This window comes from Hemitrygon akajei, unplaced genomic scaffold (genome assembly GCF_048418815.1).
Source record: "Hemitrygon akajei unplaced genomic scaffold, sHemAka1.3 Scf000083, whole genome shotgun sequence".
Classification (NCBI taxonomy): domain Eukaryota; kingdom Metazoa; phylum Chordata; class Chondrichthyes; order Myliobatiformes; family Dasyatidae; genus Hemitrygon; species Hemitrygon akajei.
Window position 1 is genome coordinate 2,631,593 of NW_027331969.1, and position 72,089 is coordinate 2,703,681.

Here is a 72,089-nt window from a genome sequence, read left to right on the forward strand (position 1 = left end):
ACACCCCGCCCCCCGGTACTTCTACCTGCACTCGATCTTTGCATCTCCAACTATCGCCGAGACATCAACCGTCTCAAAATCACCACTCCTCTCTCCTGTTCCAGCCTCACTCCCTCTAAACGCATTGCCCTCCACTCTCTCTGCACTAATCCTAATCCTAACCCGCAGACAAAGGTGGTGCCGTAGTAATCTGGTGGTCAGACCACTACCTCACGGAGGCCAAACAGCAGCTCTCTGACACCTCCTCTTACTTACCCCTGGAACAGGTCCCTACCAAAAGACATCAAAACATTGTCTCCCATACCATCCATCACAGCCCTTATCAACTCCGGAGACCTTCCATTCTCACCCAAATGACTCACACCCCACACTGCTCGGTTTTACCTTCTCCTCAAGATCCACATGACTGACAGTCCCGTTAGACCCATGGTTTCTGCCTGCTCCTGCCCCACCGGAGTTGTATCTGCCTACCTGGACTCTATTTTGTTACCCATAGTTCAGTCCCTCCTCACCTACATCCGGGAAACATCCCCTGCCCTTCATTTCTTCAATATCTTCCAGTTCCCCGGCCCAGACCACTTCATTTTCACTGTGGCTGTCCAATCCTTATACACCTCCACTCCCCATCAAGAATGCCTCAAAGCCCTCCGCTGCTTTCTTGACAATACACCTCACAAGTTCCCCATTACCACCAAACTCCACCGGTTGGTGGAACTGGAACTCACACTTAATAACTTCTCTTTTGATTCTTCCCACTTTCTTCAGAAGAACAGTGTAGCTATGGGCACTCGCATGGGCCCCAGCTATGCCTGCCTTTTCGTTGGTTATGTGGAGCAGTGTAAGCTCCAAATCTATCCTGGTAATGCTCTCCAACTTTTCCTTCGCTACATTGACGACTACATTGTGCTGCTTCCTGCACCCATGCTGAGATCGTCAATTCCATCGACTTTGCCTCTAACTTTCAGCCAGCCCTGAAATTCACTTGGTCCATCTCGGACACTTCTCTCCCCTCCTCGATCTCTCGGTCTCCATCTCTGGAGACAGACTGCCCACTGACATCTTCCATAGCCCACTGATTCTCATAACTACCTCGACTTCCCACTACCTCTTCCCACGCTGCCAAATGCAAAAATGCTATTCCCTATTCCCAGTTCCTCCCTCCCCGCCGCATCTGCTCCCAGGATGAGGCTTTCCGTTCCAAGACAAATGTCCTCTGTATTTAAGGATCGTGGTTTCCCAACTGCTGTCATCAATGATGCCCTCACCCGCATCTCCTCCATTTTCCGTACTTCGGCCCTCACCCCATCCTCCGGTAACCACAACAGGGACGGAGTTACCCTTGTCCTGACGTACCACCCCGCCAGCCTCCGGATCCAGCACATTATCCGCCGGAACTCTCGCCACCACTAAGCACATCTGTCCCTCTCTACACTTCGCCGCTTTCCGCAGGGATCGTTCCCTCCTGGTCCACACGTCCCTCCCCACAGATCTCCCACCTGGCACTCATCCCTACAGGCTTTCTTCTTCGCTCCCTCCCACCACCTTCTTTATGGGGCCCCTGCCCCTTCCCTCTTCAGTGCTGACGAAGAGTCTCGGCCCGCAACGTTGACTGCTCGTTTCCACGGATGCTGCCCGACCCGCTGAGTTTATCCAGCGTGTTGTTCGTGTGCATTTGCCTTCCTCACAGACGACGCAACCTGCAAGTTAACCTTCAGGATGTTTTGCACAAGGACCTTCAAGACCCATAGCATCTCAGATTTCTGTATTTTCCTTCCATGTCGAAAACTGTCTGCTCATTTATTTGTTCCACCAGAGCTCATAACCATGTATTTACCAGCGTTATATTTCATTAACCACTTACCTGCCAAGTACACCATTACATTCTCTTAACAATGGACTCAGACATCTCCCCAACCATTGAGTTCAGGCTGACCGGCCTATAATTTTCTTTCTGCTGCCCCTGTCCTTTCCTAAAGAGTGGAAAGGCATTTGCAATTTTACAGTCCACCGGAAACACGCTGGACCCCAATGTTTCCTGAATGACCTATACTAATGGCTCCACAATCTCCAGAGTGCGGATCATCTGATCCGGGTGACAAATGAACTTCTAGGTCTTTCAGCGTTTTGAGCACCTTCTCCTTTGTAATAGTAACTGCGCTCACTTCTATTACCTAACCCCCTTCAACCTGTCTTCCGCAGTGAGGACTGATGTAAAATACTCATTTAGTTCATCTACCATCTCGTTGTTCCACTTTATTCTGTCTCAGACCTCATTATCTGGCAGTCTTATATCCATTCTTATCTCTCTTTTATTTTTCAATGTGTAGTTTTCTAACCAAGTTGATAGTGTTTGCCAACTTGCTTTTGACAAATTTTGCCATTTGGTTATTTATTATCTTTTTCGAATTCAGCTGTCTTGCATCTTCCTCGTTTTTCCCGGAAACCCCTGCAATTTCAGCTCTACTATCAGCCCTGCCTGTTCCGCCCGCCTTCCAATTTACTTTTGACACCTCATCTCTCATAGGACTGTAATTTCCTTTACACCACTGAAGTACTGTGACGTCAGACTTGTGCGATCACCTTCTATTCAGAAGTCAGCCCGAGTCCACAGCACTTCAGTGAACTTTTGAAAGTACCTGATTCTGCGAAGTTCTTTATTTCAAAATGAGGCGGAGAAACCCTCGTGGTTCCCCCTGTAGCAGGGAAGGGTATATTTAGGCAGTGCATTAGTGATAAGGGACTTGATAGTTAGCGGTACAAACAGGACATACTGTGGCCACAAAAGAGACGGAGGATGCTGCCTTGCCTCCCAGGTGCAAGGGTCCAGATGTAATCGAGCGGCTGCAAGATGTTCCGAAGGGGAAGAGTGAACAGCCAGAGGTCGTGGTGCATATTGGCACCAATGTCGTCGTAATAAATGGGGAAGAGGTTCTACAGACTGAGCATATAGAGTTTGGAAACAGGGTGAAGAGAAGGACATACAAGTTCATAATTTCTGGATTACTCCCAGTGCCATGGGCTAGTGTAGTTAGAAATGGGATGACAGTACAACTGAATAAGAAATTAGGAGATTGTAAAGGGGGCAGTGTTTTAATCTTCGATCAATGGAACATATTTCTGGGCAAGTGTGACCTGTAGAAGAGGGTCGGTTTGCAGCTGATCTGGAGGTGGACTAACATGCTGGACGGGACGTTGGCTAATGCTACTGAGAAGGTATAAACTGGTATTGCAGGGGGCTGGGAATCGGAACACCAGGTCACGTAGTGAAGGACTGGACACAAAGGTAGTTATCGGTGAAAGTACGGACAGGCAAAATCAAATAAACAGGTATGATGAGATATATAGTTTGTGTAATACACTCCTGGGCAAGGTGTGTATTTCAATGCAGGGAATATTATGGGTAAAGGTGACGAACACAGAACATGGATCAGTGCATGGAGCTACAATGCTGTGGCCATTACAGAGACTTGGTTGATAGATGGGCAGGGATGCGTGATTAATCAACCAGGCCTTTGAAGTCTTTCAAAAGCTGGAGAAGGAAGTTAAAGAGGTGTGAGTTGCACTACGAATCAGGGAGATTATCACAGCCGCACTCAGGGGAGACATAGTGGGGGGTTCAGACACTGAGTCCATTAGAGTAGAACTCAGGAACGGAAAGGATGCAATCAAGCTAATGGGATTGTACTACTACCTGCTGTTGGATAATGAATCTATTCAGATGTCCTCTCAGTAGGTGAGCAGTAAGGTGACAGAAACCACAACTCCCTCACTTCCAAGATAGCTAGAGATAAGGATGGCATATTTGTAAACTGAAAAACGGCAAATTACGGGGGTATTACGCAGAAACTAAGAACAGTTAATTGGAAATAAGTTCTCTTCTGGCAAATCCACATCGGACATGTTTATTTTCAATATAATTCTAGAGAAGGATAAGTCTGGACCCAGGGTTGAGATTTTTGATTGAAGAAAAGCTAACTTTGAGGAGATGCGAAAGGATTTAGAAGGAGTGGATTGGGACAATTTGTTTTATGGAAAGGATGTAATAGGGAAATGGAGGTCATTTAAAGTGAAAATTTGAGGGTACAATCTTTATGTTTCTGTCAGTTTGAGAGAGCCGTGGATTTCAAGGGATATTGGAAAATTGGTTCGGAAAAAGGAAGAGATCTACAATAAATACAGGCAGCATGGAGTAAATGAGGTGTTCAAGGAATATAAAGAATGTAAAAAAGAATCTTAAAAAATGAAATTAGAAAAGCTAAAAGAAAATATGAGGTTGCCTTGACAAGTAAATTGAAAATAAATCCAAAGGGTTTCTACAGTTATATAAATAGCAAAACGATAGTGGGGGATAAAATTGGTCCCTTAGAGAATCAGAGTGGACAGCTATGTGTGGAGCCAAAAGAGATGGGGGAAATTTTGAACGGGAGAAGGATATTGAATTGTGTAAGGTAAGGGAAACAAGTAGGGTAGTTATGGAAAATATGGTGATTATAGAAGAGGAAGTACTGGCGCTTTTATAGAATATAAAAGTGGATAAGTCTCCGGATCCTGACAGGATCTTGAGAGAAGTTAGTGTGGAAATAGCAGGGGCTCTGACTGAAATATTTCAAATGTCATTAGAAACGGGAATGTAGCAGTTGCGCTGAATTCAAACGGTGTGTTGGAAAGATATTATAAGTAGGAGAGAAACTATTGACTCCACGGAAGGTTGCTATTTCGGTATTTCATCGGTTCAGTTACCAGGGCCCCCATAAACCCTCGAGGCTCCCCTTCTCAACAGTTTTCAGTCGGTGACCCCCTTCAAATGTGCCAGGGCCCCCAAGGGAGCCATATTTGGGGGCCATATGGACCCCGTTGAGAATCGCTGATGTACACCATTTATAGGTGCCTTTGAGCTAGATAATCGCGATCAGCTGACTGCAGGGAACTCTCATTGGATAATTCTCACATTGAATTCTACGCAGAGGGGCGGAATTTCAAATATGGGTGCCATGGGAATGAACAGGACACGCTGTAACGTTACCACTATGGTCAGTGTGAAGGCTCCAGAGGCAATATTATCATCATGGTCAACGGTGCGCGTGGAATAGTAATGACTTCGGCAGCTTGGCCTGCAGTGATATCATCATCTCAGTTCAGTGAGCTGAGATCCAGAGAAGCAATGACGACATCAGAGTGGTCAGTCACGTGCTTTGAAAGTACAGACCATTTTGCATATTGAATACAAGAGCCCATAACCGTTCTGCCATTCCCGCTTCACACTCAATGTGTCTGTTCGCGTCCGCTGTCTTACAGTTCCAATCCAGGAAGTGGTTCTCCAGGAGGTCAGAGAGAAGAGTCTGAATGTGACTAGTGGAGAATTTGGGCAGATTCATCAAGTCTGTGTTTCACATCCTTCCCCTTCTGCAGAGAAATCTTCGTTGGAATGTTTACTCCTATCAGAGCAACAAGTAAAATTATTACAAAACCTTTAATAATAATGTGTCCTATTTTCATTTTATACCAACATGTGGTGTATCCCATACTTCTGCATGTGCTGAACTACAACGGGTTAATAACATCTATTTCTGATTGTAATTAATCTGATTTGTGATGCGCAATAATTCTCTTTGTTGTGCACAGCCTGCTCGGAACAACATCAACCTGAACGTTTATTTGCAGCACTATTCACAATATTTTTGAGTGTTTAACTACGTTATACGTATGTTTACCTCCATGCTGGATATTTTAACAATTATATTTATTTATTTTGTTCTTGTCGGTATGCGAGATCAGAAAAAAGAAGCAGCTGTGTAAAGCTGTAAGTGATGGAGACTCGATATTTTTATGTTCCCCAGTGTGTTTCATTATCTGCATCATTGAACACAAGCTGCACCTCTTTTCATATTGTAGGTTCTTTTTCCACTACTCCACGAACAATGTCCGGAATTATTTCTGTGTAGGTAGACCTAATAGAATAGACGTAAGGCGTTCCCTCCCACCACTAGCCTGCAGGTTACACCTGAGCATGCTGTCGCCCCTGCTTACTGATGTACACTGGATATGGTGGAAGACCTTGTAGCAGAGTCATAGACTGACTGTGTTGCCTGCCTCTGCCCGGGTTCGGGACGCCTTATCTGCCCTGTAGAGGAACTTGCAGTGGGAGGTGCATGTGGGCACCGACAACATAGGGAGAACGAGGAAAGAGGATGTTTGCATTACCACCTGAGCGACATGCAAATTGGCATAGAGAGTTACACCAGTTCATGAAGGCTATTATAGATTACAGGGAGACCCTGACCATTTGGGGAAGAGGGCCACAGAGTGACAAATGGATTACAATATAGATATGCACTTTCTGATGAGGCTGATGAGAGCTGGACTGTGCACATCTCTACTCACATCATTCTACAGGGACACAGTCGGGTACACCAAGCCTCAGTGTGTCCCTCAGCATGTACTGCTGCAGCCTGAAATGTGGTGGTAGGAGACAGGGGGAAAAGGGCTAGTTTGATGTTTCGCGGGATATTAACACAGTGCACTTTAACGGCGGTATGCAGAAAGATAGCAGAAAGTGCTTAAACAGGTGATTAGAAAAGCCAAAACGGGACATAAACTGTCCTTGGTGAGCAGAATCAAGAAAAATCTCAAGGCATTTTAACCTTATTCCTTGGAGCGTATGAGAATGAGGGGAGATTAAGCAGTGGTATACAAAATTATGAAGGGTATAGATAGGGAGAATGAAGAAACGTGTTGGATCTTACAGCTATTTAGGGAGATGGTTGCAGGCTGACCGGGAGAGGGACCTCAGTGTTCGAACATATTCAGTGTACCAGCACTGTCCAAAGCCCGGATGCAAATGGAGTAGAGTTAAACATCCTAACTCCAGCAAACCAATCCCACAAAAACCCGGAGCCACAGAAGCTCCAAAGTCTTCATCTCTGAGAAAGGATGTATCCACCACGAAGACTGGCTGCACCTGGGGACAGCTTGAACGACTGGCACAGCACTGAGAACTCGGGGCAGTGGTCTGTGCCCCAGTGGGCATGATGTGCGAAACTGACCACCGTCTGACTGAGAGATATAGAGCAACAGATTCCTGTTTAATCTCTGCCCTCTCGCAATCTGGTGCCCTGTAGTTGCGGATTCCACATCCCTGTTTTTCTATGTGGTGTTTCTATGCATCCACACTATCTGCGAACTTCCTTGATTCATACACCTCTATAATATTGCCCCTCGTTCTCCCACATTCCAAGAAACACAATCCTAAACTGCTCATAACTCAGTCATTTGTGACCCAACAATGACCTTGTAAACTTCCCCTTCCTTATTTCCAGCTTAATGACATCTTTCCTGTGACAGTGTGACCAAAACTAAACACGATATTTCAATGGAAACTCACATCTTATACAACTACAACATAACACCCCGACAACTATCCTCGGTGCATTGACTGATGAAGGCCAGTGTCCAAATGTTTCATCATCAACTTCCCAGACTTTCACCCAATTTGAGACCCTGTCACCTCAGTGAGTGAAAGGCAACTCATGTTTGATCAACATGAAAAAAGTTTGTCTAGCTGCTAGAAAGGATCCTATAGACGTGGTTGGGTTTTCAGAATGCATCTAACAAGGTGCCACATGAAAGGCTGGTGCACAACACCAGATATCACAAGACGAGTTCACAAGAATAGAAGACTGGTTTTTACATAGAAGACAGAAACTCAGTTAACAGGTTTGTTTCAGGATTGGAGGATGTAACCACTGGAATATCCTCGGATCAAATCCACCCTCAGTTACATACTATCAATATTAAAATTTTGGTGCAGTGGGCGGAGGCTGGGTTGGTATTGGATTTTCTAAGGGAGCAGGGGTAAGTTGAGGGCCGTCAATTACACACAATCGATATACATTACCCGGACGAGGGGACAAAGTGTGAGGTGTCCAAGGGTGTCTGTCAATGACATAGGATGTGGTGGGGGTAATGTTGTGATGGGACATTTGGTCTCTGCCACAGGATATAGAGACGCTGGGTAAAAGAGAAAATACTTGGAAAATGGTGTTTAATGTGGTAAACAGCGATGGAGTGTTCAGTGATGGAAAGAATCAAAACGCGGACTATTATTTATATGGAGAGAAACAGCACATGATTCAAGTACAGAGGGGTCCAGGTGTTCTCTTGTACAAGTTACACACAAACAGCAGACAGGTGCATAGAACGGTTGATGGACATTTATCTCTGTGTGATCTGTGCAGAGAGACGGAGAAGTGTTGTTACAGTGTCAGACAAGTACACAGCGATGGAGTTTGGGAAGGTAAAGCAGGCCAGGACATACACAATGTCCTGTGAAGTGTTAGTGAACAGAGAGATCTTGGGATACAGGTACATAGTTCCCGAAAGGTCATAGCACAGATTGTCATGGTTATGAAGTAGGTGGACAGCATGCCTCCCTTTGGCAGCAGAGCAGTTGCATTACAGTTGCACAAAATATTAATTGCATCACAGCTGCAGTAACCTGTGCAATTCTGGTCAGCAAAATAAGGAAGAAGTGATTAAGCTGGAAAGGTGAAGAAAAGATTCACAGAAATGTTACCTGGACTGGGGTCTTGTGTTACAGGTAAAGATCAGACACTCTGGGGCTGCTTTTGCTAGAGTGAAGGAGGCTGAGGGGGGACCTGACCGAAGTTTATAAAACTATGCAGTTGTAGATAAGGGAAACAGTCAGAGTCATTTTCCCAGAGTGGAAATGTCAAATTCAAGAAGGCTACCTTTACTGTGACAGAGTGATCATTTAAAGATGGTGAACAGGGCAAGAGATAGATCAGTTTTATTTACAGAGTGGTGGGGCCCGGTATGGGCTGCCATGGGGAGTGATGGAAGCAGATATGATAGTGACATTGAAGGGAGAGAAGAGATTCCGTTTAATGTGGCATTGTGTTCAGCACAGACATGGTGGGAAGAAGGATCTGTTCCTATACCGCACTGTTCAGTGTTCTGACTGAGCCCCAGTGACAGAAAAATATTTAACAGGGGGCACCGACAGGGGTAACTGTGGCAGCTAGTCAGATCTTCAAGAGTGTTGGAGAGCAGACAGAACAAGGATTACAAGCACATAGTGCTCTGGAAGCGTAGGTAAGGTGGTGAAGAAGGCATTCATCAGTTAGAGTTTGGGGTACAGGAGATGGGACTTCATGTTGTGACAGTACAGGTCATTGGCGAGACCACAATGTATTGTGGGCAGTTCTGGTGTCTCATTTATAGGATAAAAATCACTGAGCTGGGAAAGGGCAGAATGTTTTGAAAGGGGAAAGATCAAAAGGGACACTCGGCAACTTCTTCCACACAGTGAGTGGTGGGTGTATGATACGAGCTGCCAGTAGAAGCTGCAGAGGAGACACAATCACAATGTTTAGCAGACATTCGGACAGGTGAATGGATCGGAGAGGTTGAGAGGGATATGGGCCAAACACAGGTTAAATGGAACACTAGGATACACACCTTGTTTAAGTTTTAGATGTTGTGAAAGAGACTGTAGCCATTCACTTTATCAGCCATGTCCCTCAGAGTTTATACACTTCTATACGCTCCACACTCAGCTTTCTACATTCCGGGAACAAAGACCGAGGCTTTCCAGTCTCTCCTTGTAACTCAGTCCCAGTCGCTCCTTGTGAATCTTTACTGCACCCTCTCCAGCTGAATCGCATCCTTTCTGTTGCTGAGCAACAATCCAACTACAGTCTCAACGAAATACTGTATAGTTGTGAGGATACATCCTAACTCTTGTATTCAGTGCCCTGACTGATGAAGGATTAATGTCAGAGGATTTCCTCACCACCCTGTGTACACTGCCACCACTTTCAAAGACCCACAGACTCTGAAAAAATAAATTAAGAAGTATAATCCTTTGCTGTTATTAATTTAATTGTATACTCTTATCTAGATTTAGGATATTGGTGATATGATCACATTTAGATCATATTTATGCAGAAATAGAGAAAATCCTACAGGATTCACAAATTTCTCTCTCATCTCCATCTCTGTTGTGAGCCATTTGTCACTCTGGCCCTTTCCCCTAACTGATCAGGATCTCCCTGTAATCTATGCGAACATTCCTCACTGTAACCAACATGTCCGGACTTACTGATGAAGTCTTCTACATTTGTATGCAAATACATACTTAAAATAATGAACGACAAGACTCTCAGCTCTGCCCGCTGGAGCACATCACTATTCCCCAGTCTGCTTTCTGAGAAACTGTTTTATTTATCTCTTCAAAAACCTCTGTAGATCCATCAACCACAACTTCCCGCAAACAAAGCCACGCTGACTCCTGCTAATCAGACACTGTCCATCCAGATACAGGTGATTCCTGTTCCCCAGAATCCCCTCCAGTAGCGTCCGAACTACTGAAGTCAGGCTAACTGACCTGCAGTTCCCAGGCTTGTCCTTGACAGCTCTTTAAACAGTAAAACAACATTAGCCACTCTTCAGTCATTGAGGCAACCTTCAGTGGACCTCAACAATTTTCTCTCTCCGTCCACAAAGCAGTGGGTCAGGCCCTGATGATTCCCTCACCTTAATGCAGTGTAGGCTGCTCATAACTGCTCACTGGTAATATGAATGCCCTCCAAATCAACTCCACGAGTTTGCATTATCCATTGAGCAACCATGATATTGTACTCAGTAAACACAAATTAGAAATCATGGATCGATTCATGATCCCACCCATTCCCTGTGGCTCAAGACATGGAGACCCTGCTGTTCTCCATGGGGCCTCTCTCTCCCAATCCACACTGTTACTCCTAACAGAGCTACAGAACCTCTTGGTATTTTCCTGAATACCTGATCAATCACATAACATTGGCCTGTCCTCCTGGTTTCCCTCTTAAGAGTATTCTTAATCAATTTTATTTTTATCAGGTAATTTGCCCGAATCTGACCTGCTACACCCAGTGTATGCTTCCTTTATTTCTAAACCCGACCTTTATACCTCTCATTGGCCAAGGTTCCCTCAACTTGCCAGGTTATCCTTCACTCTAAAAGGAACATGCTTCTTCTGGACAGCTGCAATCACACTCATATAAAAAAAAACTCCCACTTGCCATCTGTTCATTTTCTGTCATACAGATTCTCTCACTCCACCTCTGCTAGATCCAGCCAAATCCACTAAAATTCACCTTTTCTCCAGAATAGATCCCTAAACTGTGAACTTGACCATGCATTCCCATCACTATCTTCAAACCAATAGAAAGAATGAAGGTATTAACTAATACAAGGGTAAGACGTGGGAACACGAAACAATCCTCATAGAGGAATCAGAATAGGAGAGAGTGAGCAGTTTCAAGTTCCTGGGAGTTAGGATCTCTGAGAATCTACCCTTGTCCCAAAATAACAATGTAACTGTAAAGAAGACAAGACAGCAGCTATATTCCATTAGAGTTTGAAAGGATGTAATTTCTCAATGTGCTGTACAAAATGCTCACCAGCCGCAGCCCTGAAGACCTTCGCGCCATGCTGCTTTCATCTTATGAGAGACGGCGCACCACACGATCAAATTTATCTGTGCCTGATCATGCCTTTTCTGTGCCCAATGCGAGAATCTGCACACTGGATAGAAACTTCCTTCACTGTGCTATCAGAATTGGGATCAGCCTTCCAGATGCTGTGATTGGAAACATCTCCGACGATGGGGTCCAAGCCTTCAAGAGTTGAGCGCACAAACACCTATCATCTCTGGGAGGGAAGTCACATGCTTCTTCATAAGCTATCATGAAGGGGACCAGGATGGCAATGCTTGGTTGTTGGTAGGTAGGGGTTAATACTTGACTTTCAAGAATACTTGTGAGTTATGTTCCGACTGGACTCAGTCCTTAAACTGCTGGAGAACAGTGCTGAAAGAACGGGTGCTGTTTTCTCCCGGTCGGGATTTGTTTTTCTTTCCAAGTGCTCCTGCCACGTTTTGTCACCCTGCAACCTTATCCTTCAATCTCTTTGAATTATTGAGGACAGAATGTGTATAAACGTCTCTATCCAGCAGACATCATCATGATCATCATGACTCCAGTATTTCTACTATTCGTTTATGTTTCTTAATCGTGCACATGATTTTTTTGTATTTTATCACTGAGCAGCAGTGAACCATCTGATTGGCCTATCAGAGTTCTCTTTGAGAACTAGTAATGGAAGTCGCTCAAAAACCTCTCTGAATGTACAGTGAAGGCTATTCTAACAGGCTGATTCACCCTTTGGTGGGGATGGGGGCAGTTACTGCGTAGGACCAAAAGAGGCTTCCAGAATTAGTCAAATTAGTCAGCTCCATCTTAGGTCCGAGCCTCCGTAGTATCCAAGACATCGTCAGGTAGTGATGCATCAGAAAATCGACGTCAACAATGAAGGACTTCCATCACCCAGGACATGCCCTCTTCTCATTGTTAAAGGCAAGAATGAAATACAGAAGCCTGAAGGCGCACACTCAGTGATTCAGGAACAGCTTCTTCCCCTCTGCCATCCGATTCCTAAATGGACATTGTATCCATGAAGACCACCTCAATTTTATAATATATATTATTTTTGTATTTGCAGCATATTTCATCATTTAAATATGCATATATACTTACTGTTATTGTTTTACTTGTTTTGTTTTTTCCCTTTCTATGTTTTCATGTATTGGATGAAACTGCTGCTGGTAAGTTAACAAATCAGAATCAGGTTTATTACCGCTGGCATGTGTCGTGGAATTTGTTAGCTTAGCAGCAGCAGTTCACTGCGATACATTGTATGGAAGGAGAAAACAAAATAAAATAATAATAACAATTATAGTGTCCAAGGTTTCAATGCCCATTCAGGAATCGGATTGCAGAGGGTAAGTGCCCGTTCCTGAATCGCTGAGTGTTTGCCTTCAGGCTTCTGTACCTCTTACCTGATGGTAACAGTTTCCAAATTTCACAACACATACAGGTGATAAAAAAAACCCGGTTCTGATTCTGATACAAGTGATTCTTGATCAGCTTGTTGAGTAGGCTGAGGAATGGCAAATGGTGTTCAGTCCAGATGAGTGAGGTGCGGCAATTTGTGAAGTCATGTCAGAGAAGGACTTTGTGATCTCAGCACTGTCTGTCACAGAAACATTACTCCCCTCCATTGACTCCAGCTGCATTTCTAGCTGCCCCTGGAAAGCAGTTAACACAAACAAAGACCCTTTCCACCCCGTCATTCTGTCTTCTCACACGTTCCATTGGGCAGCAGACATAAAGGAGTGAGAACACACAGCACCAGGATCAAGGACAACATCGGTCCTAATGTTCCTTAATTGTACGCAGGATTTTTTGTATTTTACAACACTTCAAAAGTATTCATACCCACTTTCTAAGTTTTCATGTTTTATCGTTTTACAACATTCATCCACAGTGGTTTAATTTGGCCTTTTGACACTGAATAACAGAAAGACAATTTCGTGTCAAAATGAAAGTGATGTTTAAAAAGTGATATTCACCACTTTAATATGACAAACCAAATAGTCACAGGTGCAGTCAATTTGTTTTAGAATTCATATAATTATTTAAATGGAAATCACGGTGTGCAGTCTGGATGCTTCAATTAACTGTCGTAAAAATGCCAATTGCTGTTGCGTCAGTGTCTTATGTTCTCTTCCATTTTTATACTCCATGAGCACCTCATTTGTTCCGGCCTGCTTATACCTGCAGTGAACCTCCTTTTATATCTTCACCAGGGCCTCAACATCTAAAAGGACCTAAGATGCCTACATCTTTCAACTTCACCTTTTATTCAGTCAGACATATATAAGGATTTTACTCCCACAGTTACACTTTTTGAAGCTTCCCACTTCCCAAGTTCACATTTGCCAGAAAACAGCCTGTCCTAATCCACACTTGACCGATTACTTCTGATTCCATTAAAATTGACCTTTCTCCAAGTTAGAATCTCACCCCGCACACCAGACCTAACTTGATGCGTATTTACCGTGAAACAAATGACCTTGTGGTTACTAGTTGCAAAGTGTTCTCGACACAAACTTTTGCCACTGCCCTCTCTCATTCTCTAATCGCAGATCAAGTATCGCACTCTCTCCAGTTGCAGTTATTTCCATTTTAATAACAAAATTGAATCTAACTCAGTTCCTCAATGGCCTGCCAAATGTCAATCAAAGAACTATTTCGGAATGCCACCGAATAATTGGTCTCTGGATATGTCCATCTATTCCCATTCACGCACAGTGACCTCACAGTCTGACGATTCTGGCCACAAACCCATCAAATGCGTCATCCAAGTCACTGAGAGAGAGGTTAAAAAGAAATGGTCCCATCACAGTCACTTCTGGAAAACCACGAGTTACTGGAAGTCAACCAGAAAGGTTTTACTTTGTTCCCAGTCTCTGTGATAGATAGCAGCTGACAGATGTGTGTAAGGGAACATTTTGGGACCTGCACAGAAGGGACGATTTGCACCTGAACTGCAAGGGAACTAATATCCCACTATAACACCAACCTTATGTTTCTTGAGATCTACAATCTCTCTGCAAATTTGTTCCTCTAAATCCGTCGGGTTGTTGAGTTTTCTGTAATGCAGCCCCATGAAAGCGTTCATAGCGTTTTTTTTTATTCATCAGTTCCACGCAAAACGCATCATGGGACGATGTTTCCAGTCTGGCCTGACTGGGCACAGCTGTAATATTTTTCCCTGAATAGCAGAACCACCCCTCTTGCTTTAATCCCCCGCGATCTGTCGCGTCTAAAGCAATGGAAACTCGAAATATGGAGCGGCAGTACTGCCCCTCTGCACCCAAGTTTCTCTAATGGCTACAATATCATACTTCCTGGAGTTCATATACAGTATAGTATATCGCAAAATGCAACAATACCAAAAGCGACACCTGTGAATTTCCACTGACAGCCAGATAGAATGGGATCCCATATTTCCACTCTCTGTTTTCTGTCGATCAGCCAGTGTTCCACCTGCGCTATTGACTTCCCTGCATTTCCATGGACTCCTATCTTGCTAGGAATTTCCAAATACACAATTTCTACTTCATCTCTTTTGTCTATGAGCTTGTAATTACCTCAAAAATTGCAGTAGGTCTTTATCAGGCTGGATTTTCCTTTCAGGAACCCATGCTACCTTTGGCCTATCTCGTCATGTGCCTCCAGGTACTCCATGATCTTATCCCTAACAATCGTTCCCAACAAGTTTCTAAACACTGATGTCAGGCTAACGGGTCTATAGTTTCATTCATGCCGCCTTCCACCCTTCTTAAATAGCAGAGTTGCATTTGCAATTTTCCAGTCATCTGGTACTTCGCCAGAACCTACCGATTCTGGAAATATAATTATTAACGCCTCCGCAATCTCTCAGCTACTTGGTTCAGATCCCGAGGGTGACAAGTTGCCGGACATGAGGCTGCTTAACAAACAGGGAAGATTCCAGCATTGTCTGACTAGCAGAATGCAAAGTGTTTGAAGTAAGGGAGCCTTTTCTCGTTTGACTGCCGTGACTGGTGTTGTTCCACAGACGTCTGTGTTGAGACCGATCACTGTTACATTCTATGTCAGTGAATTGGATGATGTGATGATGGCTTTATCGCAGGGTTTGCGAACGATATGAAGGTCGGTGAAGGGGCAGGTAGCTTTGCCGCAGGGTTTGCGGACGATATGAAAGTCGGTGAAGGGGCAGGTAGCTGTGTCGCAGGGTTTGCGGACGATATGAAGGTCGGTGAAGGGGCAGGTAGCATTGAGGAAGCAGAGAGGCTGCAAAAGGATTCAGCCACCTGAGGCAAAAGAGGAAAGAACAGGCAGATGGAATACAGTGCCAGGACGTGTATGGAGATGCACTTTAAAAGGCAGCCCAATGATCCAAAAATCTGAAGCTCTCCCGCCTGCACCAGCTCCATCGTCACACGTTAAACTGTATAATCTTCATACTTCTGATTTCACTGGTACTGTGGCATGGGTAGCAATCCTAAGGACAAAGCCCTGTAAATCCCGCCATTTAACTTTGCACACATCTCCCTGAACTCACTTTAAAGAATATGGACCCTCTTCCTACCCATGGCATTGGTACCTATATGGACCACATCTAGCTGTTCAGCGTTCACAAGACCATAAGATTCTGGAGCAGAATCGGGAAATCTGACCCAGGAAATCCGCGTTTTCATCCTGGCTGTTCCATTTTCCCTTACAGCCCCCATCTCCTGCCCTCTCACCGTCGCCCTTCCTGCCCTGTCTGAACAAGAATTTATCAGCCTCTGCCTTAAATATACCGGATGACGTCTCTTGCAAAGAATAGCACAGATTGACAACCGTGACTGACAAGAGAAGTCGAAGCCAGCATCAGAGAGGGAATAAAATACAACAGAAATAATTCCAGCAGTAGCTGACTAGCAGGCGACGAAGGATGGGAAGAGAGGGGCCTTTTCCGGCTGGCTGCCAGTGAGAAGTGTTGTTCGACAGACGACTGTGTTGTGATAATTCTTTTACGTTATATGTCAATGATTTGGATGATCTAATTGATGGCGTTCTTGCAACGTTTGCAGACAAGACGGAGATGGGTGGAGCGACAGATAGTTTAAAGAACGGAGCGAGGCTGCAGAAAGACTGACAGATGAGGAAAATGGACAAAGAAGTGGCAGATGGAACGCAGTGCCAGGAAGTGTATGGTCATTCACACTTGTAGAAGAAATGAAAGGGTTGAGTACTTTCTAAGTGGAGAGAAAATGCAAAACACGGACAAGCACAGAGAACTGGGACTCGTTGTGTAGGATTCCCTCAAGGTTATTTCAGAGTTCGAGTGTGTGATGATGAACGAAAAGGCGATATTAGCAGTTATTTGAAGGTAGCTACAATGCAAGTGCAAGGATGTACTGTAGCGGCTTTATAAAGTGCTGGTGTGGCCTCAAACGGAGTATTGTGAACAAGTTTACACCGCTTATCTTCCGAGGAATGTGCTGAAACTGGAGAGGGTTCAACGAGGTTCACGAACATGATTCCAGGTTCGATGGCTTTCGTTCTGCATTCACTGGGATTCAGAAGAATGAGGGTTGACCCGATTGAAACCTATCGAATGGTGAAAGCCTCTGTCAGAGTTCTTGTGGAGAGGATCATACCTCTGATGGGAGAGTGTAAGACTAGAGGACACAGTCTCGGAATGGAGGGGCATTCATTTAGAAACAGAGCAAGAGGAATGTCTTTAGCTAGAGAATGGCGAATCTGTGGAATTCGTTGTCACAGGCAGCAGTGGGTGAAGTCCTTACGTATATTTAAGGGAGGGGTTGACAGATTCTCGACTCTTCATGGCATGAACGGATATGGAGAGAAGGATGGAGATGGGGGCCAATGGCGAACAGTAAATTGATCAGCCATGATGAAATGGCGGAGCAGACGCGATGGGACAAATGGCCTAATTGTGCTTCTGTATCTTATAGTTTAATTGGCTAAATGAGGGCAGTTCAATTTTCAATTAGTGACAAAGCATCGCATCGACCCTTGTGGATGTCGAGTACGGAAACTGCAGGGGCCTTAGCCTGTCTCCAGGAGTATTTAAAATGTCTTTAGACACCTGTGAGGTGCTGTAGATTAGCTTCCATTGTTCAAGAAAGGCTCTGACGATGAGCCGGGAAAGTAGAGGCGGATGAGCCTGACACCAGCGGTTAACTTATTGTCAGACTTTCTAAGGGATAGGATATAGAAGTGTTTCAAAGGTATCAAATGTTTCAAATGTGCAGTTAATGTAAGAGAAATGTATACAATATACAGCCTGAAATTCTTCTCTTCGCAACCATCCACGAAAACAGAGGAGTGTCCCAAAGAATGAATGACAGTTAAATGCTAGCACCCCAAATTCCCCTCAGCTCACCGCACCCACGCATAAACAGTAGTAAAGCAACCATCACCGCCACCACCCCCCCCCCCCCCACCCACCAGTTGTAGAAAGCATCGGCGCCCTCCACCGAGCACAGAAACGTGCAGCAAAGCGTCAATAGGGACACAGACTTGCAGAACCCCAAAGACTACACGTTCACCCGGTAATTCAATATACCACAGTCTCTCCTCTCTCTCTCTCCTCTCTCTCTCTCTCTCTCTCTCTCTCTCTCTCCCCTCTCTCTCTCTCTCTCTCTCTCTCTCTCTCTCTCTCTCTCCTCTCTCTCTCTCTCTCTCTCTCTCTCTCCTCTCTCTCTCTCTCTCTCTCTCTCTCTCTCTCTCTCTCTCTCTCTAATAAGGGAAAAATGGGTGTCCCCGTTTCACAGCGACAGGGGGGACATAACAAACAGCTCGCTGATTTAAGATGTTAAATGTCTGTTGTGTTGCTTGTTCCGAGCTCTGTGCCCGAGGAACTCGGGTCTCCGGGCACACGGCCAGCAGCCAGCTCGCTGCTTTCGATCTTCCGTCTCCCACGACGCACCAATTTCCTGCAACGGCACCGACCTCGACTCCACTCGCCTCCAGAGCCACGAAATCCCGGGATACTGAAGGCGCGCTGGTGTTTTAGCCCTCGTCCTTTGTATATCGAATAACGGCCAGTCCTCAGACTCCGAGAATGCGTCCCATTCCCGCAAAGAACCAAAGTCAGTTTGTAATTTGGAGAGTTGATGTGAATATGAGGAGAATAAGATGAAGGCATTGAGAATAACATCAGCAAGTTTGCTGATGATACGAAGCTGGGTGGCAGTGTGAAATGTGATGAGGATGTTAGGAGAATTCAGGGTGACTTGGATAGGCTGAGTGAGTGGGCAGATACTTGGCAGATGACGTTTAATGTGAATAAATGTGAGGTTATCCACTTTGGGAGTAAGAACAGGAAGGCAGATTATTATCTGAATGGTGTAGAGTTGGGTAAGGGAGAAATACAAAGAGATCTAGGAGTACTTGTTTATCAGTCACTGAATGAGCAAGTGCAGCAGGCAGTGAAGAAGGCTAATGGAATGGTGGCCTTTATTACAAAGGGAATTGAGTACAAGAGCAAGGATATTCTTTTGCATTTGTACAGGGCCCTGGTGAGACCACACCTGGAGTATTGCGTACAGTTTTGTTCTCCAGGGTTAAGGAAGGACATCCTGGCTATAGAAGTCATCCTCTCCACATCCACTCTATCAGGCATTTTAACAATTGGTATGTTTCAATGAGATCTCCACTCATTCTCCTAATTTACAGGAGTACAGGCCTAGAGCCATCAGACGCCTATCATATGACAGGCATTTCACTTGAGGAATCATTTTTGTGAACCTTCTTAAAGCCCTCTCCGATGCTAACACATCCTTTCTGAGATAAAGGGCCCAAAACCCTGTGAGGCTTTACCAATGCCCTATAAAGCCTCAGCATTACATCCTTGCTTTTATACTCCAGTTCTCGTGAAATGAATGCTAGCTTTGCATTTGCCTTTCCCACTGCAGACTCAACCTTCAATCTAACCTAAAAGGAAGCCTGCACGAGGAATTCCAAGTCCCTTTGCACCTCAATTTTTTAATTTTTCTGCACGTTTAGAAAATATGCTACTCTTTTATTTCTTCAACCAAAGTGCACAACCATACACTTCCCGACACTGTAATGCACCTGCTGCTATTTTGCCCATTCTCCCAATCTGTCCGTCCATCTGCAGCCTCCCTGCTTCCTCAACATGACCTGCCCCTCCACCCATCTCCTTATCGTCTGCAAAGCTTGACCACAAAGCCATCAATTCCATCATCCAAAGCACTGATATACAACACCGAACCCTGCAGAACACAACTAATCACAGGCAGCCAATCAGAAAAGGCCTTACGAGCCCGATTGAACTTCTTGAGGATGTGACTAAACAGATTGATGAAGGTAAAGCTGTAGATGCAGTGTATATGGATCTCAGCAAGGCATTTGATAAGGTTCCCCGTGCAAGGCTAATTGAGAAAGTAAGGAGGCATGGGATTGAAGGGGACAGTGCTCTGTGGATCCAGAATTGGCTTGCCCACAGAAGGCAAAGAGTGGTTGTAGACAGGTCATATTCTGCATGGAGGTCGGTGACCAGAGGTGTGCCTTAGAGATTTGTTCAGGAACTTCTTCTCTTCCTGATGTTTATAAATGACTTCCATGCGGAAGTGGAGAGATGGAATTGTAAATTGGCTGATGACACAATGTTTGGGGTGTTGTGGATAGTGTGGAGGGCTGTCAGAGTTTACAGCGGAACATCAATAGGATGCAAAACTGGTCTGAGAAGCAGCAGATGGAGTTCAACCCAGTTAAGTGTGAGGTGGTTCATTTTCGGAGGTTAAATATGATGGAAGAATGTAGTATTAATGCTAAGACTTTTGGCAGTGTGGAGGATCAGAGGGTTATTGGGGTCTGAGTCCATAGGACACTGAAAGCTGCTGTGCAGGTTGACTGTGTGGTTAAGAAGGCATACGGTGTATTGACCTTCATCAACCATGGGATTGAGATTAAGAGCCGAGAGGTAATGTTACAGCTATATATGACCCTGGTCAGACCCCACTTGGGAGTACTGTGCTCAGTTCTGCTCACTTCGCTATAGGAAGGACGTAAAAACTATATAAAGGGTGCAGAGGTGATTTACAAGGATGTTGCCTGGATTGCGGAGCAGGCCTAATGAGAATAGGTTGCGTGAACTCGGCCTTTTGTTCCTGGAACAACAGAGGATGAGAGGTGAACTGATAGAGGTGTGGAAGATGATGCGAAGCATTGATCGTGTAGTCAGAGGCTTTTTCCCAGAGCTGAAATGGCTAACACGAGAGGGCAGAGTTTTAAGGTGCTTGGAAATAGGTACAGAGGAGATGTCAGGGGTAAGCTTTTTTATGTAGAGAGTGGTGAGTGCATTGAATGGGCTGCCAGTGACAGTGGTGGAGGAGAATATGGTCTTTTAAGAGACTCTTGGATAAATACATGGAGCTTAAGAAAACAGTGGGCTATGGGTAACCCTAGTTAATTTCTTAAGTAAGTACATGTTCGGCACAGCATTGTGGGCTGAAGGGTCTGTATTGTGCTGTAGGTTTTCTATGTTTCAACCTATTTCAGAACCCTCAAGTGTAGTCCAGCTGGTCCAAGGGACTGATCTATCTTCAGACCTTTCATGTTCCCGATGCACCTTCTCCCTCATAATGACAACTTCACTCACTTCTGTCCCCAACAGTCTCAAGGGTCTGCCACAGTGAAGACTGATGCAAAATCCTTGTTCAGTTCATCTATAATTTCCCTTTCCCTCAATAGTCCCTCTCCAGAGTAATTTTCAATATCTACTCTCACCTCTTTTTTACTCTTTATATATCTGAAGCAACTTTTGGTATCCTCTGATATGATTGCCTCACTTACCATCATATTTCATCTTTTTGTTCCTTGTGTCTTCTTTAGTTGCCTTCTGTTCATTTTTTGAAGCTTTCTAATCCTCTAAATTCCCAATAATTTTTGTTCTGTCATATGCCCTCTCTTTAGTTTTTTTTGTGCCATGGTTGTGTCATCCTGTCTTTACAATACTTCTTTGGGATGTACTGTACCAATCCTGTGCCTTCTGATTTGCTCCCAGAAACTCCAGTCATTGCTGCTTTGCCATCATCTCTGCCAGTGTCCCATTCCAATCAACTCTGACCAACTCCTCTGTTATGCCTCTGTAATACTCTTTACTCCACTGTAGCTCATATCCTGGCTACTGGACAGAGGCCTGTATATAACTCCCAACATAGTCTTTTTACCCTTGCAGTTCCTTAACTCTACTGATGTTCCTTAACATCATCAATGCACTTGCTAATGTAGCTGGTCACTGATGCTGAGTACTCCTCTAAGTTGGTAGAGTCACCATCGGTTGCAGCCTCCCTGAACATGTGCCAGTCAGAGATGGCTCCTGCTGGCCAGGTTTTCACCTGCTTCTGAACTGGTCTGGAGTGCCTGATGAACGGTCTGTGTGCTGGGATAAGCATAACAGAGATGTGGTCTGAGTATCCAAGGTTTGGGCGGGGCTCTGCCCAGTACGCGTCAGGGATGTTTGTGTAAACTAGGTCCAACACATTCTCCCCCCTCGTTGCAAAGTCCACATACTGATGGAATTTGGGGAGCACTGACTTAAGGTTCGCGTGGTTAAAATCTCTGATTACAACAAACAGACCATCAGGATGTACGTTCTGCAGTTCGCTAATAGCCCCGTACAGTTCACAGAGCGCCTCCTTAGCATTAGCGCTGGGGGGAATGTAAACACCAAATATAAGAACAGAGGTGAATTCCCATGGCAAATAAAATGGTCTGCATCTAACAGCCACAAACTCCACTAGCGACGTGCAATATCTGGAGACCAGCACAGAGTTTTTGCACCATTCCGTACTGATGTAAACACACAAGCCACCACCGCGAGTCTTACCGGAGAGAGCTGCATCCCTGTCCGCTCGAAACAAGGCGAGCAAGACAAACCAGACGCTTCCACTGATTTTCTCTACACTTCCCACTGAGTTGGGAAAGCAGCCGATATAATCACAGACCCCACCCACCCTTGCCATTACCCTCTGCCATTGAGTAGAAGATACAAAGCCCCAAGTGCACCAACCACCAGTCTCGAGAACAGTTTCTATGCCACAGTTATCGAACTCCTGAACAGACCTCTCAGACACAACGATTTGACCACTTGTACCCCCAGTCTAACTCAATCCAGACCTCACAGCTTATTGTGTAATTACTTGAACTGTAATTTCTCTGCAACAACAGCATTATATTCCACATTGTTTTCTTTTTACTACCTCAATATACTGATGTACGAAGTGATCTATCTGGATGGATAACAAATCTCCCCATGATACCTTGGTACAAATGGCAATAATACTCACTGAGAACACGCAGTTCAACTGTAGATTGTCTGATGTCATTTCTGTCTTCAACTGAACATGTATATCGCCCTTCATCATCCGGCCTGACGTTCTTTATTCTGATGGAAATGTTTCCTTTGGTAATTTCATCTTTAAACAGTTCTGTCCTTCCTCTGTAATCCGGGTGTTGAGCGAGGGGGTCATCTTGTCCGTGTCTGTACACGTGGATGGGTGAGCTGAGACCGGATTTCAGCCACTGCACTCCCATGTTGCTGGCAGAGGTTGGTGGGAACAGCTCACAGTCCAGTACAACATCTTCATCTGCAATGGCTACAAAAGGCTCATTGGGTACAAATAGAATAAAATCACCTGGAGAGAAATAATTGATGAGACAAGTAACCAATATTGAACATTGATGAGGAACTTGTTACCCAATATACAGTTCAACTACAACACAACCAGGACTGTGAACTCAAATGAAAAGAATCTCAGCAAGTATTACGATTTTGATTACATGCTATCAAATTGAAATGGGTAAGTTGGTAGCTGGTTTGTATATAAATTTCTACGGATTATAATAACAATGCAAAAAAATTGGTTCTGCCCCTGCTTCTACCGCACCCCCTCTAACCAGCAAAATAGTTTTGGCACCCCACAGAGCACAGGGGTGGAAAATAATATTCCACAGCTACTCCACCGCAACCCACCCAACAAGCATGAAGAAAGGGATGGTTTGGGTCTGAGGGTGGGTAATGGTGTGGGTGGAACTCAGCATGGAAATCTCTATGTGAAATCCAGCCAGGCTGAAGCTGGACAGAAAAGCCCAAATTGCAACAAAAAAATTGATGAGGTAAGTGCTCAAAGACCAACATTTAAGGGCTGAAGTAGAAACTTTATATTGACATTGTCCAGTCATCATTTTTTAAAAAAAAAATAAACTGCAAAAAGCTGAGGCTCCTTCACTATTTCCAATCAAACATCACTCCTGGGATCCTGAGGCCCCATCACTACTCCCAATCGAGAATCACTCGTGGCATCTTGAGGCTTCATCACTACCCCCAATCGAACATGATGACACAAAGGTTGGAGGTGCTATGGATAGTGTGGAGGGCTATCAGAGGTTACAACGGGACATCAATACGATGCAAAACTGGGCTGAGAAGTGGAAGATGGAATTTTTCCCAAATAAGTGAGAGGTGATTAATTTTGGTTGGTCAAATATGATGGCAGAATATAGTATTAATGATAAGACTCTTGGCAGTGTGGAGGATCAGAGGGATCTTGGGGTCTAAGTCCATAGAACACTCAAAGCTGCTGTGCAGGTTGACTGTGTGGTTAAGAAGGCATAAGGTGCATTGGCCTTCATCAACTGTGGGATTGAGTTTAAGAGCCGAGAGGTAATGTTACAGCTTTAGAAGACCCTGTTCATATCCCACTTCGAGTACTGTGCTCAGTTCTGGTCACCTAACCACAGGAAGGACGTGGAAACCATAGAAAGGGTGCAGAGGAGATTTATATGGATGTTGCCTGGATTGGGGAGTAGGCCTAATGAAAACAGGTTGTGTGAACCTGGCCTTTGTCATCAGAGGATGAGAGGTGACCTGATAGAGGTGTGTAACATGATGAGAGGCATTGATCGTGTGGATAGTCAGAGGCTTTTTCCCAGGGCTGAAATGGCTAATGCAAGAGGGCACAATTTAAGGTGCTTGGAAGTAGGTACAGAGGACATGTCAGGGGTAAGTTTTTATTGCAGAGAGTGGTGAGTGCATGGAATGGGCTGCCGGCAACTGTGGTGGAGGCGGATACGATAGGGCCTTTTTAGAGACTCCTGGATATGTACTTGGAGCTTAAGAAAATAGAGGGCCATGGGTAACCCTTGGTAATTTCTAAATTAAGTGTGTTTGGGACAGCATCGTGGGCTGAAGGGCCTGTATTCTGCTGTTGCTTTTCTATGTTTCTATCACTCCTGGCATCATGCCAAACAGAGATAAAACCCTGATGCAGAAACTAGCCTACTTAACAGACATTTTTCATCATATGAACCAGTTGAACAAGTTTCTGAATTTTCAGGAGAAAATGTTTCAACTTAATGTGACAAGATTCTTGGATTTAAAAGGAAACTGAACCTTTAGAGAAATCATGTTGCAAAAGAAAATCTTGAAAGGTTTCCACATCTGGGCTTGAGAGTGAGGAAGGATATCAGAAAGTCTTGACTCTTATTGAAAACCATCTGGAAGAACTGCAGAACAAAACTGAACAGTATTTATCCTCCCTTTCAACACAAGAGTATGACTGGTTGAGGGAATCTTTCTCTGATTCTTCTGCTCAGCCTGAGAACCTGACTTTGAGAGAAGAGGAAGAACTTTGTGAGCTGCACTCTGATCGTGCACTCAAGGTTAGATTTAATGACATGCTTCCAGACAAGTTCTGGATTTCTGTAGAAGAAGAGTATCCTGCCATTCATCTGAAGGTAATGACCATTTTGCTGCAGGTTTCAACTTCAGCAAAGTTGAAACTTCAGCAAGCTTCTTCTTGCCGAAAAAGCAAAAAGTGCAAGGATAAACATCATCTCATTTCAGTTGATGCTGAAATCCATGTGTGCTTATCACAAGTTCGACCCAGTATTGAGAAATATGGAGATTCCTGGTGGTGGCTGATTGAGTAACAGCAATCTGCCGTTTCTCCAACTCTCATTAAATTACTATTTCCAACCTGTCTTGAAACTTTTTTTTTTAAGTGTGATATTCTTTCATTATGGCTATAAGGGGTGCCAGAGGTACTAAAAAGGATGATATCCCTGCTTCTTTGGATTCTATTATGGATTTGCTGCAGTCATACATGAGAAGCCTCTGAGAAGTTTCAACATTTCACCTCTGAATTTAAACAAGTAGATGGTAAATTGGATTCTATTCAACAAACTCTTAATGAACACGATAAACGTATAAAAATAATTAGGCAATTTTGTTGTCTCTGGAAATGGAAGTGGATGAATTGCAAAAGCTTTGTGAAAAGCACTCTTAGTCCAATGAAAAGTTAAGACAGAGGATTATCAACCTAGAAAATAGAAGTAAAAGAAGCAACCTATGGGTTCTGGGTCTCGAAAAATTAATCGAAGGTAATCATCCTATGGAATTTTATGCAAACTTTTTGCAAAAATTATTTCTGTAAATTTTGACATCTTTGCCTATGATTGATCGAGTTCACAGATCTCCCCTGTTTAGACCTCCTAAGGGAGATAGACCAAGATCAGTAATAATCTGTTTTCATGAATTTAAAACAAAGGAACTGTTAATTCACGAATCTCATCGAAGAGGCATGATTGACTATAATGTTGTAAGATTAGAATTGTCAAAGATTACTCACCTGAGGTTATGCAAGAACATGCTAAGTTCAAAGGAGCTATGTCTGAGTTTTTAAACAAGGGTTTCAAGCCTTCCCTTCGCTACCCAGCCCAACTCAGAATCACACTTAAAGATGGATCTTTCGAATGGTTTCGTTTGACTGTTGAAGCACAAAGGTTTTCAAAATCCGAAGGCTAGCTGTTTCGTGTGTTTTTACATGAAGACATAAGATTAAATGAGAAAGATTTAATTTGTGGATCCTGCTGAAGGGGCGTGATTGGTTATAGGTTGCAATATTAAGACCCGAAGATTTTTTGCTTGAGATTATGCAGGAACGTGCTAAGTTTAAAGAAGCTTTGCTGATTTTTTTTTAACAAGGCTTTCAAGCCATCCCTTGGCTACCCAGTTTGACTGAGAATCCCATTAAAAATTGGGTCCTTCAAATGGTTTTATTTGAAAACTGAAGCACAAAGATTTTTTTAAATTTGAAGGCTAACTGCTTAGTCTGTTTTTTTTCATGAAGATAAGACTAATGTGTAATGTCTTTCTTTATGAATAATTGCATCTGTTACTTTTGGTAAACCTTTGTAACTAATCTCCTTTTGTATTTTTTTAATACTGTGTTTTTAATATGTGAGAATTGAATTACTTGTTTGGACATTGTTTTGTCCAGGTTGGAATATAAGTAACCTTGAAACTAATTGGAGCGATCACCAGGTTTTTTGGAGGGTTGTCCATAGTTGTAGATGCAGGCTTTCTATTGGTCAGCCTTCTTTCTTTGAGTTTTGTTTCCCCCTCTGAGCTGTTTTCAAATTTTTAGCCAACTTGTTGCTTGGTTACCATTTCTCAAGGTTTATGCGTTGGTTTTAACTTACATTTTAACTCTTCCTTTAAATAATATTAAAAATGGACCAAACTATTAATTTACTCAGTTTTAACGTGAAAGGGTTAAATCAACCTGTTAAATGTAATAATATGTTTGCTTTTATTAGGAAATTTAAGGTCCATATTAATTTCTTACAAGAAACTCACATACGCAAATGTGATAATTTACGTTTTTCTAGCCGTTGGAATGGACTTTGTTTTCATTCTTCTTTTCAGGCCAAATCTAGAGGAGTTTCAATTCTTATAGATAATACTCTATCCTTTGTTCAATGCAAGTAGTGTCTGATACCAGTGGACATTTTGTTATAGCATCAGGAAAATTAGACAATAAATTAATAGTATTTGCCAATGTGTATGCCCCAAATGTAGATGATCCAGGATTCTTTGAGCATATTTTTTTCCATTTTTGCCAGATCTGAGTTTTTATTCTCTGGTGACAGGAGGAGATTTTAACTGTTGGCTAGACCCAGTTTTATACCGGCCACCTTCTAAACCAGTGTCTCTTAATAAAGCAGCTTTGTTTATTCAATCTTTTTTATTGAAGTGTGGTATTGTTGATGTTTGCCATTTTTCACATCCTTTAGATAGACAGTACTGATTTTTTCCCATGTTCATCATACATTTTCCAGGATTGATTTTTTTTTATTGATAGTCAAATGTCATCAGTTTGTTCCTGTGAATATAAAGAGATTGCCTTCTCAGATCATGCTCCCATATTTCTGTCTTTAAATCTTCCCGGTCTTCCTCAAACAGATTTTGGCATTTTAATACAACGTTAAAATGCGTTGTTATCTGATAAGGAATTTTAAAAATTTCTAGAGAGGCATATTATTTTGTTTTTTGAAGAGAATAAAAAGGAAGAGACTTCTAATCTTATTGTATGGGATACTTTCAACGCCTATATTAGAGGACAAATTATTTCTTATATAGCGAGTGTTAAGAATAAAGCTAATAAAGAAAGAACAAAATTAGCCAATCAATTGAAGAAATTAGATCAAAAATATGCTATAGGTCCAGATCCTATATAAAAGACATGTTGAAGTTAAAACTAAATATGATCTTCTGTTAACATATCCAATTGAAACTCAACTTCTTAAAGACAAAACTCAATTTTACATTCACGGAGATAAATTAGGTAAAGTATTGGCCAACCAATTAAAAACTTCTATAGTTAAATGACAAATTAAAGAAATTTGTAAAACTAATGGTGATAGGACAACTGATAACTCTGAAATAAATAATACCTTTAGAGAATTGTATTCTAAACTTTACAGTTCTGATTCCCCTAAAATAGTACTGTACTGAACAATTTTCTAGATCAATTCATTATCCCTGTACTTTCTGCAGATTAATTGTAAACAGATGGATCAACACATTTCTTATGAGGAAAATGCCGAGGCTATATGTTCATTACACTTGCGGAATGCTCTGGGTCCAGATGGATTTTCTGGAGAATTTTATAAGGCCTTTTCCTAATTAATTATACTGTGGCGACCCAATTACTAGCACACTCGAAGCGGCTGACAATTAGCCATCGTGCAGGCACAAAGGCTAGGTCCACAACAAAGGAAGAAAGCCTGAGGGGGTTTCAGTACGTGCCTCTCGAGGCATCTGGCGGGGGAGAGAGGCTTTAAAGCAAGGCTGTGAAGTTGGAATAAACTGTATCTTTGACTGCAGTTTACCGACTCCGTGTCGTTATTTTAGCGCTGCGTGTAGCACACCGCTACAATACTGCATGTATGCTTAGTTTTTTTTGGATTCTTTCAAATTGGGTAGCTTGTCTCAATCTTTTTTATGAAGCTTCCATTTCGCTTATCCTAAAAAAGAACAAGGACCCAACTGAATGCTCTTCATATAGACCAATTCCATTACTCAATGTTGATACTAAAATCCTTTCCAAAGTTTTGGCTGGTAGGATTGAAAATATTTTACTTTCTATTATTTCTGATGATCAGACTTAATTTATTAAAAACCGACATTCCCAATTTAATATACTCCGTGTATTAAATGTTATTTACTCTCCTTCTCAGGAGATATCGGAATGTGTGATATCCTTAGATGCTGAGAAGGCCTTCGATCGGGTTGAATGGAATTATTTATTTAAAACCATAGAAAAATTTAATTTTGGACCAGATTTTATTCAATGGATTAAATTACTTTATCTATCTCCTTCTGCTTGGGTTCTTACTAATTTTCAAAATTACAAACCATTTAAACTTCACCGTGGAACTAGGCAAGGTTGTCCACTGAGTCCTTTGCTCTTTGATCCAGCTTTAGAAACCCTAGCCATTGTCTTTCAAGAATTTAATGATATCTGTGGTGTTTTAAGGAGAGGCATTACTCACAAAATCTCACTTTGCACTGATGACATATTGCTTTTTATCACTAATGTTGAGACCTTGTTACCTTGCGTACTTTCAGTACTCTCCCATTTTAGCCAGTTTTCAGGATATAAATTGAATTATTTCCTTTAAATAATTTGGTATCAATTAATACTAATCTCCCTTTTAAAGTTGTAAGAATCAATTTACTTATTTGGGTGTAACAGTCAGTAAGAATTACAAACACCTGTTTAAAGAAAACTTTCTTACTTTATTGAAGCATGTAAAAAGGATATCATTAAATTGGTCACCTCTTTCAATATCGTTGATTGGATGAATTAATTCTATTAAAATGAATATTCTACCTAAATTTATATATCATTTTCAGGCTTTACCTATTTTTATTCCTAAATCCTTTTTTTGACTCCCTTATTCTATTTTATCCTCATATATATGGAAAAATAAACGTCCTCGATTAAATAAAGTTCATCTTCAAGGATTGTTCCTTTAGATAAAATTAAGAATCTCTGGGAACAAGAATTACAGACATCAGTATCTGAGGAAACTTGGAATGAAATTTTTCAACTGGTTATGTGCTCGCCGTTCCCTCATACAATTTAAGGTGGTACACAGGGCTGGTAAAACTAAGGATGACTAAGGATAAGCTATCTCGTTTTTATTCGGATATATTTCCCTACTGTGACAGATGTAATAATGGAGAAGCTTCATTAATTCATATGTTTTGGGGTTGTCTGAGTCTTGAAAAATATTGGAAGGAAGTTTTTCAAACTTTTTCTTTACTTTTCAAAGTCAATTTTAAGCCTAACCCTCTCACGGCCTATTTGGTATTGTTGCAGGACAAGATATCAAGCTGAAGACATCTGATTTACATATTTTGCCCTTTTGCTCTCTTATAGCTAGGAGAGCGCTTTCGTTTAAATGGAAAGCTGTTTTTTTCTCCTACTCATGCTCAATGGTTATGCGACGTTATGTCATGATTAGATTTAGAGAAGATTTGTTGTTCAATTTCTGAATCTCATCAGGACTCTCAAACACTGTGGGGACATTTTTTGATTTATTTTCAAAACCTTCAAGTCATTGTTTAAATTCAGATATTGGTTATTATTATTTTTTGTTATATGAGAAGGTATTTACCTTTTTTCCTACTTAATAAACAGCTTCAGTCTTGGTAGGGGTTAGATTCTTTTTTTTGACAATAAAGTTTTTAACCAAATAAGAGGCACTTGAAAGATTTTGTAATTACAGACATCTATAATCTCACTTCAAGGATAGAAATGGGACATTCATTCATTGCAATTAAGTAGTGTGAACAATTTCATAAGTTACTAAATATAAAATGCTTTATCTTCTAATTCCATGTGTCTACTCTGTAAGATAAAGAAACATAATCAAACAAAATTTTGTGATAATTACCTTGGAGTGAGATGAGAATCCCGTTCAGTAATAGCAGAGTGCAGTGAATCACTCTCATCTCAGCAGAAGAGTCGAGAGGCTGAGAAGCTGGAAGAAGGAGAGGGGTTGTGGGGAGGGGGAGTAGGGTAGTGGTGGAGTGGGGGGGGTAGAGAGAGATGTTAGTCCTGTCATTTGAGGAACTTGTGAGCATCCCCTCCCCCACTGTCCTGAGCACCAATGTTCACCAACCCCATTCCCAATAACCTGAGAAAAAATGTCCTTGGCCTCTCCACACAAGGTGGGAACAAGTTACTGGGCAAAGGAGCACCAAGTTCAACACGGAGCCCCCACCTCACTTTAGAAATGTAGGGAACATTTCTAACCAACAAACTTGATTTAAAATAGTCAAATTATTGTCACGGTTTCAATAATTAGATTTGTAAAATGTATTTACAGAATTCAGAACAGTATAATGTTCAGTAATATGAAGGTACAATCATCACAGTATCATATTAGTAAAAATATTGTTCCTGGACATGTTTAAACCAGTTGTTCGCGAAGATTCGACAACACTCTGACCAGTGCTGGGCAAGTCCAATAGGAACTGCAGCTGGGAAATGTTGCTGAGGTGCGGTCAGGAAATTTGGGATTACTGTTCCCTCATGTGTGGAGAATGCATTCATCATTTAAGCCACAAAAACACCAAATCCTTGATAATATGCATATTTTATTGACATTGATATATTAACCAAATAGAACAGGATTGAAACAGGCATTGACATTAATCCTACCCTAATTCATTTTATTATAAACAATAGACAATAGGTGCAGAAGTAGACCCTTCAGCCCTTCGAGCCTGCACCGCCATTCTGAGATCATGGCTGATCATCTACTATCAATACCCGGTTCCTGCCTTGTCCCCATATCCCTTGATTCCCCTATCCATAAGGTACATATCTGGCTCCTTCTTGAAAGCATCCAGAGAATTGGCCTCCACTGCCTTCCGAGGCAGTGCATTCCAGACCCCCACAACTCTCTGGGAGAAGAAGTTTTTCCTTAACTCTGTCCTGAATGACCTACCCTTTATTCTCAAACCATGCCCACTCGTACTGGACTCTACCAGCATCTGGAACATATTTCCTGCCTCTATCTTGTCCAATCCCTTAATAATCTTATATGTTGCAATCAGATCCCCTCTCAATCTCCTTAATTCCAGCGTGTACAAGCCCAGTCTCTCTAACATCTCTGCGTAAGACAGTCCGGACATCCCAGGAATTAACCTCGTGAATCGACGCTGCACTTCCTCCTCAGCTCCACGTAACTGTGGATTTCAATGGGAATATGGTAAACTGGATTTGTAGCTGACACCTGGACCAGAGCATGAGTGGCAGTGAGGCAGATTATCAAAACTTGGAGATGAGTTTAGCAGCTGGATAAATGGGCTGACGGTTTTGCAGCTGGAATGTAATGAGGACCGATGTGAGGTGTTGCGCTTTGCCGGGAACAACAGGGTCGGACTCAGACAGTGACTGGTCGGGGATTGTGGTCTGCGGAGAGCAGCGGGATCCGGGAATACAGTTCCATAGTTCAGGGCAGGGTCATGAAGACAGCCTTTGGCACATTGACCTTCATAAAACAAAGTACTGAGTACACGAATTACAATGTTATGTTGAAGTTGTAAAGGACGTTTCTGAGGACAATCCTGGAGTATTGTGTGTAGTCTGGATCAGAGAAAACCTACAGTACAATACAGGTCCTTCGGCCCACATAGCTGTGCTGAACCTGTCCCTACCACAGAACTACCCAAGCTTACCCATAGCCCTCTATTTTTCTAAGCGTGTATCTATCCAGGGTCACCTATCTACACGAAAAAACATCAAGAACCTTGAACGATTAGAGCGAAACTTTATAATGATGTTTCCAGGAGTTGAGGACCTGAGTTGGAGAGAAAGATTCAAAGGATTTTGTCGCATGGAAGCTGAGGCTTTCCCCCCTCAGGTTGGGTGAGGCCTGAATAAGTGTGGAATGAGACGCCAGTGGAAGTGGTGAAATAAGGTTCCATTGAGACGCTTGGACAGGTACATGGACGGGAGGGATGGTCCTGGTGCCGGCCGAAAGGGCCGTCGGGAAACAGACTATCACTCTCTGGAGGAGACGATCGGTATGTTGATCTGTGAGGAGTTTAATAACTCTACATCCAATCCCTAAGAATCTTTCCCAGAAACGTGTCTACTCCTAACGTAACTCTATATTTTCCAGGATTATCCATCTCCCTACTTAAATAACAGAATAAGATCTATCAGCGCTTTTCTGAGATCTTACTCGTGGCTACAGAGAACACAAATATATTGGTGAAGTCACTAGTGATGTCATTTCCTGCTCTCTCAATAATCTGCAGTATATCCTACCAGGCTCTGAGTAAATAATCCACCTTACTGCTCGATAAGAGACTAAACACTACCTCCTTTATGGTCCTGTACTGATACAAATTTAAAAGGCATTGTGATTAAGTATAGGATAAGAAAGGTTTAGTTAAAGACTCCTGCTGCAGGGAAAATAACTTTCCAGCACCTGTGTCCATGTGACTATACAAACTAACTCATGCCCAGAGGAAATGACTCACACGCAGGCAGATGGGACAATTTTGGTGGGCACCAGTGCAACCTGGAAGGGCCACTCTCAATGCTGAAATTGGAGGGTTTCATCCAAAACGTCGACAGTATTCCTCTCAGGAGATGGTGCCTGACCTGGTATGTTTCTTAAACTGTTGTATTCTATACAAAGTATATTTTGTGCAGGAGGTCTCCATAGGAGATTCACCAGGAGTGTGGAGGATCGTAGTTCATAACTCCCAGAGTGCCAGCTGCCAGCTGGTGGCGCAATTTTCTCTGCACCGGCGGAGGCTGAGGGAGGTCTGGCAAACATCGCCGGAACAGACACTCGGAGGTGTGGACGGAGAGCCACGCCGGTCCCTGTAGATGCCGCGGCCGACGACCACCGACAGCAGTATCGCTGAACTCCGACATAGCGACATAGCAGACCAGGAGGGTCTGAGTCTGGGGCAGATTTCCACCAGGCCTATCGTAGTTCAGACCCTTCACTGTCCCTGCTGTCACTGGCAGAGGAACCTGTCGGTCAAATGAGATGATTAGTTAATGTGAATTTCAGTCATGGAGAGAGGTGGGAATGTGAAAACAGCAACTACGTTGCCTTAGGAAAATAGAGGCGGATCAGTTCAACAGGTGAAACTACAGTTTGGTGTGTCTTATGCAGAGACCTTGCAAAAAGTTCAACCTGTCTCTGACTGCTAAACTTAATAAAGTGTTCCGAGTCAGAGAATAGACTCTGAACTGGTGGTGTTAGGAACGCGGCCGGATGGACCCAAACGCAGGACGCAGACACTGAAGTACTAGGGGGAGGACAGGATGGGGATGCCATGGCACTGAAGGGTAGAGCTGGGGTTCAGGTCGATAGAGTGTCAGGCAGGCAGAGCGGAGCGGGCTCCCGGAGTTCGGCCAGGCAGGCAGACAGCTCCCCGGGGTTCAGGCAGGCAGGCAGACAGGTCTAGGTGGCTAGATAAGTTGGCGGAGAGCCCTCCCTGGGCGGGCCGCATATATCCCAGGTAGGGAAGCCTCCCAGGCGGAAACACCGGAGGCCTGGGCACGACGCGGACCCCTAGGGGGGTGCGGGGCACAATCCAGCGGTTCGGGCGGAAGAGGAGGACGGGACGGAGGACAGCCCTCCCTGGGAGGGCCTCATATGTCCCGGGTAGGGCCGCCTTCCAGGCGGAAACACCGGAGGCCTGGGCACGACGCGGACCCACGCTGGGAACAACGCTGATGTGGGCGGAAGAGGAGAACGGGGCAGAACCATACCCGACGGATGCAAGGGGTAGGAACGGGCATAGGTCCAGGGTGACCAACACAACAGCCATGATAGCAGGAAAATCGGGAAAGGCCGGCAGACAGCGCGACCACGCGAACAAAACAAACTAGCGGAGAAGCGCGACCACGCGAACAAAACAAACTAGCGGAGAAGCGGGACCCGCGCATTGGAAGAAAGGTGGGGGAGAGGACCAACCTGGCAGTACTGGTACGGGGCAAAGAAGCATGATGAGAAGTAGATCTGAGCCCGGGCAGGAAAACAGAATTTAGAGAAGAGTTCGGAGCCGGCGGAGAAACAGAACAAAACGACAAACCGCCTGGTCCCAGTCCCAAGGCCCCTTATAAATACCTGCAGCTCAATGAGTCACAGGTGTGCCTCCTTGAGCCAGGAGGGTCTTAACTAGTTCACGGGTGAAGGGAGGGGCTACTGTAGGACCCGGAGTCCGGAGCCCTCGGACCGTATCGAGACCCGCAACGCGGATTCTGGACCGGACCGCACCCTGACAGGTGGATACAATGGAGTTTGTGATGTTTACAATGGATCTGTTGAATTGCACTGATTAGACATCTCGTCCTACTGGCAAAAAAAAATGATTGTGTAAGCTGCAGAAAGGTATCTCGGTGTAACCGGTGTTATGTTGGAAGCTGTAAATGAAGATCTGATGGGTGGAGTATCTGCATCCTAGTCTATCCCAGCCTGAATTTTCATCGTCAACACATTAAGAAATCTGCTTCTCATTTGTCAGAATCCCCCGATGTTTTGAGTATTCAGGAAAAGAGATTATTTTCACAGTTAGGTTTTTCTGTGCAGGATTAAATTGTCGTTTGGCTTGATTGGTCATTTGATAGAGAGGTAGTGCTGACAGTTTTATAAGGAAGAAGGTAGGGTGTAGAGTTGTGAATGTGAATGAACTATATGTGGGATTTGCTGTAGAAATATTTGATTCAGCAGGGAGTTGTATTAAACTGATAATGGTTTACAACGCCTGTGGAAAACTTTCTACTTAGTTGTGAGAAAGTATATTTTGTTCTCGCTCATGAAGAGTTGTCTGCTGCTGAGATTTTAAAGCAGTTCACTGAGGGTTTGTTTGCGGAATGATGGCAATGGTTTGATTAAAGAACAGTTTTTCAATTTGTGTGTCTGAATGGTTAAGAGATTTAATATTCACAGTAGTTCTAGAACCGCTGCAGAATATTGACGAAGATGTGTATTTTTACAATGAAAGGTTATGTCACGTTATTCCGCAAACTGCGATGGAAGTGATTCCCATTACAAACGGAATTAATAGGAGAAAGGCTCTATCACTGTGGACTGAGGAGTGTGCAGAGGCGATTAGGGAGTGGGACAAGGCGTTTAGGAAAGTGAAGAAGTATCAGTGTCCCAGTAATATTATTAAGTATAAAAGGGCAGAAGCCGTGGTGAGGAAAGTGGTGAAGATTGCGAAAAAGATTTTCTGGGGACATACTGTGACAATATTGCAGGGGATTGGTAGGTCAGACGTCACCAGAACAGGATGATACATGTTATTGTTTGGTCAGATAAATGGGGATGCAGGCATATTTCGGGGTTTGCCGGTGAATCTAGTGGTGCAGACGGACTTGGCGGGGCATCCAGCTTTGCGGATGTGCTCAGCTTTAGGGGTATGTCAGCGACTGTGTGAGTGCACAAGGATTTCGTGGTGTCGGATGCTTTGGGGTGGACACTGATTTGAAGGTTCAATGTGGGTTTTCTGGAAAGCACAGATTTGTGGATGCAGACTGATTTGCACAAAGTTGGGTGTGTTGGCGGATTTGGGGGTGAACACTAACCTGGGTGAGCCGGGGCATCTGGAGGGGTGTCGGATTTCAAGGTTTTTCCGTTTATCCATCCTTTAATAAAAATGCAATGTCAACTTTGACCTTTGATCTTCCTATGTTTGAAATGGCGACAACCTTTTTTGTGAACTATTTGAAATGATTCTTTCTCTGGCACAATCTAATGTGCATGAGGGGTGCCTCCTGATTTGGAGCTGCGACAAGTCTCAAAGTAATTTTATTTGTACATACATTACTAATAAATGCAATTTGAATTATGCCCTCTGTTCTTGTCTTTTTTTATTGTTCAGGCAGCCATTTTGTGAAGGGTTGGAACTGTGCAGTTTGGGGAGACAGATGAGAAGGGACTAAACCAAGGGGATAAAGTGAATTGGAGATGGACACGTGTATAGTCCGGCAGGGTCAGGCAGAGACAGTGGGTCTACCCACACACAGACACACAAAGGTTTTTTTGGAGCCAGCTGGATTCGAACTCGGGAACCTTCGATCCGAAGCCGCGCTGATCCCACGACAACACCAGCCGGCGTAGTGTTCGTGATTCAATACAATTTCACAAGTTACAATGGCATCATTTACTTCAATATTTTGTGTCTGATAAATGGTTACTTTGAAGTGCATATTTACACTGGAAGCACATTTAATTGATAAGATAACTCGGACAGTTCAGTCACCTGCGTTGGGACAAATTAGCTCCCAATGGTCTTCATATTAATTGAATAGTTTAATCGCCATCCGTCACCGCGGGAATTTCACGTGTCTGATGTAATCGATTTGTAAATAATTTAAAATCTTCATTTTTAAATCTGTCCCTGTGGAGTGACTGAATTGTATTAAAAACCCGAGGCATGTGTTGCCTCAGCATTTCATTCCGAGAGATCGCGTGTAACACACGGGGGCCAAATCACTGGACAGAGAAAATGTCTGCATTGTTGGATATGTACATGAGTGTGGAGAAAATATTGTACGTGTTCATTGCCGTTGTTGGAGTTCCTGGTGAGTGAGCAGAGGGATTCATGTTTGGAATTTATGATTGTTACCGGTGTGAACCTATTCATGATCAATTTACAATCTTCCAACTTGATGATCATTGTACAAATATCCGTCAGAGATATCGATCCTGTCAATTCCACTTTCCGATTTTTCATATTCAATGACAAAGGGAACTAAACCTCTGTCTCTGCTCTAACTCACGGGATCGACTCAAACGCTGCTTTTGCCTTAATGATACCTTGTCCAGAAATGTCCCAGTGCTGAGGACAGGTAGCTCTCCGAGAAGGTGTGACTGGGAGGGGTTTTCATTGCCAGATTTACTGTTTCTGAGTTATTGATCAAAGCGAGCCCCTGGTGCTGTGTTTCGCGTCTCCCTGTGGAGTCTGTCACAATCGTATCCCGTTGCCTTTTGGTCAATAATTTGGTCTGATCACCCGATCCGGTGTCCAGGGATCTGCTCACGTGTGTTTTCGAATTGAACTGCGGTGTAGAATTAATCCGGTAACTGAGCCACTCAGTCTCTGTTTGCTAATACTGTTTCCAGTGTTTTCAGTGTCTTTCTCCCCTCTGTATCTCATCTTGGAAACATCAGATGCTGATTTTCCAGAGTCCTGGTCAGTCACGGTTAAGTCAGTGAAACCGGCCCCATCATCGACTGGAATCGGGATCAGCAGCGATCGTTGTTGCTCATTCAGCTCGTTTATATCGCCGACGATTCCCCACACATTGCGTTATCTCCACACTGAAGAAAACAGTCCAGAGATAGTGTGACCCGTGTCTGGTGCGAGATTAGCAGCCGTTCACAGACATCTTTAGCTGCAACTCGATCCGGTGTTAATTCCCGGAGAATGTGTCAGGTAATGCCAAGTGTCTGTTTCTCTCCCTCTCTCTCTCCAGTGAATGTAGTGGCGATTGTGATCCTGTCCCGGAGAAAGTGCGGCCTCTCTACCTGCACCACTCGCTACCTGGTGGCCATGGCAGCGGCCGATCTACTGACCATTGTCACCAGCGTCATTTTGTGGCAAATCAAATTCTATTACTTCCCGTTCAGTTTTCTGAACATCACCCCTGTGTGCAGTGTTATCGAGGTACTGAGCCACACAGCCACACACTGTTCTGTCTGGTTTACCGTGACTTTCACCTTTGATCGGTTTGTCGCCATTTGCTGCCAGAAGCTGAAAACAAAATATTGCACCGGGAAAAATGCGGTTGTGGTTCTAACAACAACCGGCATAGTGTCCTGTCTGAGAAACGTTCCCCGATACTTCACATGGGAACCCACGGTAATAATCGACAATATACCGTGGTTCTGTGATCTCGTGGACAATGTTTTCATTGACCCCTGGTGGGTAGGATATGACTGGCTCGATGCGGTTTTAACCCCGTTTCTTCCTTTCTCTGTGATCCTGCTGCTCAACGCTCTGACAGTCAGGCACATTTTAGTGGCCAGTCGGGTCCGTAAGGGGCTGAAGGGTCAGAGCAAGTGGGAGAACCGCAGTGACCCGGAGATGGAGAGCAGGAGGAGGTCTGTGATTTTACTCTTCACCCTCTCCGGCAGTTTCATCCTCCTGTGGATGACAATGGTTGTAAATGTCATATATTATCAGATCTCAGGGACAGGATTCAATTTTAATGATTCTGAAATGATCTTTCACTACGTCGGGTTGTTGCTGAGAGATTTCAGTTGCTGCACGAACACATTTATTTACGCGGTGACTCAGTCGAAATTCAGGGAGCAGGTGATCAGCGCGGTGAAATATCCGGTCACCTCGGTGCTTCAGTTCATTAATAAAGCCGCGACCTGAGCACAAGCCAAAGGCGGTTGCAGTGAGGGTTCCAGCTCCTCACATTCACCCCCTGATCACCCAGGTGTTATTCCCGGCAGGTTGTCGCATCGACCGGCAGCTCTGGAACGTTAGGATAGTATATGTATTGTGAGGGGCAAAGCGCCGTCCTGAAGACTCAGTACCGCATTGGACCTGCCAGATGAAAGTCAAAGACCTGCACAGAAACGCTGTCCAGCCATTGGTCTGTGCATATGTCCATCTATTCCCTTTGCGGTCCATCAACCTTACAGGCCACAAAACGGCAGGGATCTGGTCGATTACTGGCTGCCTAATCCAATGTCAATCACTCTACTCTCCGCCTTCCCCTTGAATGATTGGCTAATGTAACGAAATGGGGCGGGTTTTGTTTAAAAGGCGTTTGACAGATAAAACCTTCACTGCTACTTTTTTGATAACATTCTTTCCCTTCTTGTTTTACTCCGTTCCCCCATTAAGCTAACAATTATGCATTCTGCAGTGGTGTTTCCTTTATGCTCATTATCCAAACAGACTTGCTATAAGTAACACGGACAAAATGCTGGTGGAACACAGCAGGCCAGGCAGCAACTATAGGGAGAAGTACTGTCGACGTTTCGGGCCGAGACCCTTCGTCAGGACAATCCCAATCTCAATAATTCTCAATCCCACCAACCCCTTAGCTTCTGATTTGCCGGGTGGAAGCTCTTTATCCACCGCTGGAATTGTATCAGCTTTTGTAACTCAACCTCTCCGTGCAGGTTGAGATCCATAAGAAGACCCATAAAACTCATAAGAAGTGGGCCAATGAGTTTCCAACAGTAAATCTGACCGACCGCTAGAATAAATTGTTTTAAGAATCATCAAAACCGAAAAGGCATGTGAATAAATCAGAGCTTTACACGGACAAATTTCCTCCACCCACTGTAAGCCTAAAATGATGGCAACAAATGCTACTCTATATACTGATATAATGGTTAGTAAGTTGTTTCTTTGTCGTTACCTATAATTAAGGCACAGAAACAGCCAGAGGAACATCTCAGTTGTTATCTTTTGATTCTTCTGCGACAGTTAATATATCATAATCGTTTTCCAAAATATACTGATGAACCAACAGACTCTAGGACATTGCAGAATTATTAGACTTATTAAGCTCTGTGACCTAAAATCAGCTAGTCAGAGGCAGAACAAGATGGGGTTTCAGAGAACGTGACATTGGGGAACATTGCGTAATCCCACAATCCCATCTTCCCAGCGCGATAAGATCCCAGCCACCTAACCTTGAAAACACCCCTCGTGTGATGTTGCCAATCGTCCTCGAACACAACTTCAACAGGTTGGTAATTTATTTGTCACGTCTAATGAATCCAGTTTGTTAATATCAACTGCAATCTCCGCAATTATACTTGGCTCATTTCAACCAGTAAAGCTGAAACAGGGGACCATCTTATTGCACCAGAACACTTCCGAACACTTTAAAATGGAAGATGACGCTGATCTACAAGTCACACAGCCATAATCAAGAACAGATCCAATTAAACAAATAAACATGGTCCACAATGATATTCATGTAGCTCCCCAGAATACCCATATAGACAACTGAGAATATTTAATGTTATTATTTTCTGATATGGCGCTTCCATGCCAGCTGATTATCCATCCACATGCCTGGAAATCTTACCGTTGTCACGTCTTGAAGAGTTTGACCATATAATTTCAAATCAACTGCATGTCTATTAATCACATTTATAAAAACAGAACTTGTTCATGAGCTTAAATTCTCATATATTTGCCGACTGTTCAAAATTATTAGCTGCTAATTGGATCCAATATACAGTATAATTGCAATTTATGCCTCTAAGCCATAGAGCTCCATCATCTGCATATAGTGATTTATACACCTCAGTGCCTGTCTCAGAGAGAATATCATTAATCATAACATTAGATAATAAAGGGTTACAAATACGGCTTTGTGGGTTCCCACCCGTACCAGCACCAACCGTCCAAATATAAAACTCAGACAAAGTCTCTCAGTCTCCTGCTCAATCCCCATTTCCATAAAGCCATAAGACATGGAAGCAGAGTCAGGCCATCCGGCCCATCGTGTCTGCTTCACCATTCACTCATGGTTGATCCTTTCTTTCCGTCCTCCTCAACCCCAGCTACCGGCCTTCTCCCCTGAACATTTGATGCCATGTCCAATCGAGAAACTATCAATGTCTGCCTTAAATGCACCCAACGCCGTGGGCTCTGCAGCTGTATGTGGCAAGAAATTCCACCAATTCACCACCCTTTGTCTGAAAGATTCCCCGCATCTCTGTTTTGAAAAGGCGCCTCTCTCTCCTGAGGCTATGCCCTCTTATCCTAAACTCTCCCACCATGGGAAACATCCTTTCCATAATTCAATCCTAATTCCTTCCGGACTCCGCCTCCCGCTATGGACATGTAAAACTTAGTTGCTTATTGTCCGCCTTTAATCTCTCCCTTTTCCGATTTAAACTTTGAAATTTAAACTCTATTCAGTCGAATTTGTATCACAATAGTTATAATTATGGCTACTTCGAAGCGCACCAGACGAAATCCCGACCTCTAACGGAAAATCTACACAAAGCTGACGAGTTCTCGGAAGAAGCCCCTTGGGTCAAGAGATTGGAATCTCGAATCGCCGGTATCTGCACTGAAATAACTCAACTAAAAGAGAAATTTGAAGAAAGAATTGACTCTCTGAGCCTCGATCTTAAAGAAGTTAATCGAAATGCGGTTGACCTTTCTTCTCGTTTGGAAAAGGCTCAACAACGGATCGTGGGTTTGGAAGCTCGATCGCGTCGGAATAATATTCGAATTGTTGGATTAAAAGAGAAATCAGAATCTGCCGACACACTGGATTATTTTGCTAAAATGATTCAGTCTTTATTTCCGGAGGTTTGTTCGCAACCCCCGGAGCTTGAATCGGCTCACAGAACCGGTGCTTTAAAATCTTTGGATGAAGGTAAAAACAGGTATGCCGTTGTGCGTTTTCTCCATCTTGGAGACAAGGATCGCATTATTAAACTTGCAAGATAACAAAGATTATTTCAATTTCAAGGTTCAGAAGTTCGTTTTTTTCAAGATTTTCCACGTGAAATTGTTGAGAAACGTTCTGCATTTGACTCTTCTATGAAATTACTTTTCAAAAAAAGCTCTTTCCATTCTTACAATAGCCAGCCAAATTAAGGCTTTTTGTTAAAAATTCTGGAGTTTGTATTTTTGATGATCCAGCCGAAGCATTGCGTTTTATTAACTCTTTGTCTGACGAGTCGGATGTCGAATCTGACGCTTGAATAATTTATAATAATTTCACTGTCTTGTGCTGTAAAGCGATGAAATTGGAAGATTTGATGGTTATAGAAAGTTTTTACCTCAAAATGTATTCTTAGCTTCGAAAAAGACTGGGTTTGGTGGTTTTAACCTTCGAAAATATAGCGGGAGAACTGTTGAAAGACTCTAGATAATTTTGAACCATCTAGTTTTTTTTCTCTGCAGCATTTAAATGAACCAACTTTTTTTTCTTTCTTTCTTTCTTTCTTTCTTTTCAAATCTTTTTATTAATTTTTTATGAAAAACATAAGAAAAATATTAGTACAAAACATTTGATAGTACATAATAGATTAATTAACAATCAAATATGTATTAATCAATACATAGAGTCTCTCAAACTCATAGTATAATGTAAAGGAATTAAGAAAAAGAAAAAGAACCCCCCCCCAAAAAAAAACAACAACTAAAAAAAAACTTAAAAAAAACTAACCAACATGGGCAATCGCATAATGTTAAATACATACAGCAGTGCCAATGACTCCCAACCTCCATCCACACAATTCAGGATAGTAGCAATAAGGTTCAGGATCAGACCATTTAATTCATATGAAAATGTTGAATAAATGGTCTCCAAGTTTCCTCAAATTTAACTGAAGAATCAAAAACCACACTTCTAATTTTTTCTAAACTCAAACAGGAAATAGTTTGAGAAAACCACTGAAATACAGTTGGAGGGTTAATTTCTTTCCAATTCAGTAAAATAGATCTTCTAGCCATTAGTGTAACAAATGCAATCATTCGTTGGGATGAAGCGGATAAACGCTTATTATCTATCATTGGTAGACCAAAAATTGCGGTAAAAGGATGTGGTTGGAGATTAATATTAAAAATATCTTTCCAATAGTTTTGTAAACAAGGACAAGACCAAAACATATGGGTCAACGAAGCAATATCAGAATGACATCTATCACAGGTTGGATTAACATAAGAATAAAATCGAGCAAGTTTATCTTTAGACATGTGAGCTTTAGACATTACATCTTTAGACATTACATCTTTAGACATGTAATTTTTCTGGATATAAATTGAATTTTAATAAGAGTGAACTTTTTCCATTAAATATGCATACTTCAATTTATAATCAGGTACCACATAGAATTGTTACAGACTATTTTACTTATTTAGGTATTAAAATTACTAAAAAAACATAAAGATTTATTTAAAACTAATTTTTTGCCTTTAATAGATCAAATTAAGCAACTTGCTAATAGGTGGTCCCCATTATCTTTGTCTTTGGTAGGTAGAATTAATGCCATTAAGATGATGATACTACCTAAATTTCTATATCTATTTCAAGCATTACCAATTTTTATTCCTAAATCTTTTTTTGATATAGTTGATTCTACAATATCTTCGTATTTGTGGCAGAACAAAAATCCTAGGCTAGGTAAAAAATATTTACAGAAGCCTAAGAAGGAGGGCGGTTTGGCTCTACCAAATTTAAGATTTTACTATTGGGCAGTTAATATACGGTATTTGATATTTTGGATACAAGAATCGACTACAGTTGCTGGCCCACAATGGGTAAATTTGGAATGTAAATCTGTGCAAGATTTCTCATTGATCTCAATCTTAGGATCTTCACTTCCTTTTTCGTTATTCAAAACGAATAAACAGATAACTAATCCTATAGTCAAGTATACATTACGAATCTGGTTTCAATTTCGTAAATTTTTTGGTTTGAATAAGTTTATGCTGTCAAGTCCTATAATATCTAACTACTTTTTTCGACCATCATCTATAGATCAAGCTTTTCTTTTATGGAAAACAAAAGGTATAACATGTTTTCGTGATCTGTTTTTGGATGATAACAGATCCTTTGAACAGTTATCTAATAAATATAATTTATCTAAAACCCATTTTTTTAGATATCTACAAGTTAGAAATTTTTTATATAATGAACTTAAGTCTTTTTCGAAAGAATGTCCATTGGACATTACAGAAAGAATTTTAGCTCTTAATCCTTGTCAAAAGGGCTTAGTAGCTATCATTTATAATATGATTATGAATGTACAACCAGATATATCAGAAAAAATTAAGAAGGAATGGCAGGAAGAATTGCATTGCCCTATATCTATTGAGCAATGGGAAAACATTTTATTATTGGTAAACTCATCCTCTATCTGTGCTAAGCATGCTCTAATACAATTTAAGGTTGTACATAGAGCTCACAACTTTTTTTTCTGTATGCTTTTTAAAAGTTTTTTTGTTAAGTAATTGCTTCGATTTCTTTACGTTTTAAAGAAAGACTGGATAATTTAATGATGGCGATTGTTTTTCCTTTTGTGCAAATATTTCAACCACGACGAGTCTGAAGCCTGAACTTTGAATGATTTATAATGGCTTGAGTGTCTCACGGTGTAAAGACTGATAAGACTGGAAGATCTGGTGGTCACAGAAAGTATTTAGCTTAAAATTCATTTTTATTTTTGGCAAAGACTGGTTTGGTCGGTTTTAACCTCAGAAGATATAGTGGGAGAACTGTTGATAGGCTGTAGTTAAGTTTGTACTTCTAGAACTTTTTACTTTTTGCAGCATTTAAATGAATTAATTGTTTGTTTTTATTCTGTATGCTTTATTGAAGATCTTTGAAGAAATTATTTGATTTTTCTTGTGTTTTAAAGATAGATCGGATAATTTAAAGATGGCGATTGTTTTTCCTTTGTGCAAATATTTCAAGAATTGTTTTGGATGTGTTTTTCTTCCCTTATCTAATACTATTAAGGTTACTTTCAAATTGAAGGTCGTTTTGTTTTATAGGAAAAAAACTATCTTTTCAAGTTAACTTTACTGAGATATATGTCGACTGTAATGAGATTTATGTACGGTAGAGGGAGGCAGAGATTACATTTTTATATCCACGTAGGCGGAGCTTTAACAGCATCGATGCTTTTCCTGGGGCGTGCGTCGATAGATATCGACTTTTTTTTTTCCCGGGCTTTATAATTTGGGAGTTTTTTTTTCTTTTTTTACCCCCATTATGTAATCCCGGATTATTTTTATTGTTGTTCATCTCCGCCACTTTCGATCACTTTATTCTGAAAATATTTTAACTAAAATCATCTCTATGAATCAAACGGGCTTTATTAAAGGCCGTTCTCCCCTTCCCCCACCACCATTGCAATCCCCTCTCCCTCAGATCCCATCGTCACTCCTGGGCCCTCAGGGAACGAATTCCGCTAGACGGAGGAGAGTGGTGGTAGAGGGGAAATGGTTAGGTTCCATCTTCCTCTCACCCCAACCCTTCCCTCTCCAATGACACTACCAGCCTCCCTCCCCCCTCTGATCCCATCTCTCATCCGTGCCGGGTCTTTACCATTCCCTCCGAAGTTCAACTCTCTGAGGCACAGCGCTCTGTCCTCAGTAAGGGCCTCAGCTTTATCCCTCTTCGCCCACACCTCAGCGAGTTCCGTGGGCGCCATGACGTTGAACTCATCTTCGCCGGCTCCATCACCGAGCTTATTTCTTTGGCAAGGACTCTCCTACCCCCACCGATGACCCCTTCTCCCGTCTTCAGCAGTCCTCCTCTTCATGGACACCCCGCTCCGGTCTTCTGCCTGCTCTGGATTTCTTTATTGCTAATTTCCGACGGGACATCAACCGTCTTGACTTCACCACACCCTGTTCCAATTCCAACCTAACTCCTTCCGAACGCTCTGCTCTCTGCTCCCTCCGCACCAATCCCAACCTCACTATAAAACCCTCTGATAAGGGGGGAGCTGTTGTTGTCTGGCGTACTGAGCTCTACCTGTCCGAAGCACAGCGACAACTCTCTGATACCTCCTCTTATTTACCCCTTGATCATGACCCTACTAAGGAGCACCAGGCTGTCTCCTATACCATCACCAACCTTATCAGCTCTGGGGATCTCCCATCCACTGCCACCAACCTTATAGTTCCCACACCCCGCACTTCCCGTTTCTACCTCCTACCCAAGATCCACAAACCTGCCTCTCTAGGTAGACCTATTGTCTCAGCTTGCTCCTGCCCCAGCGAACTCATTTCTGCATACCTTGACACTGTCTTATCCCCCCTTGTTCAATCTCTTCCCACCTATGTTCGTGACACTTCTCACGCTTTTAAATTTTTCAATTATTTTATGTTCCCTGGCCCCCGCCGTCTTATTTTCAGCATGGATATCCAGTCCCTATATCTCTCCATCATTCACCCGGACCGTCTCAAAGCTCTTCGCTTCTTTTTGGAATCCAGACCTAACCATTTCCCCTCTACCACCACTCTACTCCGTCTAGCGGAATTAGTTCTTACTCTCAATAATTTCTCCTTTGGTTCCTCCTACTATAAGCCTATATACTCTCACAGCTACCTGGACTATTCCTCTTCCCATCCTGTCTCTTGCAAAAATTCTATCCCCTTCTCACAATTCCTCCGTCTCCGCCGCATCTGCTCTCAGGATGAGGCTTTTCATTCCAGGGCGAAGGAGATGTCTTCATTTTTAAACAAAGGGGCTTCCCTTCGTCCACCATCAACTCTGCTCTCAAACGCATCTCTCCCATTTCCCGCACATCTGCCTTCACCCCATCCACCCACCACCCGACTCGTGATAAGGTTCCCCTTGTCCTCACCTACCAGCCCACCCGCCTCCAGGTTCAATGTATAATTCTCCGTAACTTCCGCTACCTCCATTGGGATCCCACTACCAAACACATCATTCCCACCGCCCCCCCCCTTTCTGCTTTCAGGAGGGATCTCTCCCTACGCAACTCCCTTATCCACTTATTTCCCCAATCCCCCCCCCCCCCATCCCTTCCCACCGATCTCCCTCCTGGCACTTATCCTTGTAAGAGTAACAAGTGCTACACCTGCCCTTACACTTCCTCCCTCACCACCTTTCAGGGTCCCAGACTGTCCTTCCAGGTGAGGCGAGACTTCACTTATGAGTTGGCTGGTGTGGTATACTGCGTCTGGTGCTCCCGATGTGGCCTTTTATATATTAGTGAGACCCGACGCAGACTGGGAGACCTTTTCGCCGAACATCTATGCTCTGTCCGCCAGAGAAAGCAGGATCTCACTGTGGCCACACATTTTAATTCCACGTCCCATTCCCATTCCGATATGTCTATCTATGGCCTCCTCTACTGTCAAAATGAATCCACACTTAGGTTGGAGTAACAACACCTTATATACCGGCTGGGTAGCTTCCAACCTGAAAGCATGAACATTGACTTCTCTAACTTCCGTTAATGCCCCTCCTCCCCTTCTTACCCCATTCCTGACATACTTAGTTTTTTTTTTTCTCTCTCTCTCTGCCCATCACTGCCTGTTCTCCATCTCCCTCAGGTGCTCTCCCCTCCTTTCTTTCTCCAGAGTCCTCCTTTCCCATGATCATTTCCCTTCTCCAGCTCTTTATCACTTTCGCCTGTCACCTTTTCCAGCTCTTAGCTTCATTCCACCCCCTCCCGTCTTCTCCTATCACTTCACAGTTCCCCCTCCGCCCAGTACTTTCAAATCCCTTACTACCTTTCGTTAGTCCTGACGAAGGGTCTCGGCCCGAAACGTCGACAGTGCTTCTCCTTATAGATGCTGCCCGGCCTGCTGTGTTCCACCAGCATTTTGTGTGTGTTGATTGAACTTCCAGCATCTGCAGATTTCCTCGTGTTTGCACTGTACATCATCTGCCAACCTTTTTGCCCATATTCCTAAAATGCCGATTCAGTCCGCCATTTCGTTTGCCCCATTACTAAGTCTCCAGCATCGTTTACCTACGGCCTGAAATTCACTCTCTCCTCCCTTTTACACGTTATGTATCTGACGAAATGCTTGGTGTCCTGTTTTTGTCTCTGTCTATCTTAAATTCATATTCCATCTTTACCTTCTTAATGTCTTTTTAGTTGTTTTCTTTTGGCTTTCATAAGCTTCCCAGTTGTTTAACTTCCCACAATTTTATTTTCAATTTTCTTGGGCTTTTATGCGGGCATTGACATTCCTGCAAATCTCTTCCTCTTTTGTGATGTATTTATCCCGTGCCTTCCGAATTGCTTCCGGAAATTCCAGCCATCGCTGCCCTGCCGTGGATCCTGCCGGTGATCTTTCCAGTTAATTCTGGCCGATTGTAATCGCCTCTGTGATTACCGTCACTCTGCTGTAATACCAACACATCTGATTTCCGCTTCTCCTTCTCAAACTTCAGGGTGAATTCAAAAACATTGTGCTCGTTTGTCCCTAAAGGTTCTTCTACTTTCAGGTTTCCAATCACTTTTGCTCCATTGCCCCACACCCGATTCAGTAGAGCGGATCCTCCACTCGGTTCAATCGTCAGCTGCCTTAAAAAGCTATCTCGAAGGCACTCGAGAAATCCCTTTACCAGGAATCAAGCTGAACCTGATTTTTCCAATCTACATGCACATTTAAATTCCTCATGACTCTTCTACCATTTCCTTTTCGGTAAGCATTCACTATCTCCCGTTTAATTTGCAGGTCACATCCTTACAGCTGTTCCATGGTCTATACAGGGTCTTTCACCTTGCAGTTCCTTAGCTCTATCCACAATGGTTCAACACCTTCCGCCCCTGCATCACCTCTTTCTAATGGTTTGATTTTACTTGTTTTTTTTTTACAAACAGAGCTACGCCACCACCTCTGCTTCCAGCCTGTTCTTTCGATACTGTATGCATCCTTGATACTAAATCAATATTATAATATTGATAATAATATCTTTCAGCTATTGACGACAGTCATTGGTAGTAGCGGAGGCGATAATTAAGATGAGGCGACCTGGCTTTTCACAAATAAATAAACAGCATTTATCCATACCCCGCCCTGTAATTTCGCGTTAGCCCATTATTCATGAGGAAGTTGAAGATTAGAGTAACTGACAGTGGACTAGCCAACCAGTATCAGACTAGCCAGACAGTCCTCTGGGAACGTCAGACTGTGAGGTACTGAGCATGAAGGGGAATAGACAGACATATCCACAGACCAAATGGTGGGCGGCATTCTGGAGCATTACATTGATTGACATATGGCGGCCAATGAGTTTCTGAGTCGCCATGACGGTGTTTTACCCCTCACGTCCACGCCCCCTCTCTCCACCACTGGGATCAGTTCTGATCACTTCAGTACAGGTAGGATGTGGAAACTATAGAAAGGGTGCAGAGGAGATTTACATGGATGTTGCCTGGATTAGGGAGCATGCCCTATGAGACTAGATTGAGTGAACTTGGCCTTATCTCCTTGGAGCCGCGGAGGATGCGAGTAACCTGATAAAGGTATATAAAATGATGAGCGGCATTGATTGTGTGGATAGTCAGAGGCGTTTTCCCAGGGCTAAAATGGCTAACACGAGAGAGCACAGTTTTAATGTGCCTGAAAGAAGGCACAGAGAAGGTTTTTTTTAAATATATACGCAGAGAGTGGTGAGTACGTGGAATGGGCTGCCGGTGACAGTGTTGGAGGCAGATACGATAGGGTCTTTTAAGAGGCTCTTGGATAGGTACATGGTACTTTGAAAAATGAGGGTATTGGAGCGTAATTTCGAGAATATGTACATGTTCGTCACAACATCGTGGGCCGAAGAGCCTGTATTGCGCTGTAGCTTTTTGTATGTTTCTACCCGCAAATATATGTGCCCCCCAAATCCACCAACCCTCCCAAACATGCGCACCCCCTCAAATATAAAAGCCCCCCATTCATGTGCACTCCCAAACCTGCTGACACTCCAAAATCGACACACATTCCTAAATATGCGCACAACCCAGATCTGTGCCCACCCCAAATCCACAGCCACCTCCAGATGCACATTAGAGCATCACAGAGGAAAAGTCATTTCAGACATAGCAATCAGCACCTTAAAAATACTGGAAGATCAAAGTTCAAAGGTTAAACTATTTATTATAAAAGTATCCACAGACGAAACAGCTTTGATATTCGCCAAACATGCACCGGAAAAACATGAAATACGTCTGCATCCCAAATCCGTGAGCACCTCTAAATCCACCAACTCCCAAATTCAGTGGGTAGCAACAATTCCACTGACATTCCCAGATCTGCGCACCTCCACAAATCCGTGAGCACCTCTAAATCCACCAACTCCCAAATTCAGTGGGTAGCAACAATTCCACTGACATTCCCAGATCTGTGCACCTCCACAAATCCATGTGCACACTCGAGTCAGTGTGTGCTCACAACTCTACCGGCATCTCATATCCACTGACAAACGCCGATATCTGCGTCCGTCCGCAAATCACTGTGCACGCCCACATTCGCCAAAATCCCCTCCGTCAGTGCAATCTTCAAATCTGTCTGCACCCCCAAGTCCGTGCGCACCCCCGAAGCTGCCGACACTCCTATGGCGCTCACATACCCAGATCCGTGCGCATCCAAACAGACTGTCCTCCCAAAACCACATTGGATTATCGCAGAGCAATCATAATTTCCAACGGGTCGATTTGGTATTGGGAAATGAATCTGGTCAGGAGTCAGATCTCTCAGTGGGAGAGCATTTTGGAGATAGTGCTCATAAATCTATCTCCTTTACATTAGCATTGGAGAGAGATAGGAGCAGAGAAGTTAGAAAAGCGTTTAATTGGAGTAAGGGGAATTATGAGACTATCAGGCAGGAATTTGGAAGCTTAAACTGGGAACAGATGTTCTCAGAGAAAAGTACTGAAGAAATGAGTCAAATGTTCAGGGGATATTTGTGTGGAGTTCTGCATAGGTACGTTCCAATGACACAGGGAAGTTATGGTAGGGTACTGGAACATTGGTGATCAAGGGCTGTAATCCAGCTAGTCAGGAAGAAAAGAAAAGCTTACAAAAGGTTCAGAGATCTATATAATTTTAGAGATCTAGAAGATTATAAGGCTAACAGCAAGTATCTTAAGAAGGAGGTTAGGAGAGCCAGAAGGGGACATGAGAAGTCCTTGGCGGGCGGGATTAAGGAAAACGACAAGGCATTCTACAAGTATGTGAAGAGCTAATGGATAAGATGTGAAAGAATAGGACTTACCCAGTGTAACAGTGCGAAAGTGTGTATGGAACCAGAGGGATGTTAGGGATAAATTTGTACCGGTGTGGAAGATAAAGAATGGTGGGGTGAAGGAACCATGGGTGATACGTGAGGTGAAAATCTAGTCAGGTGGAAGAAAGCAGCATACATGAGGTTTAGGAAACAAAGATCAGATGGGTCTATTAAGGAATATAGGGTAGCAAGAAAAGAGCCTAATAAGAGGCTGAGAAGAACAAAAAAGGGGCATGAGAATGCATTAGCGAGTGGTATAAAGGAAAACCCCAAGACATTGTTCAATTATGCGAAGAACAAAAGGATGACAGGAGTGAAGGTAAGACCGATTAGAGATAAAGGTGGGAAGATGTGCCTGGGGGCTTTGAAAGTGAGCCATGTCCTCAGTGAATACTTCTTTTCGGTATTCACCAATGACAGGGAACTTGATGACGGTGAGGTTGATGTGCTGGAGCATGTTCATATTCAGGGAGAAGAGGTGTTGGAGTTGTTAAAATGCATTAGGACGGATAAGTCCCTGGGGACTGACGGAATATTCCTCAGGCTGCTCCACATGGCGAGGGGTGAGATTGCTAAGCTTCTGGCTCGGATCTTTATGTCCTCGTTGCCCAGGGGAATGATACCGGAGGACTGAAGGAAGGAGAATGTTGTGCCCTTGTTCAAAAAAGTTAGTAGGGATAGTCCGTGTAATTATACACCAGTGAGCCTTACGTCTGTGCTGAGAAAGCTGTTGAAAAAGATTCTTAGTGTTAGAATCTATTGACATTTAGAGAATTGTCGTCTGATGAGGGACAGTCAGCATGTTTTACTGCAGGGCAGATCGTGTCTAACAAGCCTGATAGGGTTCCTTGAAGAGGAGAACAGGCATATAGATGAGGGCCGTGCAGTGGATGTGATCTACATGGATTTTAGTAAGGCATTTGACAAGGTACCACTTGGTAGGCTTATTCAGAAAGTCAGAAAGCATGGGATACAGGGAAGTTTGGCCAAGTAGATTCAGAATTGGCTTGCCTGCAGAAAGCAGAGGGTCGTGGTGGAGGGAGTACATTCGGATTGGAGGGTTGTGACTAGTGTTGTGCCACAAGGATCGGTTCTTTTCGTGATACTGCTGATTTCGTGATATTTCTTAAAGACCTAGATATGGGTGTAGCACAAAGGTTGGTGGTGTTGTCGAAAATTGCAGAGAGACATTGATAGGATGCAGGAATGGGCTGAGAAGTGGCAGATAGATTTCAACCTGGAGAAGTGTGAGGTGCTACACTATGGAAGCACAAACTCCAAGGCAGGTTACAAAGTAAATGGCAGGATACATGGAAGTGTGGATCCCTGGTGTCCACAGATCCCTGAAAATTCCCTCACAGGTAGATGGGGTAGTTAAGAAAGCTTCTGGGGTGTTAGCTTTCATAAGTCTACGGATAGCGTTTAAGAGTCGCAGGGTAATGATGCAGCTCATTAAAACTCTGGTTAGGCCACACTTGGAGTACTCTGTCCAGTTCTGGTCGCCTCACTATAGGAAGAATGCGGAAACTTTGGAAAAGGTACAGAGGAGATCCACCAGAATTCTGGCTGGTTTAGACAGAATGCATTGTTTTCAGATATTAAGGGAGCTGGTGCTTGATTCTCTGGAGAGAAGGAGGATGAGAGGAGACATGATAGAGGTATACAAGATATTAAGAGGAATAGATAGAGGTGGACAGCCAGCGCCCTTTCCCCAGGGCACCGCTGCTCAATACAAGAGGACATGGCTATAAGTTAATGGGTTTAAAGTTCAATGGGGATATTAGAGGTTTATTTTTTATTAGTGTTGTTGGTGCGTGGAATGCACTGCCTGAGGCAGTGGTGGAGGCCGATACACCAGTGAAGCTTAAGAGACTACTAGACAGGTATATGGAGGAATTTAAGTTGGAGGGTACATGGGAGACAGAGTTTAGGGTCGGCACAACATTGTGGGCCGAAGTGTCTGTACTATTTTATGTTCTATGTTCTATGACGGGCTACTGAGTTTCTGAGCCATCTTGACGGTGTTTTCCTCCCTCACGTCCACGCCCCCTCCCTCCACCACACAAAATACCCTAATGCCCCGGAGATGCCGTTCACTGGGAAAATCGGCCCGGGAATAACACCTTGGCCATCAGGCAGTGAATGAGAGGAACCAGAGCCCGGGCTCGAGACTTAGCGGACGCATTGGCTAGTGTTCAGGACGCGGCTTTATTGATGAACTGAAGCACCGAGATGACCGGATATTTCACCGCGCTGATCACCCGCTCCCTGAATTTCGACTGAGTCACCGCGTAAATAAATGTGTTCGTACAGCAGCTGAAATTCATTAGCAAAACTCCGAAGTACTGAAAGATCCATTCAGAATCGTTGAATTCGAATCCTGTTCCTGAGACCTGATAATATATGACATTTACAACTACTGTCATCCACAGGAGGATGAAGCTGCCGGAGAGGGTGAAGAGTAAAACCACAGACCTCCTCATGCTCTGCATCTCCGGGTCACTGCGGTTCTCCCCCTTGCTCTGACCCTTCAGCCCCCTACGGACCCGACTGGCCACTAAAATGTGTCTGACTGTCAGAGCGTTGAGCAGCAGGATCCTAGCGAAAGGGAGGAACGGAGTTAAAACCGTATCCAGCCAGTCATATGCTATCCATCCAGGGTCAGTGAAATAACTGTCCATGGTTCTACAAAACCACGGTACATTGTCGATGATCACTCTGTGTTCAAACGTGAAGTATCAGGGTGTAGCGGGGTGCTACGCGCAGCGCTGAAATTACGACACGGAGTCGATAAACTGCAACCACAGAATAAGTTTATTTCAAAAACACAGTCTTGCTTTAAAGCCTGTCTCCCCCACTCGATACTTCGAGAGGCACGTAACTGAAACTCCTTGAGGCTATCTGCCTTTGTCTCTGGCTCTGGCTAATTGTCAGCCGGTTCGAGTGTGCTAGTATTTGGGTCGCCACATAACCCCCGCCCCCAGAACCGGCGATACACCCCCCGATGTCCACAGTCTGGGCCGGGCCCTGTTTGGGAGGTCTGCCTCTGCGCCGCGATGCCGGAATCTCGACCGGCTGCGCCACGTCCACATGGGCCGGTTTGAGTCGGTCCACCGTGAAAACCTCCTCTTTCCCCCAATGTCCAGCACGAACGTGGACCCGTTGTTCCTGATCACCGTAAACGGCCCCTCATAGGGCCGTTGTAGCGGTGGCCGATGCCCGCCCCGTCGTACAAACACAAACTTACAGTTCTGCAGATCTTTGGTTACGCAGGTCGGGTGCTGCCCATGCTGCGAAGTGGGTACGGGGGCCAGGTCACCGAGCCTCTCGCGTAGTCTGCCCAGGACTGCTGCGCGTTCTTCCTCTCGCCCCGTTGGGGCTGGTATGAACTCCCCGGGAACGACCAGGGGCGCGCCGTACACCAACTCGGCCGACGAAGCGTGCAGATCGTCTTTGGGCGCCGTGCGGACGCCAAGCAGGACCCAGGGAAGCTCGTCCGCCCAGTTAGCTCCTCGCAGGCGCGCCATGACAGCCGACTTCAGGTGGCGGTGGAAACGCTCCACCAGTCCGTTCGACTGTAGGCAGTGGTGTGGTGCAGCTGAGTCCCCAGCAGGTTGGCCATCGATGACCAGAGGCTGGAGGTGAACTGGGCGCCTCTGTCGGAGGTAATGTGGGCCGGGACACGAAAGCGGGACACCCAGGTGGCGATCAGCGCCCGGGCGCAAGATTCGGAGGTGGTGCGGTGAGTGGGACCGCCTCTGGCCATCTTGTGAACCGGTCCACGATAGTGAGGAGGTGCCGCGCCCCGCGCGACACTGGCAGGGTGTCCACGATATCCACATGAATGTGGTCAAAACGCCGGTGGGTGGAGTGGAACTGCTGCGGCGGGGCCTTGGTGTGCCGCTGCACCTTGGCCGTCTGGCAGTGCAGGCACGTTCTGGCCCAGTCACGGTCCTGCTTGCGGAGTCCGTGCCAAACAAACCTGCTGGAGACCATCCGGATGGTTGTCCTGATGGAGGGGTGCGCTAAGTTATGAATGGAGTCGAAAACACGGCGCCGCCAGTTTGCCGGGACGACGGGACGGGGTTGGCCGGTGGTGACGTCACAGAGTAGGGTCCTCTCACCTGGACCTACGGGGAGGTCCTGGAGCTGCAAGCCGGAGACTGCGGTTCTGTAACTCGGGATCTCCTCGTCTGCCTGCTGCGCCTCTGCCAGCGCCTCAAAGTCTACCCCTTGGGAAAGGGCATGAATGTTAGGGCGAGGGAGCACATCCGCCACGACATTGTCCTGACCCGAGACGTGCCGGACATCCGTCGTGTATTTAGAGATGTAGGACAGATGGCGCTGCTGGCGGGACGACCAGGGATCGGACACCTTCGTGAGCGCAAAGGTAAGCGGCTTGTTGTCCGCGAACGCGGTGAAGGGCCTACCTTCTAAGAAGTACCTGAAATGCCGGATTGCTAGGTATAGCGCCAACAATTCCCGGTCGAAAGCACTGTATTTGAGCTCGGGTGGCCGCAGGTGTTTGCTGAAAAACGCCAGGGGTTGCCAGCGACCCTCGATGAGCTGCTCCAGCACCCCACAGACTGCCGTGTTAGATGCGTCCACTGTGAGGGCGGTAGGGACGTCCATTCTGGGGTGCACTATCATCGCGGCGTTCGCCAAGGCTTCCTTCGTTTGAATGAAAGCGGCGGCGGACTCCTCCTCCCACGCAATGTCCTTGCCCGGACCCGACAGCAGGGAGAACAGGGGACGCATGATTCGGGCAGCTGAAGGGAGGAAGCGGTGGTAGAAATTGACCATACCTACGAACTCCTGAAGGCCTTTGATCGTGGTGGGTCGGGGGAAATGGCGGACCGCATCTACCTTAGCGGGCAGAGGGGTTGCCAAGTCTTTAGTAATCCTGTGGCCCAGGAAGTCAATGGTGTCGAGCCTGAACTGGCATTTGGCCGGGTTGATCGTTAGACCGTAGTCACTCAGCCGGGCGTAGAGTTGACGGAGGTGGGACAGATGCTCCTGACGACTGCTGCTGGCTATAAGGATGTCGTCCAAATAGATGAATGCGAAGTCCAGGTCGTGTCCCACCGCGTCCATTAACCGCTGGAACGTCTGTGCGGCATTCTTCAGGCCGAACGGCATGCGGAAGAACTTGAAAAGGCCGAACGGGGTGATGAGAGCCGTTTTGGGGACATCGTCCGGATGCATCGGGATTTGATGGTATCCTCGGACGAGGTCTACCTTGGAGAAGATCCGTGCACCGTGCAGGTTTGCTGCAAAGTCCTGAATGTGCGGCACAGGGTAGCGGTCCGGTGTGGTAGCTTCGTTCTGCCTGCGGTAGTCGCCGCACTGTTTCCAGCCCCCTGTTGCTTTGGGCACCATGTGCAGGGGTCCATGTCCGGCTGTCGGACCACCGGATGATCCCCAATTTCTCCATCCTCTTGAACTCCTCCTTCGCCAGTCGGAGCTTGTCCGGGGGAAGCCGCCGAGCACGGGCGTGGAGGGGTGGTCCCTGGGCCGGGATGTGGTGTTGGTGCATGGCTGCCGTGAACTGCGGTGTCAGAACCGATGGGAAATCCGCCAAGATCCTGGTGAAGTTGTTGTCGGACAGCGTGATGGAGCCGAGGTGAGGGGCTGGCAACTGGGCTTCACCCAGGGAGAACGTCTGAAAGGTCTCGGTGTGGACCAGTCTCTTCCTCGGCAGGTCGACCAGCAGGCTGTGAGCCCGCAAAAATTCCGCGCCCAGAAGCTGTTGGGCTACGGCGGCCAGGGTGAAGTCCCACGTGAACTGGCTGGAACCGAACTGTAGCTGCACCGTACGGGTGCCGTAGGTCCTTACCGTGCTGCTGTTCACGGCCCTCGGGGGGGGGGGGGGGGGGGACCCGGTGCCCTGTTGCGGGTGTCGTAACTCGTCGGAGGTAAGACGCTGATCTCGGCACCGGTGTCGACCAAAAAACGGCGTCCCGACCTCTTGTCCCACGCATACAGGAGGCTATCCCGATGGCCAGCCGCCGTAGCCATCTGTGGCGGCTGGCCCTGTGTTTCCCGGGAACTGGCAGGGCGGGCGATAACGGCGGGCTTCTGCGCCCCACCGCTGGTGGTAGAAACACCATTGTTCGTTGGGCTCCACACCCTTGCCTCTGGGGTTAGAGGGCTCTGCTGCCGGGCCTGGACTGGTTCGCTGCTGGGAGCGTGGCCTGGTGATCAGTGAGATGGACGCCCCACTCACCTTCTTGGCGTTCCACAGCAAGTCCGCCCGGGTTGCCACCTTCCGGGGGTCGCTGAAATCCGCGTCGGACAGCAGCAGGCGTATGTCCTCGGGCAGCTGCTCCAGGAATGCCTGCTCAAACATGAGGCAGGGTGTGTGTCCCGCCGGCCAAAGACAACATCTCATTCATCAAAGCCGATGGAGGCCTGTCTCCCAAGCCATCCAGGTGCAGTAAACGGGCAGCTCGCTCGCGGCGGAAGAGCCCGAAAGTCCCTATGAGCAGGGCTTTGAATTCCGTGTACTTGCCGTCCGCCGGGGGAGACTGTACGAACTCCGCGACCTGGGCCGCTGTCTCCTGGTCGAGGGAGCTCACCACTTAGTAGTAACGTGTATCCTCTGAGGTTATCTGCCGAACTTGGAATTGGGCTTCTGCTTCCTGGAACCATAGGTGAGGTCGCAGCGTCCAGAAGCTTGGCAATTTCAACGAAACCGCATGAATAGATGCGGCGTCGGTCATCTCCAGTCCAAAAATCGTTTGGACCGTCGGGGCCACCAATTGTAGCGATGTGCTACACGCAGCGCTAAAATAACGACACGGAGTCGGTAAACTGCAATTAAAGATGATTTTATTCGAACTTCACAGCCTTGCTTTAAAGCCTCCCTCATCCCGCCCTCCCCGGGCGCCGATGCTGTAAGAGACACGTACTCACAAACACCCGCAGGCTTTTTCCCTTTGTTGCGGACCTGGCCTTTGTGCCTGCGCGCCGGCTATTTGTGAGCCGGTTCGAGTGCGCTAGGAAGGGGGTCACCACAGTAGGAAGGACATGCAAATGTTATCACAAACTATTTTGGATCTAGATAGGCAATATTCTGAGGCACCCACTGCGGAATTATATAAAAGCCGGGCTGATTTGCAAGCGAAGTTTAATCTTCTATCTACAAACCTGTCAGAACAATTAATTCTTAAGACACGTGGCCTCTATTATGAATATGGTGACAAGGCGAGCCGGCTTATGGCTCATCAGTTGCAGCGTCAAGCTGCATCACGACTTATTCCCCTCTGTATATCTCAGAGTTTCCCTCAGAAATAACAAGTATGGAAAGTTTTTTAGATAATTTGGAAACACCAACTCTTCAACCAGAGAAGGTGGAGAATTTAGGTCGGGCTCTTGGTCAGGAAGATGTTAATAATGCCATTATGGCTATGCAGAGTGGTAGGTCCTCAGGTCCTGATGGTATTCCGATAGAATATATAAGAAATTTAAGGGTAAGCTCATACCGGTCCTTCTGGAGGTGTTTCAGGAATATTTGGAGAACTGTTCCTCAACCCCTACTCTTTCACAGGAATCTATTTCACTTCTTCTTAAAAAGGACAAGGACCCGACTCCATGTGGATCGCAGCGCCCCACCTCACTTTTGATTATGGATGTGAAAATTTTGGCTAAAGTGCTTGCGTGCCGATTAGAATACCCACTTCCCAAGATAATCTCAGATGATCGAAACTGGCTTCATTAAAAATCGCCATTCGTTTTTTAATATCCGTCGACTGGCTGATGTGGTTTATTCACCCAGTGATTCTCCGAGTACGGAGGATGTTATCTCCTTGAACGCGGAGAAGCAGTTTGATAGAGTGGAGTGGGTATACTTGTTCAGTGGTTTGAAGAAATGTGGATTTGGGTTTATTTATTATGTCACTCGCCTTTAGCGTGTATACAGACGAATTATTTTCGATCTGAGTATTTCCCATTAACACGTGGCACTTGCCGAGGCTGCTCATTGTCCCCTTTTCTTTCTGCAATTGCAATTGAACCTCTTTCTATTGCACTTAAGTCAACTACATTATTCCAAGGTGTTAGGAGTGGGGACATGGTACACCATGTATCCCTGTATTCTGATGACCTCTTATTTTATGTTAGTGACCCTGCAGGTAGTAGCCCTGCTATTGTGTCATTATTAGGTCAATTTGGAGCTTTCACCGGCTATAAACTGAACCTCAAAAAAGCAAATGCTTTCCCATTAATAATTTGGCTCTACAGATCCGACAGGAATCTTTTCCTTTCCCTTTATCTCAAGATGGTTTTGTATACCAAGGAATGCACGTTACTCGCTCTTTTACGTCTCTGTTTGAAGCTAACTACAGGCCTCAGTTTTGCCACATAAAGGCTGATTTTGAGAGATGGCGCAGTTTACCTCTTGCTGTAGCTGGAAAAATCCAATCAGTGAAAATGACCAACTTCCCAGAATTCTTTATTTGTTGGGCTTGCCAGTTTTCTTACCGGAGTTAATTTTTTTAAATTAGTCGACCAAGCTATAACCGCCTTTATTTGGGAAAATAAGGTCCCAAGGGTTAATACGCGCATTCTCCAAAGAGGTCGCGTCACAACAGAGGGAAAAGAGGTGGTGGCGTGACACTGTTGATTAGAGACCGTGTCACGGCTGCAGAAAAGGAAAAAGTAATGTTGGGATTGACTACTGAGTCTCTGTGTGTGGACGTTGGAAACAGGAAGGGGTCAATAACTCTGCTGGGCGTTTTTATAGACCACACAATAGTAACAGGGAATCGAGGAGCAGATAGGGAGACAGATTCTGGCAATGAGTAATAATACCAGGGTTGTCGTGATGGGAAGTTGCGTCTCTACTTTCTGTGAAGGTTCTGGAAAGTCCATCTCCCACCGTCCATCCTCATCACATTCTACAGGGGTTGTATTGAGAGCATCCTGAGCAGCTGCATCACTGCCTGGTTCGGAAATTGGACCATCTCGGATCGCAAGACCCTGCAGCGGATAGTGAGGTCAGCTGAGAAGATCATCGGGGTCATTGCAGACATTTACACTGCAGGCTGCATCCGCAAAGCAAACAGCATTATAAAGTACCCAACACACTCCTCATACAAACTCATCTCCCTCCTGCCGTCTGGGAAAAGGCTCCGAAGCATCCGGGCTCTCACGACCAGACTATGTAACAGATACTTCCCCCAAGCCATCAGACTCCTCAATACCCAGACTGACACTACCTTCTACTGTGCATATTGTCTTGTTTATTATTTATTGTAATGTCTGCACTGTTTTGTGCACTTTATATAGTCCTGGGTAGGTCTGTAGTCTAGTGTAGCTTTTTTTCTGTGTTGCTTTTACATAGTTCAGTGTAGTTTTTGCACTGTTCAGTGTAGCACCATGGTCCTGAATAAATGTTCTTTCGTTTTTACTGTGTACTGTACCAGCGGTTGTGGTCGAAATGGCAATAAAAAGGATTTGACTTGAATTTCCCAAATATTGACCGGCAATTCCATAGATCAAGGGGTTGAGTTGGGAAGGAGTTTGTTAGGTGTGCTCAAGAAGGTTGATGGATACAATATGTAGATATGCCTACAAGAGTAGATGCTATACCTGATCTGGTATTGGAAAATGAACCTGGTCAGGTCTCAGATAACTCAGATGGAGAACATTTTGGAGATAGTGATCACAGCTCTATCCCCTTTACCATAGCATTGGAGAGGCATAGGAACAGACAGAAAAGTGTTTTATTTGAGCAGGGTGAAATATGAGGCTATCAGGCAGCAAATTGGAAGTATAAATTTGGAACAGACGTTCTCAGGGAAATGTATGGCAGAAATGTGGGAAATGTTCAGTGGATATTTGCGTGGAGTTCTGCATAGGTAGGTTCCAATGAGACAGGGAATGTACGATAGGTCACAGGAAACGGGGTGAACAAAGGCGATTGTAAATCTAGGCAAGAAGAAAACAAAAGCTTACTAAAGGTTCAAAAAACCAGGTAATGATACAGATCTAGAAAATTACAAGGTTAGCAGGAAGGAGTTTAAGAAGGAAATTAGGAAAGCCGGAAGGGGCCATGAGAAGGAATTGTCGGACAGGATTAAGGAAAACCCAAAAGCTTTCTACAAGTGTCTGAAGAGCAAGAGGATAAGAGGTGACAGAATAGAACCAATCAAGTGTGACAGTAGAAAAGTGTGTATGGAATCGGAGGAGATAGCAGAGATACTTAATGATTACTTTGTTTCAGTATTCACTACGGAAAGGGATCTTGCAGCGGAATGATAAGTTTGAGCATATAGACATTAAGAAAGAGCATGTGTTGGAGATTTTGGAAACCATCAACTTAGATAAGTCACCGGGACTGGAGGAGATGGAATCCAGGCTACTCTGGGAGGCAAGGGAAGAGATTGCTGAGCCTCTGGCAATGATCTTGGCATCATCAATGGGGACGTGAGAGGTTCCGGAGGATTGGACGGTTGCGGATGCTGTTCCCTTATTCAAGAAAGTGAGTAGAGATAGCCCCGTAAATTATAGACCAGTGAGTCTTGCTTCAGTGTTTGGTAAGTTGATGGAAAAGATCCTGACAGGCAGGACTTATGAACATTTGGAGAGCATAGTATGATTAGGAATAGACAGCATGGCTTTGTCAAGGAAGCAGATCATGCCTTGTGAGAATAATAGAACTTTTTTTTTGGATGTGACTAAACACACTGTTGAAGGTAGAGAAGCAGATGTAATGTGGATGGATTTAGGCAAGGCACTTGATAAGGTACCCCATTTGATAATTTATCCCAGGCTTATTGAGAAATTAAGGAGGGATGGGATCCAAGGGGACAATGCTTTGTGGATCCAGAGTTGGCTTGTCCACAGAAGGCAATGTGTGGTTGTGCACGGGTCGTATTCTGCATGAAGGCCGGTGAGCAGTGCTGTGCCTCAGGGACCCCTACTCTTCCTGATTATTATAGACGGCCTGGATGAGGAAGTGGAGGGATAGGTTAGTAAATTTGCTGGTGACACAAATGTTTGGGGTGTTGTGGATCATGTGGAGGGCTTTCAGAGGTTATAACGGGACAGTGATAGGATGGAAAACTGGGCTGCAAGTGGCAGATGGAGCTCAGCCCGGATAACTGTCCGGTGTTTCATTCTGGTCGGTCAAAATATGATGGGAAAATATAGTCAGGCTACTGGCAGTGTGGAGGATCAGAGGGATCTTCGGGTTGGAGTCCATAGGACGCACAAAGCAGCTGCGCAGGTTGACTCTGTGGTTAAAAATGCATACGGTGCATCGGCCTTCCGGTCGCCTCGCTGCAGGGAGGATGTGGAAATCATAGAAAGGGTGCAGAACAGATTTACAAGGATGTTGTGTGGATTGCGGAGCACGCCTAATGAGAATAGGTTGAGTGAACTTGGCCTTTTCTCCTTGGAGCAACAGAGGATGGCAGGTGACCTGATAGAGGTGCATAAGATCATGGCAGGCATTGATCGTGTGGATAATTAGAGGCTTTTCCCCACAGCAGAAATAGCTAACATGAGAGGGCACAGTCTTAAGGTGCTTGGAAATAGGTACCCAGGAGATTTCAGGGGCATGTTTTCTTTTACGTGGAGAGTGGTGAGTGCGTGAAATGGGCTGCCGGGGTCGGTGGTGGAGGCAGATACGATAGGGTCGTTTAAAATTCTCCTGGATAGGTTCATGGAGCTTAGAAAAATTGAGCGCTATGGGCAATACGTAAATTCTATGGTAAGGACATGTTCGGAGAGCATTGTGGGCCGAAAGGCCTGTATTGTTCCGTAGGCTTTCCATGTTTCTGCGTTTCTATGTTAGCCAATCGTAGTGCGTGTTTTTATTTGACCAACAGGTACTTCAGCCAATGACAACGTGGGACAGAGGTGGATCTGAGCTACAATAGGCCGGATGGAAATCAGTCCGAGCCCCTCCTCTTCGCTCCATCGGCATGGCGGAGTTCAGTGCGTTGCTGCTGTCTGTGGTCTCCGGCTGGGAAAGGCGTGGTTCTCCGACACCTCGTTGAGTCCGTTCCGGATATATTTGTGGTGGCTGAGAAAAAGTGTTTTTGCAGGAAGTGAGCTATGGAGGAAGATATATATATGACAACAACGCCCAGAAGGCCCGGCGGATCGTCCGTTCCGCAATTGCCTTGAGCGCGGTACCCGCCGGAAGCTGTGGTGGCGGTGGGGAGAATCAGCGTTGCTCACGTTGAGTTTTGGGATCAGTACACAGTTACTATCCAGTCTCCTTCTGACTCGTGTCCTCCAGTCCCGGTAAAAAAAAAAAGTCCTGAATCCTTGCTGCACATTTTCAGGTAAATCCTTCCAGAGGCGGCTGACCAGAGAGACCCACAGTACTCCGGCTGTGCTCTAACCAACATCGAACAGCAAGGGAACAGGTACTTCTGCTCACTCTGTTGCTCTGATGCAATTGAACTTGTCTCTTCAGGCCTTACTGGACCAGTCACTTCTGCCTCCCCAAAGACCACATCGCTGCACTCTCCACACATTCATGTGGTATCCAACAGCCTCTTTTGCATCTGCCTCCACCATCACCCCTGGCATTTATTCCAGACACCCTTCACCATGAGTATTAACATAGAACATAGAACAATACAGCACAGTACAGGCCCTTCGGCCCACAATGTGTGCCGACTCTAAACCCTGCCTCCCATGTAACCCTCCAACCTAAATTCTTCCATATACCTGTCTAGTAGTCTCTTAAACTTCACTAGTGGATCTGCCTCCACCACTGACTCAGGCAGTGTTTTCCACGCACCAACCACACTGAGTAAAACAAAACCTTCCTCTAATATCCCCCTTGAACCTTAAACCCATTACCTTATAGCCATGTACACTTGTATTGAGCAGTGGTGCCCTGGGGAAGGGGCGCTGGCTGTCCACTCTATCTATTCCTCTTAATATCTTGTATACCTCTATCATGTCTCCTCTCATCCTCCTTCTTTCCAAAGAGTAAAGCCCGAGCTCCCTTAATCTCTGATCATAATGCATACTGTCAAAACCAGGCAGCATCCTGGTAAATCTCCTCTGTACCCTTTCCAATGCTTCCACATCCTTCCTATAGTGAGGCGACCAGACCTGGACACAGTACTCCAAGTGTGGCCCAACCAGAGTTTTATAGAGCTGCATCATTACCCTGCGACTCTTAAACTCTGTCCCTCGACTTATGAAAGCTAACACTCCATAAGCTTTCTTAACTAACCTTCTACCCGTGAGGCAATTTTCAGGGATCTGTGGACATGTACCCACAGATCCCTCTGCTCCTCCAAACTTCCAAGTATCCTGTAATTTACTTTGTACTCTGCCTTGGAGTTTGTCCTTCCAAAGTGTACCACCTCACACTTCTCTGGGTTGAACTCCATCTGCTACTGCTCAGCCCACTTCTGCATTCTATCAATGTCTCTCTGAAATCTTTGACAATCCTCTACACTATCTACAACACCACCAACCTTTGTGTCGTCTGCAAACTTACCCCCACATCCAGGTCTTTAAGAAAAATCACGAAAACAGGAGGTCACAGAACCGATCCTTGTGGGACACCACTAGTCACAACCTTTCAATCCGAATGTACTCTCTCCACCACGACCCTCTGCGTTCTGCAGGCAAGCCAATTCTGAATCCACTTGGCCAAACCTTCCTGTATCCCATGCTTCCTGACTTTCTGAATAAGCCTACCAAGTGTTACCTTGTCAAATGCGTTACTAAAATCCATGTAGATTACATCCACTGCACTATCTTCATATAGATGCCTGGTCACCTCCTCAAAGAACTCTATCAGGCTTTTTAGACACGATCTGCCCTTCACAAAGCCATGCTGATTGTCCCTGATCAGACCACAATTCTCTAAGTGCCAATAAATTCTAACTCTAAGAATCTTTTTCAACAGCTTTCTCACCACAGACGTAAGGCTCACTGATCTATAATTACCTGGACTATTCCTACTACCTTTTATGAAGAAGGGGACAACATTCGCCCTCCTCCAATCCTCCGGTACCATTCCCCTGGACAACGAGGACGTAAAGATCCTAGGCAGAGGCTCAGCAATCTTTTCTCTCGCCTTGTGAAGCAGTCTGAGGAATATTCCATCAGGCCCCGGGGACTTATCCGTCCTAATGCATTTTGAAAACTCTAACACCTCTCCTCCCTTAATATCAACATGCTCCAGAACATCAACCTCACTCATATTGTCCTCACCGTCATCAAGTTCCCTCTCATCAGTGAATACCGAAGAGAAGTATTCACTGAGGACGTCGCTCACTTTCAAAGCATCCAGGCACATCTTCCCACCTTTATCTCTAATCGGTCCTACCTTCACTCCCGTCATGCTTTTGTTCTTCGCATAATTGAAGAATGCCTTGGGGTTTTCCTTTATCCTACTCGCCAAGGCCTTCTCATGCCCCCTTTTTGCTTTTATCAGACCCTTCTTAAGCTCTTTTCTTGCTACCCTATATTACTTAATAGACCCATCTGATCTTTGTTTCCTAAACATCATGTATGCTGCTTTCTTCCACCTGACTAGATTTTCCACCTTACTTGTCACCCATGGTTCCTTCACCCTACCATTCTTTATCTTCCTCATCGGGAAAAATGTATCCATAACATCCCTCTGGTTCCATACATACTTTCCCACCGTCACACTTGATAGGTCTTATTCTTTCACGTCTTATCCTTTTAGGTGTTCCATGCAAGTGCATAGGTATTTTGGTGTACACATCGATTTGCAGTTGTGCACAGTTTTGCGTGTATTGGTAGATTCGTGGGTGCACTTGGGTTTGGGCGTCCCTAACTTTGAACTGAGTCTTGCACTTTAAGGGACTGCGCATGGATTTGGTGATGTGCACTGATTAGGGCAGAGTCAAAGAATATGGGATTACACACGGAGTTCAGGATTGTGTGAGATTTTGGTGTGTCGACAGATTTAGGATGTCATTGAATTTGAACTTTTTTCTTCCTATTTGTTTTAAGGAAAAAACATTTATTTTGTTAGCTGTTTGATATTATTCTTCCTCTGGGATATTGATGGGCATGTTTTGGCGTCATCGGATTTAGGTTGCGCACGGAATTGGGGTTCACAATGATTTGGGATCATGCACTGATTTGTGGGTGCACACGGATTTAGCAGTCCGTACGGATTTGGGGATGCGCTCTGATGTAGGGGGATGTTAAGAGTATGCCAATGAAAATGAATTCAGCGGTACATGCAGATTTGGTGAAGTTTAGGAGTATTTGGGCGTACAGCCTAATTTGGTGATGCCAGCCGATTGGGCAGTGTCTGTGGATTTGGAGATAAACACGGATTTTTTGAAGTGTACTGATTTAGTGGTGTGTCGGCGAGTATGGGAGTGTACACGAATCTCGAGATTGCGCAGATTTGCAGGTTTTGGCAAATTGAAGGCTGCACACACATTTGGTTTTGCCGGAGGACTTGGAGATGTGCACCAATTTGGGGTGTGTCAGATTTGGTGTCGGCGTTTTGGGGTGTCTGTTAATTTAGGGGTGCCACAGATTTGAGGATCTCCACATTCAGGAGTATGTCCGCGAATATGATGTGCACACTGAATTTGGGGTGCGTGAAGATCTGGGATAATCCAATGTGCGTGTGGGGGTGCCTGCTGATTTGGAGCCGTGACGAATCTCAAGGTTTCTTTCATTGGTACAATCATTAACAAAAAATGCGATTTGAATTTTGACCTTTGTTGATATTTTATGGGTCAGGCAGCCATTTTTTGAAGGGTTTGACATTACTCTTACTTGTAGAATCTAATTTGAATGTGGGGGTTGCAGCGTTTTGGTGGTACGTACAGATTTGGGGATGCACAAGATTTGAAAGCGCTTGAAAGCACACACACACACACACACACACACACACACACACACACACACACACACACACACACACACAGTGACTAATTCGCTGAAGAAGTTGGTGGGCTTCATGTATTTGAAAGTGTTCATTCATGTCGCCACACACAAGCATCTTACAAAGGGCCCTCTTGGTAGAGTCTGCAAAACACCAACTACATCAAGAGTTGATACCATTGAGGAGAATGGCAACAATAGGCAATTCAATACAATTTCACAGACTTTATTTCAATATTCTGTATTTGATAAATGATTCCTCTGAAGTAGATATTTACAGTGGAAGCAAATGTTATTGAGAAGACACCTCGAAGGTTCTGGTACGGTTATTGGGACAAAACAACTCACACAACTGATCTAAAAATTAATTCACTAAAGTAAACACAATCTGTGACCGCGGGGATGTCACCTGTTTGATGTAATAGGTTTCTATATAAGTTAAGCAGTTTTCTTTTAAAACATGTTGAAATCTGTCCCTGTGGAGTCGCTAGATGGTATTTATAAACTCGAGGAATGTGGTGCTTCAACATTTCATTCTAGTAGACCGCCTGTGGCACAGGGGGGCACATTGCTGCGCAGAGAATATGTCTGCAATGTTAGATAGGTATGTCAGTGTGGAGAAAATATTGTACGTGTTCATTGCCGTCATTGGAGTTCCTGGTGAGTGAGCAGAGCGATTCTTGTTTGGTATTTCCGTGTGTTAACCGGTGGGAACCTGTTTATGATTAAACCGACAAGCTTCCAAGTTGATGATCTTTGCACCGATATCCGTCAGAGGAGAAGGCAGGTCAAAGGCAGAGTGACCCGTGTCTGATGTTAGATTAGCAGCCGTTCACAGGCTCTAGCTCTCCTGATTTTTAGCTGAAGCGCGGTCCTGTGTTTAGTGAATGTGTTCAGTAATGCCAGTGTCTGTCCTCTCTCCACCCCACCCCACCCCACCTCTCTCTCTCACTCTCTCTCTCTCTCTCTCTCTCTCTCTCTCTCTCTCTCTCTCTCTCTCTCTCTCTCTCTCTCTCTCTCTCTCTCTCTCTCTCTCTCTCTCTCTCTCTCTCTCTCTCTCTCTCCAGTGAATTTAGTAGCGATTGTGATCCTGTCCCGGGGAAAGTGCGGCCTCTCTACCTGCACCACTCGCTACCTGGTGGCCATGGCAGCGGCCGATCTACTGACAATTGTCACCGTGGTCATTTTGTCTAAAATCAATTGGTATTACTTTCCGTGGAATTTTCTGGACATCACCCCTGTGTGCAGTGTCCGTGAATCACTAGCGTACATAGCCTCAGACTGTTCTGTCTGGTTCACCGTCACTTTCACCTTTGATCGGTTTGTCGCCATTTGTTGCCAGAAGCTGAAAACAAAATATTGCACCGGGAAAACTGCGGCTGTGGTTCTAACAACAACCGGCGTACTGTCCTGTCTGAAAAACGTTCCCCGATACTTCACGTTTGAACACAGCGTGATCATCGACAATGTACCGTGGTTTTGTAGAACCATGGACAGTTATTTCACTGACCCTGGATGGAGAGGTTATGACTGGCTGGATACGGTTTTAACTCCGTTCCTCCCTTTCGCTGGGATACTGCTGCTCAACGCTCTGACAGTCAGGCACATTTTAGTGGCCAGTCGGGTCCGTAAGGGGCTGAAGGGTCAGAGCAAGGGAGAGAACGGCAGTGACCCGGAGATGGAGAGCAGGAGGAGGTCTGTGGTTTTACTCTTCACCCTCTCCGGCAGCTTCATCCTCCTGTGGATGACAATGGTTGTAAATGTCATATATTATCAGGTCGCAGGAAAAGGATATGATTTCAATTATTCCGAATGGATCTTTCACTACGTCGGAGTTTTTCTGAGGGATTTCAGCTGCTGCACGAACACATTTATTTACGCGGTGACTCAGTCGAAATTCAGGGAGCAGCTTATTGGCGCGGTGAAATATCCGGTCACTTCGATGCTTCAGTTCATCAATAAAGCCGCGACCTGAGCACAAGCCAAAAGCGGTTGCAGTGAGGGTTCCATCTCCTCACATTCACCCCCTGATCACCCAGGTGTTATTCCCGGCAGGTTGTCGCATCGACTGGCAGTTCCGGGATATTAGGATAGTGTATGTTTTGTGAGGGGCAAAGCGCCGTCCTGGAGACTCAGTACCGCATTACACCTGCCAGAGGTCAGTCAAAGACATACACCGGAACGCTGTCCAGCTATTGGTCTGTACATATGTCCGTCTGTTCCTTTTGCGGCCCATCAATCCTACAGCACACAAAACGGCGGGGATCTTGACGAATGCTGGTTGTCTAATCCAATGTCAATCACACTACTCTCCGACTTCCTCTTGAATGATTTGCTAACGTAACGAAATGGGGCGGGGTTTGGTTAAAAGGCGTTTGAAAGATCAAATTAAAGTCGGATACCCGCCACTAACTGGACTGGAGTGTGGTGCAGGTAATTAGAAAATAAAACCTTCACTGCTTCTTTTTTTGAATAAAATTATTTCCCTTCTTGTTTTTCTCCAGTTCCCCCATAAAGCTCTCAATTATGCATTTTGCAGTGGTGTTTACTTTATGCCCATTATCCCAACAGTCTTACTATAAGCAACACACACAAAATGCTGGCGGAACGCAGCATGCCAGGCAGCATCAATAGGGAGAAGTGCTGTCGACGTCTCGGGCCGAGACCCTTCGTCAGGACAATCCCAATCTCAATAATTCTCAATTCCACCAACCCCCTAGCTTCTGTTTTGCCGGGTGGAAGGTCTTTATCCACCGCTGGAATTGTATCAGCTTTTGTAACTCAACCTCTCCGTGCAGGGTGAGACCCATAAGATGACCCATAAAACTCATAAGAAGTGGGCCAATGAGTTTCCAACAGTAAATCTGACCGACCGCTAGAATAGACTGTTTTAAGTATCATCAAAACCGAAAAGGCATGTGAATAAATCAGAGCTTTACACGGACAAATTTCCTCCACCCAGTGTAAGCTTAAAATGATGGCAACAAATTCTTCTGTATGTACTGATATAATGGTTAGTAAGTTGTTTCTTTGTCGTTACCTGTAATTAAGGCACAGAAATAGCCAGAGGAACATCTCAGTTGTTATCTTTTGATTCTTCTGCAACAGTTAATATATCATAATAGTTTTCCAAAATATACCGATGAACCAACAGACTCTCGGACATTGCAAAATTCTCAGACTTATTAAACTGTGTGACCTAAAATCAGCTAGTCAGAGGCAGAACAAGATGGGATTTCAGAGAATGTGACATTGGGGAACATTGTGTAATCCCACAATCCCATCTTCCCAGCGCGATAAGATCCCAGCCACTTAAACTTGAAAACACTCTTCATGTGATGTTACCAACCGTCCTCGAACACAATTTCAACAGGTTGGTAATTTATTTGTCACGTCTAATGAATCCAGTTTGTTAATATCAACTGCAATCTCCGCAATTAAACTTGGCTCATTTCAACCAGTAAAGCTGAAACAGGGGACTACCTTATTGCTCCAGAACACTTCCGAACACTTTAAAATTGAAGATGACGCTGATCTACAAGTCACACAGCCATAATCAAGAACACATCCAATGAAACAAATGAACATGGTCCACAACGATATTCATGTAGCTCCCCAGAACACCCATATAGACAATTGAGAATATTTAATGTTAGTATTTTCTGATATGGCGCTTCCATGCCAGCTGATTATCCATCCACATGCCTGGAAATCTTCCCGCTGTCACGTCTTGAAGAGTTTGATCATATAATTTCAAATCAACTGCATGCATATTAATCACATTTATAAAACACAGAACTTGTTCATTAGCGACTGAAAGCTTAAATTCTCATATATTTGCCGACTGTTCAAAATTATTAGCTGCTAATTGGATCCAATATACAGTATAATTGCAACTTATGCCTCTAAACCATAGACCTCCATCATCTGCATATTGAGATTTAAACACCTCAGTGCCTGTCTCAGAGAGAATATCATTAATCATAACATTAGCTAAAAAAGGGTTACAAATACGGCGTTGTGGGTTTCCACCCGTACCAGCACCGACCAGTCCAGTCCTCCTCAACCCAAGCTACCGGCCTTCTCCCCTGAACCTTTGATGCCATGTCCAATCAAGAAACTATCAATGTCTGCCTTAAATGCACCCAACGCCGTGGGCTCTGCAGCGGCATGTGGTAAGAAATTCCACAAATTCACCACCCTTTGTCTGAAAGAATTTCTCCACATATCTGTTTTGAAACGGCGCCCCTCTCTCCTGAGGCTATGCCCTCTTATCCTAAACTCTCCCACCATGGGAAACATCCTTTCCATAATTCAATCCAAAACCCTTCCGGACTCCGCCTCCCGCTACGGACATGTAAGACCCAGTTGCTTATTGTCCGCCTTTAATCTCCCTTTTCCGATTTAAACTTCGAAATTTTAACTGTATTATGTCAAATTTGCATCACAATAGTAATAATTATGGCTACTTCGAAGAACACCAGACGAAATCCCGACCCCTCTAATGGAAAATCTAAACAAAGCTGACGAGTTCTCGGAAGAAGCCCCTTGGGACAAGAGATTGGAATCTCGAATCGCCGGTATCTGCACTGAAATAACTCAACTAAAAGAGAAATTTGAAGAAGAAATTGACTCTCTGAGCCTCGATCTTAAAGAAGTGAATCGAAATGCGGCTGACCTTTCTTCT